Here is a 72,089-nt window from a genome sequence, read left to right on the forward strand (position 1 = left end):
CTGCAATTCAGACAGCATTTTTGTCATATTACTACCATGATTCTGGTAACATTTAGCTAAATACTTATAACATCTCTGGGCCATCATTCAGCATCACCTTACACATTTTTCAGTCTTTATGGTCTCATTACAACAATTATTTATTCATTTATGGCTTTGAAAATAAATTCCGCTTCTCCACATTATAATGAATGGTGGCTAACTTGAAAATAGGCTGCTGTGACTAAATCATTGATAACTATGAAACTTTTTAAATAAGTCTCCTTGTTCTGTGGGACATTTGGTGTATTTATCATCCAGGGTACCATGAGATAATGAAGCATATTTAAATACTGCCCATCCTGTCTCAGTATACCACAAAATGCATAGCGGTATGACCAGATGGTGAAGCGTGACTCATCACTCCAGAGAACGCGTTTCCACTGCTCCAGAGTCGTCTGTCAGACTGCCAGATGGTGAAGCGTGACTCATCACTCCAGAGAACGCATTTCCACTGCTCCAGAGTCCAATGGGGATGAGTTTCACACCACTCCAGCCAGCGCTTGGCATTGCGCATGGAGATCTTAGGCTTGTGTGTGGCTGCTCGGCCATACAAACCCATTTACAAGCAAAAACTAAAGCAGGAAGCAGCAGTGACTCGCTAAATACAAAAGTGGTCAGAAGACACAGACGCTAAGCAACAGCACTTTTGCTAGCACAGACTGGAATATGTTTTGCGGTTCTTCCGATGGCATTGAGGAGTACACCACATCAGTCACTGGCTTCATCAATAAGTGCATCGATGACGTCGTCCCCACAGTGACTGTACGTACATACCCCAACCAGAAGCCATGGATTACAGGCAGCATCTGCACTGAGCTAAATGGTAGAGCTGCCAATTTTAAGGAGCGGAAGCTTATAAAAAATACCAATATGCCCGCTGACAAACCATCAAACAGGCAAAGCGTCAAAACAGGACGAAGATTGAATCGTACTACATCGGCTCCACTCGTCGAATGTGGCAGGGCATCAAAACTATTACAGACTACAAAGGGAAGCACAGCCACGAGCTTCCCAGTGACACGAGCCTACCAGACGAGCTAAATCACTTCTATGCTCGCTTCGAGGCAAGCAACACTGAAGCATGCATGAGAGCATCAGCTGTTCCAGATGACTGTGTGATCACGCTCTCTGTAGCTGATGTGAGTAAGACCTTTAAAACCTCTTAGAGATCGGGCTACTTTTTTCAACATTCTGTTAAAAATCGCGCAACATTTCAACGTCCTGCTACTCATGCCAGGAATATAGTATATGCATATGATTAGTATGTGTGCATAGAAAACACTCTGATGTTTCTAGAACTGGTTCAATGGTGTCTGTGACTATAACAGAACGAATTCTGTGGTCAAAATCGCCAGAAAACCTGGTCACTAAATCGACTGAGAAAAAATCAATCCGCCAGTCCATGTCTATTGGAAGGAAAAATACTTAAGGCTGAGAATACAGTTCCTATAGCTTCCACACGATGTCGCCAGTGTTGTGATTTCGATTCAACTAAATCGTTGGTCATCTGAGTAATAGCCACATCCGGTTGTCAAGTCCACAGCTGTAAACAATGGAACCGGAGAAGTTGACTACGTTTCCCAAACTTGTGCCTATTGAATACAGATCGCTCCGTGATCAATTTGATCATTTATTAACGTTTAGTAATACCTAAAGTTGGATTACAGAAGTAGTTTGAAGTGTTTTGTCAAAGTTTATAGGCAACTTTTTTAATTTAAAAAAATAACGTTGCGTTTAAAAAATGTGTTTTTACTGGATCTGACGGTCTTCATAAATTGACATTTTGGGTACACAAGGACCGATTTAATCGAAAAAAAGACCCAATTGTGATGTTTTTGGGACATATAGGAGTGCCAACAAAGAATCTTGTCAAAGGTAATGAACGTTTCATATTTTATTTATGCGTTTTGTGTAGTGCCGGCTACGCTAATTCCTTTGTTTACGTCCCCTTCTGGTATTTCGGCGTGTTGCCTGCTATCAGATAATAGCTACTCATGCTTTCGCCGAAAAGCATTTTACAAATCTGACTCGTTGGCTAGATTCACAACGAGTGTACCTTGAATTGACTACCCTGCATGTGAATTTTAATGAACGTTTGAGTTTTAACGAGTGCTATTAGCATTTGGCGTAGCGCATTTGCATTTATTGTTGGCAGGGGGTGCGGTTGCGTCCCTGGTGGGCCAGACAGGTTAAACAGGTCAATATTCACAAGGTCACAGGGCCAGACAGATTACCAGGACGTGTACTCCGAGCATGTGCTGACCAACTGGCAAGTGTCTTCACTGACATTTTCAACCTGTCCCTGACTGAATATAATACCAACAATAATACCAACATGTTTCAAGCAGACCCCCATAGTGCCTGTGTCCAAGAACACTAAGGGTGCCTGCCTAAATGACTACCGACCCGTAGCACTCACGTCTGTAGCCATGAAGTGCTTTGAAAGGCTGATCAGGCTCACATCAAAACCATTATCCCAGAAACCCTAGACCCACTCCAATTTGCATACCTCCCCAGCAGATTATGAAATCTCTATTGCACTCCAGCACTTCCCCTTCCCACTTGGACAAAAGGAACACATATGTGAGAATTCCATTCATTGACTACAGCTCAGCGTTTGACACATCGTGACCACAAAGCTCATCACTAAGCTAAGGGCGCTGGGACTAAACACCTCCCTCTGCAACTAGATCCTGGACTTCCCGACGGGCCGCCCCCAGGTGGTAAGGGTAGGTAACAACACATCTGCCACACTGATGCTACACCTACTGGAGAGCTCTTTGTCTAGACACATTCAGCATCGTTCCTCAAACCTTAGCCCCACCCATCTCTTTAATTATTCACGTGAGGCCATGTGGTAAACACACGCTATATCAAATCAAATCCAGGTTTATTTGTCACATGATAGAGAAGGTGTAAATAGCACAGTGAAGTGGTTACTTGCATAGTATCAAAAACAGAATGTGTCCAGAAAATAGTTTAGCAATATTAGATGACACTTACCTGACACACTTGTCTAAATTGATGGGTCATGTGAAGGAAACGCAATAACCACCCCCAGCCACATCTAGCTAAGTGGAAGGGTCACTATTGTCTAGACAAAAACACGTGTTCATGAAATACAATAGATGGCTGTAATCCCCCCAAGACACACCTGGCTAATTTGATGGGTCATGTTGTAATTCGGCCGAAGTGGAGTCTTTTGTTTAGACATGTAGCTAGCTAGCTGAACAATGAACCAAAATCCCAACTCATACTACTACCACCAATACAAACATTTCCATATCTGTAGTGTGAATCTGCAGGTAGCTGAAGCTAACAAACTAGGTTCAATGTTAGCTAGCTAAGGTTAGGCTATAACTAGCAATGCAAATGGACTTCTCATTCGAGTAATATTAATACACATAGCATATATGTAATGTTGGCTTCCTAGCTAATATTTGCTAGCTAGCTAACAGTACACTTTAACTTGAAATAAAATTTACTTTCTGACAAAATTAAAAACTTATATCTGAAAATGTAGCTAGACTCTTACTCGTTCATATACATGGATGAGCGCGTCACACAGACTGGAACCATCTAACTCTGTTCTGTTTGTAGCTACATCTTGTTTGGCCAGCGTTGTCAAGTCACTCCGGTTCACACTGACCATGGCATGTGCAGAAAGTAGCCCATCACTTTCTCCAACTGCTCTGCCGCCTGCTACATTCAGGGCATCAATGTTGATGAGAAAAGTAGCAAAACTTTTGCAGTTCTCGATGACTAACATATCTTTAAAAACGGCGCGGTAGAAAGGACTGTCAACATTTAGTAAACAGCTCACGTTATATACACAGAAGCATGCTTACATAGCAGACCTATCAAAACTCATCTCCCGGCATGTCCGGCCCACCCATTATCTCAGCCAATCATGGATAGCGGGAAGGTTCCTGACTTTTTCCATGGCTAAACCAACTAGGCTCGTAATTTAACAATTTAATTTGTATTTATGGATTGAATACATGTTTGTTATTAAGGCACATGAACGTTCACATGTTCCAGAAGGCCTTTCTGCCAAAAAACTGGTTTAGATATTTTTATTTTTTATGTTTACATTCAAATGCCTTTTCTTCAAATGCAGTCGCAAAAACCATCAAGCGCTATGATGTAACTTGGCTCTCATGAGGACCGCCACAGGAAAGGAAGACCTGTGGTAAAAAATAAAGACAAACCCTTGAATGAGTAGGTGTGTACAAACTTGACTGGTACTGTATGTCTCCAACTCTAAATGACTCTAGTGACTCAAAGATAAAACCATGAGCTGAACACTGATGTTTTCTACTGTTGTTGGACTGTAAAAGTCAACTCAACAAAGCAAGCATCAACTGACCCAGAAAAAGGCCAGCTAGGGTGAATGGGTACAAATCTGATGGGGTCAAAAAGTTTGGTAGAGGTTGAACACTAAAGAAAAATAACAATGTCCTTAAAATGGAAATAGATGTACAAATGTACAAAACCTCTACAGGATTGGTGGGTCCCCCTCAGGACAGTTGAGCTAACATATGCTAATGCAATTAGCATGAGCTTGTAAGTAACAAGGACATTCCCAGGATATAGACATATCTGATATTGGCAGAAAGCTTAAATTCTTGTTAATCTAACTGCACTGTCCAATTTACAGTAGCTATTACAGTGAAATAATACCATGCTATTGTTTGTGGAGAGTGCACAATTATGAACTTGAAAAGTTATTAAAAAAACAATTAGGCACATTCGGGCTGTCTTGATACAAATTTTAACAGAAATGTAATGGTTCATTGGATTAGTCTAAAACTTTGCACATACACTGATGCCTTCTAGTGCCCAAAATCTAAATTGCAGCTGGGCTGGAATAATACATTATGGCCTTTCTCTTGCATTTTAAAGATGGTACAAAAAAATACATGGTTTCTTCTTTGTATTATCTTTTACCAGATCTAATGTGTTATATTCTCCCACATTCCTTTTATATTTCCACAAACTTCAAAGTGTTTCCTTTCAAATGGTATCAAGAGTACGCATATCCTTGCTTCAGGTCCTGAGCTACAGGCAGTTAGATTTGGGTATGTCATTTTAGGAAATCTGATGGGGTCAAAAAGTTTGGTAAAGGTTGAACACTAACGATTAATAACAATGTCCTTAAAATGTCGAATAGATGTATAAAATTAAAAAAAGTCAAGGATTTAAGAAATAAAATGTTTCTTTTTATTTTGAAGGGACAAACTGTAAAAAAGGACTTTTCAGTTAAAGAGTGACAATGAGAAAACAAAGCCGCTTGTGTGTCCTGTTGGTGGCAATATAAAACCCCATCAGGTGTCTGTCCTGTTGGTGGCAATATAAAACCCCATCAGGTGTCCTGTTGGTGGCAAAATAAAACCCCATCAGGTGTCCTGTTGGTGGCAAAATAAAACCCCATCAGGTGTCCTGTTGGTGGCAATATAAAACCCCATCAGGTGTCCAGTTGGTGGCAATATAAAACCCCATCAGGTGTCCTGTTGGTGGCAATATAAAACCCCATCAGGTGTCCTGTTGGTGGCAATATAAAACCCATAAAAGTCAGCAAATTAAGTCAGATAACAGAAGAATACATGTTCACTGTTCAACGTATAGAACAATCAGACAACATATAGACAGTATGAATGGGAGCATCATATGCATAACTCCTACACCCATCAAACTCAACTCAGGACCTCCAAGCCAGATCCACTGCCTTTTTTCATTGTTCCCCTCTAAATCAGGGACTGATTTAGACCTGGGTTACGAGGTGTGTGCAATTATCCTGTAGAACAGTAAACCAGCAGGCTCTGGAACTGGTAGGGTAAGAGTTGAATACCCCTGTCCTATAGGAGGCTCACTATAGGCTGGCTGTAGAACTGGTAGGGCGAGAGTCCTATAGGCTGTAGAACTGGTAGGGCGAGAGTCCTATAGGCTGTAGAACTGGTAGGGCGAGAGTCCTATAGGCTGTAGAACTGGTAGGGCGAGAGTCCTATAGGCTGTAGAACTGGTAGGGCGAGAGTCCTATAGGCTGTAGAACTGGTAGGGTTTACATTCAAATGAGCAGTCCTATAGGCTGTAGAACTGGTAGGGCGAGAGTCCTATAGGCTGTAGAACTGGTAGGGCGAGAGTCCTATAGGCTGTAGAACTGGTAGGGCAAGAGTCCTATAGGCTGTAGAACTGGTAGGGCAAGAGTCCTATAGGCTGTAGAACTGGTAGGGCAAGAGTCCTATAGGCTGTAGAACTGGCAGGGCAAGAGTCCTATAGGCTGTAGAACTGGCAGGGCAAGAGTCCTATAGGCTGTAGAACTGGCAGGGTAAGAGTCCTATAGGCTGTAGAACTGGTAGGGTAAGAGTCCTATAGGCTGTAGAACTGGTAGGGTAAGAGTCCTATAGGCTGTAGAACTGGTAGGGTAAGAGTCCTATAGGCTGTAGATCTGGTAGGGTAAGAGTCCTATAGGCTGTAGAACTGGTAGGGTAAGAGTCCTATAGGCTGTAGAACAGGTAGGGTAAGAGTCCTATAGGCTGTAGAACAGGTAGGGTAAGAGTCCTATAGGCTGTAGAACAGGTAGGGTAAGAGTCCCATAGGCTGTAGAACTGGTAGGGTAAGAGTCCTATAGGCTGTAGAACTGGTAGGGTAAGAGTCCTATAGGCTGTAGAACTGGTAGGGTAAGAGTCCTATAGGCTGTAGAACTGGTAGGGTAAGAGTCCTATAGGCTGTAGAACAGGTAGGGTAAGAGTCCTATAGGCTGTAGAACTGGTAGGGTAAGAGTCCTATAGGCTGTAGAACAGGTAGGGTAAGAGTCCTATCAGGTGTAGAACTGGTAGGGTAAGAGTCCTATAGGCTGTAGAACAGGTAGGGTAAGAGTCCTATAGGCTGTAGAACTGGTAGGGTAAGAGTCCTATAGGCTGTAGAACAGGTAGGGTAAGAGTCCTATAGGCTGTAGAACAGGTAGGGTAAGAGTCCTATAGGCTGTAGAACAGGTAGGGTAAGAGTCCTATAGGCTGTAGAACAGGTAGGGTAAGAGTCCTATAGGCTGTAGAACTGGTAGGGTAAGAGTCCTATAGGCTGTAGAACTGGTAGGGTAAGAGTCCTATAGGCTGTAGAACTGGTAGGGTAAGAGTCCTATAGGCTGTAGAACAGGTAGGGTAAGAGTCCTATAGGCTGTAGAACTGGTAGGGTAAGAGTCCTATAGGCTGTAGAACAGCGTAGGATGGGATATGTACCTCAGGCTTGTTGCATAATATCGCATTTTGTTTTTCTCCACAAAACCTTGATATTTGATCATTTCATTTACAATAGAATGTGATCTCGGTCACATCCAGACTATTTAGAGTACAATCATATGGATATTTTCTAATTAATTTTAGTTTAAGCGTCATTTTATAGTCCAAAACAATCTAACTGGTGAAAAATACTATACAGCAATAGCATTCATAATCGGCATCTCTATAAGTCATATATTAAAGATTTCAATATTTCTAAAAAAAATTATGCAATTTGTATTTTCTTAATAAAATAATTAATTTGTCAGTGATACAGATGATATACTTTTTCTTTCAATCTACATCAATTAGTTAGAAAATATTAGTGTGATTCTCTATGGTAACATTATAGGCAGAAATATCTATAGACCCATAGTACAAACAGCTCAAATGGAAGCACTGTGCTCAGGGATGGAAGTTAAATTACATATTCAGACTGGGCTAGTAGAAAATGTGCCAAAAACACAGGTACTGAGTAACAACAACATCCCTCGTTCTCTTATAGCCCAATGTCATAAATTAGATAACATCTGAAATAATTACAAAAAATGTAACCAAAATGTAATATGTAAACATATTAAAATGATACAAGCCCAGTCGAAAACATTTCCTGTTTTATCTATATTTCCACACTAGGAGGTTGGAATAACACTGTGGAATGATGATAGTGCCCTTTAAGTGTAAGAACGGTTTGAAAAGACCGGCTGAAATGTAAGCCTCTTTTGTTGAGATTGACTTTTGTCCTTCCATGGTCACCATGCAGTAAATGAGTTAATAGACCAATAAGAAAGAGTTCCAAACCTCTCTGCCAATAACAGCTAATGTTCTGTTTTCCCCTCCCCACTCAGACCACTCCCAGACAGCCAGAGCTACAATCTTGCCCTTTGCTAAGAATGCATTTTGTCCTTCTCTGTGACCATTTTAATTGACAACAATCCCAGTAAGGTACTTAATTATTGCCCAGAAATTATTTGATATTGAGATAAAAACAGCTGCATTGGACCGTTAAATCATTTTGCAATGGATTTAGCTTTTAAATAATCCCATTTTCCCCAAATCCCAACAATGTCTCTGAGCAGAGCAGGGATATTACGGATAAGGGAATGTACCTCAAGTGGCCCTCTATGTCCTAATAGTGCCCCCCGGGCTCCCATCAATGTTTTATTACCTTTAATTTAACCAGGCAAGTCAGTTAAGAACAAATTCTGATTTTCAATGACGACCTAGGAACAGTGGGTTAACTGCCTGTTCAGGGGCAGAATGACAGATTTGTACCTTGTCAGATCGGGGATTTGAACTTGCAACTGTCTGGTTACTAGTCCAACGCTCTAACCACTAGGCTACCCTGCCACCCCAATAGGGTGCCATAGGGCTCTGGTCTGAAATAGTGCACTATATATAGGGAATAGGGTGCCAAAGGGCTCTGGTCTAAAGTAGTGCACTATATAGGGAATAGGGTTCTTTAGGGCTCTGGTCTAAAGTAGTGCACTATATAGGGAAAAGGGAGCCATTTGGGACAAAGTCACTGATACCTAAAGTAAGATTGCATTTCCAGGTTATAAAAATCAAACTGCTGCTTGAACCTACGTTTAGCAGGCTTTTTTATCTGAAAATAAATTGAAAATCATAAAATAAAAAAACAAATTACAAGTAGAAGTCAATCATAGATGGAGAACCAGGAAGTCATGGTTCATCAATCATCAGTTTCACAGATAAAGTGCTGACCAAGGGGCTTACGGAGGGACTGCTGTACCATACCAGAGCCTTGGGCACCATTATGGGGGCCTCTAGCTTTCGGATGAAACACAGGGGTTGACCCCCCCCCCTAACTGGGTCAACTGGGACAGAGCACAGAGACGTAATGGGAAACGGGGTTATGAGGACATTGTGATTCTAGTGGGGGTTTGTCTGTGTGTCTGTGTGTGTGTAAACGTAACACAGTGTTTCAATGGCCACAACGGTCTGCTTCCTAAAGCTAGAAAAAGTCCCTGAGGTTGACATTCAGCAACGTTTAAAGATTCCCTACTGACCATGTCCCCAAACAGAACAGCAACTAGCACCAGTTACCCTCTGTGTTTCTGTGTTGTGTTAGTGTGGAGGGGCAGGCTTGGCTCCAGCACACGGCATCAGCGTATGGTCACAGATACATGACTCAGATTACACAATCGAGCGTTCACGTTTATGTTAGTCTCACATTCTTTTTTCCAAATTAAATGTTCACTGCCATTTCATACAGCAATAATTACCAACTGCTTTTGCTAAGATTTGGAAGGCAAGAACAGAATATCATTAACAATAGATAGGGGAGCGAGAAATCACAGCTTCTTCCAACAGCAGTGTACCTACCGTCCCCCCTAATTCACTACATAGCCCAGAACACAGTTGGCAGTTCAGGTCCGGTTGATTGTCTGAACGTTGCAGGGGGTTCTGGGACAGATTCTGACAGACCAATCAGAGACTCCAGGAGACAGGCCCCAGGGTCACTGGTCTGTGATTGGCTGCTGGGGTAACTCGGCAACTGGAAGTGAAAGAAGCTGTCCATGTGTTGGTATTCCTTCAGGGAGTTGTAGAGGGAGGAAGGACCCAGACAGAAACCATCAAAGAACTCCAGGTCAGACTCTGAGGACAGGCTGGCAGCGGTGCCATCTACTGAGGAAGAGGGGGTGTTGGGGCAGTCTACTGAGGAAGAGGGGGTGTTGGGGCAGTCTACTGAGGAAGAGGGGGTGTTGGGGCAGTCTACTGAGGAAGAGGGGGTGTTGGGGCAGTCTACTGAGGAAGAGGGGGTGTTGGGGCAGTCTACTGAGGAAGAGGGGGTGTTGGGGCAGTCTACTGAGGAAGAGTGGGTGTTGGGGACACTGCAGCCGCTGTGGTGGAACAGAGCGTTGCCTTGGTTAGCGTTATCATCTAACAGTTGTGTTATGGCCATGGCCCGGTTGTCTCTGTGAACCTCTAGATTGTTATTATCCTCTTGGAAGTCTGCCGTAATAAACCCTGTCAACATCCACGGCTGTTGCTGTAGACGTTGCTCGGGGCAGCAGCGGTTGTCATTGACAATGCGGTTGTTTACATTGTAGTCGTCGATGTCACTGAAGCTGAGGATGCGGCTCAGTCCATTCTCATCCACATCATCCAGCAGAGGGCCATCCTCCCGGGAGCGCCGCCCTAGCCCCACCACTGAGTATTCACTCCCCCCAGAGGAGGCAGAGGAGTCGGTCATGTCGCTACTACAGCTGTTCTCCCTGACCGCCGCCAGCTTTGAGATGAAGTGGAAGGAGGAGCGATTGGACAAGGGGTTGTAGTAGTGACATGGGGCGGTCTCTTCCAGGTCCTCTTCCTCTGGTCCAGACGTCTCCTCCAGTCTCTTCTCCAGCTCTAGCTTCATGATGGTGTGGATGTAGTGGGTCTGAACCCGGCTGGAGTTGAACTCTTTACGACCTTCCAGGTTACCGCAGCCATCCTTAGTGCAGCCGCAGGGAAATGACGAGTGGTCCATCTGGGGAGAGAAGAGGACGTAAAAAAAAATATATCAGGTTCTGCTTTGTCCCTGAGGGTTCAGAATATTATATTACAGTGGACAAATAACCAACTCATATTGTTATGAATATAAAGTATTTAAAACATGAGGTCAGTTTACTATTAACATTGAAGTTGAATAAATGTTCATATGTGAGTTTTCATTAGTAAAGTGTCTTACCTGACACTTGATTCCTGCCACGCTGCAGGCGCAGGTCTCTGGCTCACAGAACCCCTGGCAGTCACACCCACAATCCTCCCTGGACACTCTGAGCTGCTGCAGCTGTCTCTTCTCCTCCTTCTCCACCTTCACCCCCGCAGCCTTTAGCAGGGCATGTCTCCTCTTGGAGGGGTAGGGGTGGAGGAAGGAGCCGTCGTCTAGGTTACAGCTGCTAATGTCCATCGCGTCCTCTGGGATGTCGTCGACGGTGAGGCGGTCAGCCTCCTCTGACTCCACCGTGCCTCCCTGAGTCAGCTGGGAGAGACGGGGGATCATTGTGATACACGTATACATGTTCTCAGGAAGTTAGAATCAACTCCCAACTAGACATCACTACATTAGCTAACCCAGACATGGGGAACTTTGTGTCTCGTCTCCCTGTACTCAGTCAAGGCCTCAATACATACATCTCCCAGGTCTGACCTTCTGTTTGAGAGCATCCAGTTTCTCCTCTCGGAGGCGGTCGAGGAGTTTCTCCCGACGGAGGGTGTGTTGCTCCACAGCGTATTCATCCAGGGTGTACCTGCGGAGGGCGCTGTGGCTCTGCATCATGCCCAGGGAACAGCCCCCCCTACTGGGCACGCTGCTGAAGCCCTGGCACCGCGGGAACAGGAACACTGTCAGCATGTCAAAGGTCACGTTGCCCCGCCCGCCCTGCTCACACTTAGCCTTCTTCAGGATGGACTTAGCTGGAGAGACAGGAAGAGAAAGAGAAGAAAAGAGAGAGTGGGAGAGAGGGGGAGAGACTGGTGTTATCACACTGGTCAATCCTCAAGAGATTTGAAGAACAAGAGACATTCACAGTGTTAACTCACCTCCTGACAAGCTTTAATGCCATACAACTCTCATTCTGGGACCTCCAACTGCTCTTAAATGCTAGTAAAACTAAATGCATGCTCTTCAACCGATTGCTGTCCGTACCCACCCACCCGACCAGCATCACTACTCTGGACGGTTCTGACTTAGAATATGTGGACAACTATAAATACCTGGGTGTCTGGTTAGACTGTAAACTCTCCTTCCAGACTCACATTAAACATCTCCAATCCAAAAATAAATCTAGAATTGGCTTCCTATTTTGCAACAAAGCATCCTTCACTCATGCTGCCAAACATACCATCCTACCGATCCTTGACTTCGGCGATGTCATTTACAAAATAGCCTCCAACACTCTACTCAACAAATTGAATGCAGTCTATCACAGTGCCATCCGTTTTGTCACCAAAGCCCCATATACCACCCACCACTGTGACCTGTACGCTCTCGTTGGCTGGCCCTCGTTTCATATCCGTCGCCAGACCCACTGGCTCCAGGTTCTATAAGTCTCTGCTAGGTAAAGCCCCGCCTTATCTCAGCTCACTGGTCACCATAACAACACCCACCAGTAGCATGCGCTCCAGCAGGTATATCTCACTGGTCATCCCCAAAGCCAAGACCTCCTTTGGCCGCCTTTCCTTCCAGTTCTCTGCTGCCAATGACTGGAACGAATTGCAAAAATCACTGAAGCTGGAGACTCATATCTCCATCATTAGCTGTCAGAGCAGCTCACATATCACTGCACCTGTACATAGCCCATCTGTAAATAGCCCACCCACCCAATCTACCTACCTCATCCCCAATACTGTATTTTTTTTTTTTGCTCCTTTGCACCTCAGCATCTCTACTTGCACATTCATCTTCTGCACATCTATCACTCCAGTGTTTAATTGCTAAATTGTAATTATTCTGCCACTACGGCCTATTTATTGCCTTACCTCCTTAATCTTACATCATTTGCACACAATGTATATATATTTTTCTATTGTGTTATTGACTGTATGTTTGTTTATTCCATGTGTAACTCTGTGTTGTTGTTTTTTGCTCACTGCTTTGCTTCATCTTGGCCAGGGCGCAGTTAAATAAAGGTGAAAAAAACTAACAGGAACTGCAGTTCAAGTCACAAAGCAACTGCACTCCCCTCTATTGCCACTAGATGGAACCATGCATCAGATAACATGGAGGAGAGGCTGGTGAAACATCAGGACTGTTGAACAGAGTGACACCACAGAAGAAATGTTTTGAAAAGGAAACAGGTTGGTATTAGGAGGAGAGAGTGAGGGAGGGAGTGGAGGAAGGGAGACAGGGTTAGTAGACGGTCCAGCCATATGTTTCTATACAGACAGACAGTAGACAGTCCAACCATATGTTTCTATACAGACAGACAGTAGACAGTCCAACCATGTGTTTCTATACAGACAGTAGACAGTCCAACCATATGTTTCTATACAGACAGACAGTAGACAGTCCAACCATATGTTTCTATACAGACAGACAGAAGACAGTCCAACCATATGTTTCTATACAGACAGACAGAAGACAGTCCAACCATATGTTTCTATACAGACAGACATTAGACAGTCCAACCATATGTTTCTATACAGACAGTAGACAGTCCAATCATATGTTTCTATACAGACAGACAGTAGACAGTCCAATCATATGTTTCTATACAGACAGACAGTAGACAGTCCAATCGATGTTTCCTACAGGGATGTTTTTTTTCTATATTTAAGACATAAGTTCCTAACACCACCGAACATAAGTTCTTGGGGTGGCAGGTAGCCTAATGGTTAGAGCATTGGACTGGTAACCGAAAGGTTTCAAGATCAGATCCCTGAGCTGACAAGGTAAAAATCTGTCGTTCTGCCCATTAACAAGGGCGTCATTGAAAATAAGAATTTGAACTTAACGGAGTTGCCTAGTAAAATAAATAAAATTAAGTGAACATATTTTAAACACATTGTAATATATCTATTATATCTTTATTTGTGACAAATTTTACTTCACTACATTCATAAAGAAAATAATGTACTTTTTACTCCATACATTTTCCCTGACACCCAAAAGTACTTGTAAAATGGTCCAATTCACACACTTAACAGAGAACATCCCTCGTCATCCCTACTGCCTCTGATCTGGAGGACTCACTTAACAGAGAACATCCCTGGTCATCCCTACTGCCTCTGATCTGGAGGACTCACTAAACAGAGAACATCCCTCGTCATCCCTACTGCCTCTGATCTGGAGGACTCACTTAACAGAGAACATCCCTGGTCATCCCTACTGCCTCTGATCTGGTGGACTCACTAAACAGAGAACAGCAGAATCCCATAATCTATTCTCTAACCACTGGGCTTACATGGTAGGTGCTAACCTGCAATCTAACCACTGGATTTACATGGTAGGTGCTAACCTGCAATCTAACCACTGGGTTTACATGGTAGGTGGTAACCTGCAATCTAACCACTGGATTTACATGGTAGGTGGTAACCTGCAATCTAACCACTGGATTTACATGGTAGGTGGTAACCTGCAATCTAACCACTGGGGTTACATGGTAGGTGGTAACCTGCCATCTAACCACTGGGTTTACATGGTAGGTGCTAACCTGCCACCTAACCACTGGGTTTACATGGTAGGTGCTAACCTGCCATCTAACCACTGGGTTTTCATGGTAGGTTCTAACCTGCCATCTAACCACTGGGTTTACATGGTAGGTGCTAACCTCCCATCTAACCACTGGGTTTACATGGTAGGTGGTAACCTGCCATCTCACCACTGGGTTTACATGGTAGGTGCTAACCTGCCATCTAACCACTGGGCTTACATGGTAGGAGCTAACCTAATATAATATATGCTATTTAGCAGACGTTTCTGTCCAAAGCAACTTCCAGTCATACGTGCACACACCTGGTGTCCTGCTAGATTCTGGCCAGCCACAACATCACACACCTGCCTGGTGTCCTGCTAGATTCTGGCCAGCCACAACATCATAGATCACACACCTGCTGTCCTGCTAGATTCAGGCAGTGGGTTACGGTGACCTGTGACAGTGGGTGATGGTGCTGGTAGGTCAAAGTTTAATACATGGAATGGGGGGTGGTATATTGTATATCTTAAATGTATGCCTACATTCTGATTAGATCTGTTCAATATCACTTAACCTTCCATTTCTTAAACAGTTGTCTGGGACAGTGAGCTAGCAGCAGCTACTCTTCCTGGGGTTTATTATCAATCAACATTAGTTCCTGCCAAGGCAGCAGCTTCTCTTCCAGGGGTTTATTATCAATCCCTATTAGTTCTTGCCAAGTCAGCAGCTACTCTTCCTGGGGTTTATTATGGATCCTCATTAGTTCCTGCCAAGGCAGCAGCTACTCTTCCTGGGGTTTATTGTGGATCCCCATTAGTTCTTGCCAAGTCAGCAGCTACTCTTCCTGGGGTTTATTATGGATCCTCATTAGTTCCTGCCAAGGCAGCAGCTACTCTTCCTGGGGTTTATTATGGATCCTCATTAGTTCCTGCCATGGCAACAGCTACTCTTCCTGGGTTTTATTATCAATCCCTATTAGTTCTTGCCAAGGCAGCAGCTACTCTTCCTGGGGTTTATTGTGGATCCCCATTAGTTCTTGCCAAGTCAGCAGCTACTCTTCCTGGGGTTTATTATGGATCCTCATTAGTTCCTGCCAAGGCAGCAGCTACTCTTCCTGGGGTTTATTATGGATCCCATTAGTTCCTGTCAAGGCAGCAGCTACTCTTCCTGGGGTTTATTATGGATCCTCATTAGTTCTTGCCAAGTCAGCAGCTACTCTTCCTGGGGTTTATTATGGATCCCATTAGTTCCTGTCAAGGCAGCAGCTACTCTTCCTGGGGTTTATTATGGATCCTCATTAGTTCCTGCCAAGTCAGCAGCTACTCTTCCTGGGGTTTATTATGGATCCTCATTAGTTCTTGCCAAGTCAGCAGCTACTCTTCCTGGGGTTTATTATGGATCCCATTAGTTCCTGTCAAGGCAGCAGCTACTCTTCCTGGGGTTTATTATGGATCCTCATTAGTTCCTGCCAAGGCAGCAGCTACTCTTCCTGGGGTCCAGCAATACATTCACAGATCGTGTGCCCTCAAGCCCCTACTCCACATATATACAGTACACAACCCATGTGTACATGTGTGTATAGCGGGTATGCTATCGTGTGTGTGTGTGTGTGTCTCTCTCTCTCTCTGCGGATATTTTTGTGCTGCTTCACAGTCCCCGCCGTTCCATAAGGCCTTTTTTTATCTGTTTTTTTTATTTTATTTTACTGCTTGAGTCAGTTACTTGATGTGGAATAGAGTTCCATGTATTCATGGCTCTATGTAGTACTGTGGAATAAAGTTCCATGTAGTCATGTCTCTATGTAGTACTGTGTGCCTCATAGTATGTTCTGGACTTGGGGACTGTGAAGAGACCTCTGGTGGCATGTCTTGTGGGGTATGCATGAGTGTCTGAGCTGTGGTGCCAGTAGTTCAAACAGACAGCTCGGTGCATTCAACAAGTCAATACCTCTCACAAATGCAAGTAGTGATGAAGTCAATCTCTCCTCCACTGTGAGCCAGGAGAGATTGACATGCATATTATTAATATTAGCTCTCTGTGTGCATCCAAGGGCCAGCCGTGCTGCCCTGTTCTGAACAAATTACAATTTTCCTAAATCCTTTCTTTTGGCACCTGACCACACGACTGAACAGTAGTCCAGGTGCAACAAATCTAGGGCCTGTAGGACCTGCCTTGTTAAGAAGGTAGAAACTAGGACCTGTAGGACCCGCCTTGTTGATAGTGCTGTTAAGAAGGTAGAGCAGCGCTTTATTACAGAGACTTCTCGCCATCTTAGCTACTACTGCATCAATATGTTTTGACCATGACAGTTTACAATCCAGGGTTACTTCAAGCAGTTTAGTCACCTCAACTTGCTTAATTTCCACATGATTTATTACAAGATTTAGTGAATGATGTCCCAAATCAATGGTTTAAGTTGTTGAAATATTTAGGACTAACTTATTCCTCGCCACCCACTCTCAAACTAACTGCAGCTCTTTGTTAAGTGTTGCAGTCATTTCAGTCGCTGTAGTAGATGACATGTATAGTGTTGAGTCATCCACATACATAGACACTCTGGCTTTCCTCAAAGCCAGTGGGAATTCATTACTTTAAAAAAAGTAAAAGGGCCTAGAAAGCTGCCTTGGGGAATTCCTGATTCTACCAGGGTTATGTTGGTGAGGCTTCCATTAAAGAACCCTCTGTGTTCTGTTAGACAGGTAACACATTATCCACAATATAGCAGGGGGCTAGTAAAGCCATAACACAAGTTTTTCCAGCAGTAGACTATGATCGATAATGTCAAAAGCGGCAATGAAGTCTAACAAAACTGTCCCTACAATCTTTTCATCATCAATTTCTCTCAGCCAATCATGAGTCATTTGTGTAAGTGCTATGATTGTTGAATGTCCTTTCCTATAAGCGTGCTAAAGGTTTGTCAATTTGTTTACTGTAAAATAGCATTGTACCTGGTCAAACAATTTTTCCATAAGTTTACTACGGTTTGGTAACCGGCTGATTGGTCAGTTATTTGAGCCAGTAAAGGGGGCTTACTATTCTTGGGTAGCGGAATGACTAGCTTCCCTCCAGGCCTGAGGGCACACGCTCCATAGTCGGCTTAAATTGAAGATGTGGCAATATCGTCCTCTATTATCCTCAGTAATTCTCCATCCAGGTTGTCAGACCCTGGTGGCTTGTCATTGTTGATAGACAATATTTTCACCTCTTCCACACGTACTTTAGATAATTTGAAATTACAATGTTTCATAATTTCGTCAGTTATATCTGGATGTGTAGTGTCAGCATTTGCATGTTATGCCTACATTTGCTAATCTTTCCAATGGGAAAAAAAGTAATTAAAGTAGTTGGCAATATCATTTGGTTTTGTGATGAATGAGCCATCTGATTCAATGAATGATGGAGCCGAGTTTGCCTTTTTCCCCAGAATTTAACTTAAGGTGCTCCAAAGCTTTTTACTATCATTCATCATTCAATTCATAGTGTAGTTTATTTTTTTGTTGATTGTCTTGCTCCTCTTGCTGTGCTCCTTCGACTCTGCTGTCAGGTGGGGGAGCTCCGGGCAACACCGGCCAGTCGGGTAATAAGGTGGAGTTGCATCCAACAAGTGCAAATGCCATCAAGCCACCGGCGTAGAAAATGTAAACATTCCACTCTGCGTTTTCCTCAGTCTCTTACATAGACAGGCGACCTGCGTGATCAGTGAAGGCACCTCAACCTCAAGCCTATAATTCTCGGCAAGCAAACAATTACAGCATTGGAACTGAGGGACCTGGTTTGTCCTGAAACAAAACGTAGCAGCTCTGGAAACATTCATTTATTCATTCTTCAGTCAAAGAGGAGAAAACTCATCGGGGACTAACGAGCTTAATGGCTAACAGCTTAACATCTCTGTCAAGTCGACTTCAACATATCTGATAAGTGGGATTCTGGGACAACAAATAGCGGTCATTGCTGTTAAAAGCCGCGTCACGGAATCCATGCAAAAATAAGTTCTGTATTCATATTTAATGAATAGTGGTTTGTTTCAATCAAAAATAAGAAACCGAGTGTTTTCCAGCTGCGCACTCTGATGACGTGTTTTTTTCCTTCAGACTCCATGAAATGACTACCTCTTCCTAAATATTTGGTATTCACTGTAGGCCTTTATGGTCTCAAACTGGTCTTGAATGTACAAATAAATTAATTCATGACCTTTACCAGAGCTAGAACTCTGCCAGAGACTGTTAGCAGTAGCAACTGTTGTTTTCTCTGTAATTGATTATGGTGACTTGTTGTATATGCATGCAGCCTCCTCTGTCTTACAGAGACTGGACTCTGTTTATCATGCAGCCTTGTGCTTTATTACAAATGCCAAGTCACTTACCCACCATTGCACCTTGTACCAAATGGAAGGTTGGACCTCTATATGCACAGAAAGATACATTTGTACAGTGCCTTGCGAAAGTATTCGGCCCCCTTGAACTTTGCGACCTTTTGCCACATTTCAGGCTTCAAACATAAAAATATAAAACTGCATTTTTTTGTGAAGAATCAACAACAAGTGGGACACAATCATGAAGCGGAACGACATTTATTGGATATTTCAAACTTTTTTAACAAATCAAAAACTGAAAAATTGGGCGTGCAAAATTATTCAGCCCCCTTAAGTTAATACTTTGTAGCGCCACCTTTTGCTGCGATTACAGTTGTAAGTCACTTGGGGTGTGTCTCTATCAGTTTTGCACATCGAGAGACAGAAATTTTTTCCCATTCCGCTTTGCAAAACAGCTCGAGCTCAGTGAGGTTGGATGGAGAGCATTTGTGAACAGCAGTTTTCAGTTCTTTCCACAGATTCTCGATTGGATTCAGGTCTGGACTTTGACTTGGCCATTCTAACACCTGGATATGTTTATTTTTGAACCAGTCCATTGTAGATTTTGCTTTATGTTTTGGATCTACTGAGGAATCTGCCCTACCACTGAGGAAGTACAGTTCCCGCTCAGCCCAGTCAAAACTGTTCGCTGCTCTGGCCCCCCAATGGTGGAACAAACTCCCTCACGACGCCAGGACAGCGGAGTCAATCACCACCTTCCGGAGACACCTGAAACCCCACCTCTTTAAGGAATACCTAGGATAGGATAAAGTAATCCTTCTCACCCCCCCCCCTTAAATGATTTAGATGCACTATTGTAAAGTGGCTGTTCCACTGGATGTCATAAGGTGAATTCACCAATTTGTAAGTCGCTCTGGATAAGAGCGTCTGCCAAATGACTTAAATGTAATGTAAATGTAAATCACAGTGCAGATGCATTTATACGGAGACTTGATTACACACAGGTGGATTGTATTTATCATCATTAGTCATTTAGGTCAACATTGGATCATTCAGAGATCCTCACTGAACTTCTGGAGAGAGTTTGCTGCACTGAAAGTAAAGGGGCTGAATAATTTTGCACGCCCAATTTTTCAGTTTTTGATTTGTTAAAAAAGTTTGAAATATCCAATAAATGTCGTTCCACTTCATGATTGTGTCCCACTTGTTGTTGATTCTTCACAAAAAAATACAGTTTTATATCTTTATGCTTGAAGCCTGAAATGTGGCAAAAGGTCGCAAAGTTCAAGGGGGCCGAATACTTTCGCAAGGCACTGTATATATATATAAAAAAAGGCACGTCGGCGCCCAAAAATACAGAATTCCGATTGTTATGAAAACTTGAAATCGGCCATTCCGATTAATCGATCGACCTCTCGTCCAAACACACCAAGACAGTCGTGAAGATGAAGAGGGCACGACAACGCCTATTCCCCCTCAGGAAACTAAAAAGATTTGGCATGGGTCCTGAGATCCTCAAAAGGTTCCACAGCTGCAACATCGAGGGCATCACTGCCTGCTCGGCCTCTGACCGCAAGGCACTAGAGGGTAGTGCGTACGGCCCAGTACATCAGTGGGGCTAAGCTGCCTGCCATTCAGGACCTCTACACCAGGCGGTGTCAGAGGAAGGCCCTAAAAATTGTCAAAGGCCCCAGCCACCCCAGTCAGACTGTTCTCTCTACTACCGCATGGCAAGCGGTACCGGAGTGCCAAGTCAAGGACAAAAAAAGCTTCTCAACAGTTTTTACAGGCAAGCCATAAGACTCCTGAACAGGTAATCAAATGGCTACCCGGAATATTTGCATTGTGTGTCTCCCCCCCCCACAAACACTGCTGCTACTCTCTGTTTATCATATATGCATAGTCACTTTAACTATACATTCATGTACATACTAACTCAAGACACCTGAAACCCCACCTCTTCAAGGAATACCTAGGATAGGATAAAGTAATCCTTCTCACCCCCCCCCCCTTAAATGATTTAGATGCACTATTGTAAAGTGGCTGTTCCACTGGATGTCAGAAGGTGAATTCACCAATTTGTAAGTCGCTCTGGATAAGAGCGTCTGCTAAATGACTTAAATGTAAATGTAAATTGGGTCGACCAACCAGTGCTCCCGCACATTGGCTAACCGGGCTATCTGCATTGTGTCCCACCACCCGCCAACCCCTCTCTTATGCTACTGCTACTCTCTGTTCATCGTATATGCATAGTCACTTCAACCATATCTACATGTACATACTACCTCAATCAGCCTGACTAACCGGTGTCTGTATGTGGCCTCGCTACTTTTAAAGCCGCGCTACTTTTCATAGTCTGGCTTTTTACTGTTGTTTTATTTCTTTACTTACCTATTGTTCACCTTATACTTTTTTTGCACTATTGGTTAGAGCCTGTAAGGTCCTGTATTCACTGCACGTGACAAATAACATTTGATATGATGTACAAATTACCTAGAGTAACCTGTACCCCCGCATATAGACTTGGTATCGGTACCCCCTGTATATAGCCTCCACATTGACTCTGTACCGGTACCCCCTGTATATAGCCTCCACATTGACTCTGTACCGGTACCCCCTGTATATAGCCTCCATACTGACTCAGTACCGGTACCCCCTGTATAGCCTCCACATTGTACCGGTACCCCCTGTATATAGCCTCCACATTGACTCTGTACCGGTGCCCCCTGTATATAGTCTCCACATTGGCTCGGTACCGGTACCCCCTGTATATAGCCTCCACATTGGCTCGGTACCGGTACCCCCTGTATATAGCCTCCACATTGGCTCTGTACCGGTACCCCCTGTATATAGCCTCCACATTGGCTCTGTACCGGTACCCCCTGTATATATCCTCCACATTGGCTCTGTACCGGTACCCCCTGTATATAGTCTCCACATTGGCTCGGTACCGGTACCCCCTGCATATAGCCTCCACATTGGCTCGATACCGGTACCCCCTGCATATAGCCTCCACATTGGCTCTGTACTGGTACCCCCTGTATATATATGGAGTCCTGTGTGGCTCAGTCGGTAGAGCATGGCGCTTGCAACGCCAAGCGTCGTGGGTTCGGGGCCACCCATATGTAAAAGTAGTGGCCCCAGCTGACTTGTAAGTCGCTTTGGACAAAAGCGTCTGCTAAATGGGATATATTATTATTATTATATAGCCTCCACATTGGCTCTGTACCGGTACCCCCTGTTTATAGCCTCCACATTGGCTCTGTACCGGTACCCCCTGTATATAGCCTCCACATTGGCTCTGTACCGGTACCCCCTGTATATAGCCTCCACATTGACTCTGTACCAGTACCCCCTGTATATAGCCTCCACATTGACTCTGTACCGGTACCCCCTGTATATAGCCTCCACATTGACTCTGTACCGGTACCCCTGTATATTGCCTCCACATTGACTCTGTACCGGTACCCCCTGTATATAGCCTCCACATTGACTCTGTACCGGTACCCCCTGTATATAGCCTCCACATTGACTCTGTACCAGTACCCCCTGTATTTTGCCTCGTTATTGTTATTCTTATTGTGCTACTTTTTATTATAGTCTACTCGGTAAAGATTTTCTTAACCAACAGTGCAGTTCAAGAAGAGTTAAGGGCTTGTAAGTAAGCATCACTTGTTGCATTTGGCACATGTGACAAATAAAGTTAGCTTTGATTTGAGATGGAGTGGGGGGCCGTGCAGGTAACCATTTAATGAACTATTTAGCACTCTTATGGGAGAAGCTGTTTAGGCGCCTGTCGGTCGAGAACCGACGCTTTGGTACCATTTGGCGGACAATAGCACAATCTATGGATTGGGTGGCTGGAGCCTATTGTTCAGCCTTTCCCGACACCGCCTGGTACAGAGGTCCTGGATGGCAGGGAGATCGGCCTCAGTGATGCACTGGGCCGTCCGCACCACCATCTGCAGTGCTTTGGGGTCAAGGTGGTGCGTTTGACATACCAAGCAGTGATGCACTGGGCCGTCCGCACCACCATCTGCAGTGCTTTGGGGTCAAGTTGGTGCATTTGGCAGTGATGCTGCCAGTTAAGACGTTCTCCATGTTACAGCTGTAGAACATTTTGTGGATATGAGGGCCCATGCCAAATCTTCTCAGTCTCCTGAGGTTAGTGGAGATTAGTGAAGGCATAGTGAAGGCATAGTGAAGCCGGAGGAAGTAGATTAGATACTCACTGTTGTAGTGTGTGTCTGGAGAGCCAGGGTTGCTGGATGTTGAGTCAAGGGTGTCTGAGTAGCAGCTCTCGCCCTCCGAGTCCCACCCGGAGTAGGCTGTGGACGACAGGGAGGAGGACGAGGAGTAGCACTGGTCCTCATCACAGACCTCCTCAAACTTCCTCTTCAGTAAACCGCTCATGGCTCTAGCTAGCATGGGCCTGATCTGAGAAACACAGGGAGAGGAGACAGGGTTATTAGCATGGGGCTAGCTAGCATGGGCCTGATCTGAGAAACACAGGGAGAGGAGACAGGGTTATTAGCATGGGGCTAGCTAGCATGGGCCTGATCTGAGAAACACAGGGAGAGGACAGGGTTATTAGCATGGGGCTAGCTAGCATGGGCCTGATCTGAGAAACACAGGGAGAGGAGACAGGGTTATTAGCATGGGGCTAGCTAGCATGGGCCTGATCTGAGAAACACAGGGAGAGGAGACAGGGTTATTAGCATGGGGCTAGCTAGCATAGACCTGATCTGAGAAACACAGGGAGAGGACAGGGTTATTAGCATGGGGCTAGCTAGCATGGGCCTGATCTGAGAAACACAGGGAGAGGAGACAGGGTTATTAGCATGGGGCTAGCTAGCATGGGCCTGATCTGAGAAACACAGGGAGAGGAGACAGGGTTATTAGCATGGGGCTAGCTAGCATAGACCTGATCTGAGAAACACAGGGAGAGGACAGGGTTATTAGCATGGTGCTAGCTAGCATGGGCCTGATCTGAGAAACACAGGGAGAGGAGACAGGGTTATTAGCATGGTGCTAGCTAGCATAGACCTGATCTGAGGAACACAGGGAGAGGAGACAGGGTTATTAGCATGGGGCTAGCTAGCATGGGCCTGATCTGAGGAACAAAGGGAGAGGAGACAGGGTTATTAGCATGGGGCTAGCTAGCATGGGCCTGATCTGAGAAACACAGGGAGAGGAGAGAGGGGTTATTAGCATGTTTACAATTAGCATAATCAGCATGTCATAACTGCAGTGGGTTGTGATTATGGTAATGATAATAGGCGTCCTACACAAAAAGGCCTCTGGGTTAATATAAGTCGCATTAAACTAACTTAACACATCATCTGATTATCTTAATATAAATAATATCCATAGCCTACAATAATAAAGCCTGAAACCCCCTGGTGGTACTCATGGGCATATGTTCTCTAATCAGAGCATAGGCCTAATAGGCTGGATTTGCTACGACCATAAACAGATGAGTGAAATGTACGATGGAAATTGCTGAGTGCAAGCTAGTTCTGTGCTGCCATGTGAGGCCCTGCAGAACACACCTCAGACACAGAGAGAGCGAGACGGGAGGTGAGAGCGAGAGAGCGAGACGGGAGGTGAGAGCGAGAGAGCGAGACGGGAGGTGAGAGCAAGAGAGCGAGAGAGCGAGACGGGAGGTGAGAGAGAGAGAGCGAGATGGGAGGTGAGAGCGAGAGCGAGATGGGAGGTGAGAGCAAGAGAGCGAGAGAGCGAGACGAGAGCGAGAGAGCGAGACGGGAGGTGAGAGCAAGACAGCGAGAGAGCGAGACGAGAGCGTGAGAGCGAGACAAGAGCGTGAGAGCGAGACAAGAGCGTGAGAGCGAGACAAGAGCGTGAGAGCGAGACGGGAGGTGAGAGCGAGGGGAGGTGAGAGCGAGAGAGCGAGACGAGAGCGAGAGAGCGAGACGGGAGGTGAGAGCGAGAGAGCGAGACGAGAGCGAGAGAGCGAGACGGGAGGTGAGAGCGAGAGAGCGAGACGGGAGGTGAGAGCGAGAGAGCGAGACGGGAGGTGAGAGCGAGAGAGCGAGACGGGAGGTGAGAGCGAGAGAGCGAGACGGGAGGTGAGAGCGAGAGTGCGAGACGGGAGGTGAGAGCGAGAGAACGAGACGGGAGGTGAGAGCGAGAGAGCGAGACGGGAGGTGAGCGAGCTAGCAGACGGAGGTGAGAGCGAGAGAACGAAACGGAGGTGAGAGCGAGACGAGAGCGATGAGCGAGACGAGAGCGAGAGAGCGAGACGAGAGCGAGAGAGCGAGACGGGAGGTGAGAGCGAGAGAGCGAGACGGGAGGTGAGGGCGAGAGAGCGAGACGGAGGTGAGAGCGAAGAGCGAGGGACGGGAGGTGAGAGCGAGAGAGCGAGACGGGAGGTGAGAGCGAGAGAGCGAGACGGGAGGTGAGAGCGAGAGAGCGAGACGGGAGGTGAGAGCGATGGCGAGACGGGAGGTGAGAGCGAAGAGAGCGAGACGGGAGGTGAGAGCGAGAGAGCGAGACGGGAGGTGAGAGCGAGAGAGCGAGACGGGAGGTGAGAGCGAGAGAGCGAGGCGGGAGGTGAGAGCGAGAGAGCGAGACGGGAGGTGAGAGCGAGAGAGCGAGACGGAGGTGAGCGAGAGAGCGAGACGGGAGGTGAGAGCGAGAAGCGAAACGGAGGTGAAGCGAGACGAGAGCGAGAGAGCGAGACGAGAGCGAGCGAGCGAGACGAGAGCGAGAGAGCGAGAACAGAGCGAGAGAGCGAGACGGGAGGTGAGAGCGAGAGAGCGAGACGGGAGGTGAGAGCGAGAGAGCGAGACGGGAGGTGAGAGCGAGAGAGCGAGACGGGAGGTGAGAGCGAGAGAGCGAGACGGGAGGTGAGAGCGAGAGAGCGAGACGAGAGCGAGACGAGAGCGAGAGAGCGAGACGAGAGCGAGACGAGAGCGAGAGCGCGAGAGAGCGAGACGAGAGCGAGAGAGCGAGACGAGAGCGAGAGAGCGAGACGAGAGCAAGACGAGAGCGAGAGAGCGAGACGGGAGGTGAGAGCGAGACGGGAGGTGAGAGCGAGACGGGAGGCGAGAGCGAGAGAGCGAGATGGGAGGTGAGAGCGAGAGAGCGAGACGAGAGCGAGAGAGCGAGAGAGCGAGACAAGAGCTAGACGAGAGCGAGAGAGCGAGACGAGAGTGAGAGAGCGAGACGGGAGGTGAGAGTGAGAGCGAGACGGGAGGTGAGAGCGAGAGCGAGACGGGAGGTGAGAGCGAGAGCGAGATGGGAGGTGAGAGCGAGAGCGAGACGGGAGGTGAGAGCGAGAGAGCGAGGGGAGGTGAGAGCGAGAGAGCGAGGGGGGATGAGAGCGAGAGAGCGAGGGGGTGAGAGTGAGAGCGCGAAAGTGAGAGAGCGAAGGGGTGAGAGCGAGAGAGCGAGAGGGGGTGAGAGCGAGAGAGCGAGAGGGGGGTGAGAGCGAGAGAGCGAGTGGGGGGTGAGAGCGAGAGGGGGTGAGAGCGAGACAGCGAGAGGGGGGTGAGAGCGAAGAGCGAGAGAGCGAGGGGGGATGAGAGCGAGAGAGCGAGAGGGGGTGAGAGCGAGAGAGCGAGAGAGCGAGAGGGGGTGAGAGCGAGAGAGCGAGGGGGGATGAGAGCGAGGGGGTGAGAGCGAGGGGAGCGAGAGAGCGAGGGGGTGAGAGCGAGAGAGCGAGGGGGTGAGAGCGAGAGAGCGAGGGGGAGAGCGAGAGAGCGAGGGACGGTGAGAGCGAGAGAGCGAGGGGGGTTGAGAGCGAGAGAGCGAGGGGGTTGAGAGCGAGAGAGCGAGGGGGGAGAGAGCGAGAAATCGAGGGGGGGTGAGAGCGAGAGATCGAGGGGGTGAGAGCGAGAGAGCCAGGGGGTGAGAGAGCGAGAGAGCCAGGGGGTGAGAGAGTGAGGGGGGGGTGAGAGAGCGAGGGGGGGTGAGAGAGCGAGAGAGCGAGGGGGGGTGAGAGAGCGAGAGAGCGAGGGGGGTGAGAGATAGAAATGCATTGCTTGACCTAATTATGACAAATGTTAAGAAAATGTTGAACAATGAAATAAAGTCATGACTTTTCAAATAGTTACCTTACACATTATATTGGCCGATATTTTGTTAGCTACGCTGTCCTTACGAGCCACATAGCATATCATTATAGCAGTAGCAGTATGTTAGCTAGCTACCTAACGTTAGTTGGCTACTAAATACATTGATCTTGTCAGTAGATTAACTATATGCTATCTAACTCCTCAATGTTTATGGACTTGATTATTCCCATCATTCTTAGTTTAGCTAAGTAGTACAGTCGTCTCAATCGACATTCACACTGGCCATCTACTCAGATTTCAGAACACTCTCGTCTGAGTGTACCAGAGAATAACTGATGAATTTACAAACACAACACCAGTTGAATATGGTGTCAGTAAACGTTGGCAAAAAAGCGTAATTAAAGTGTTGCCAGCTGCACAGTCGTCAGACTCCAATCACAAGTTATAGACTGTTCTCTCTGCTACCGCACGGCAAGCGGTACGGGAGCGCCAAGTCTAGGTCAAAAAGGCTCCTCAACATCTTCTACCCCCAAACCATAAAAGTGCTGAACAATTAATCAGATGGCCACTGGACAATTTACATTGACCCCTCCCTGTACACTGCTGCTACTCATAGTTTATAATCTATGCAAAGGCACTTCACCCCCACCTACATGTACAGATTACCTCAACTAGCCTGTACCCCTGTACCGGTACCCCCTGTATATAGCCTCCACACTGACTCTGTACCGGTACCCCCTGTATATAGCCTCCACATTGACCCTGTACCGGTACCCCCTGTATATAGCCTCCACATTGACCCTGTACCGGTACCCCCTGTATATAGCCTCCACATTGACCCTGTACCGGTACTTCTACCCTACTCTTCTACCCTACTCTTCTACCCTACCCCACCCCACCCCTCTACCACACTGACAGTGTCTGGCAGTGTGCGCTCTGACCGCTCAGAGAGCAAAATGCTCTGAATTTACAATAAAATCTGACAACGCTCTGACTTTACAAACGCCCAGGGCGTACTCTGGCACTCCAGATTGATTTCAATAACACACCCCAGATTAAATATAATAAACACACCTGAAGATGTAAAATGTCAAGCTAGCAATTTGTTATGCTAACAAGAGGTTGAATCGCAACAGCATCAACTTCCAGTAGACAGTTCAAAGAGCTAGTACGCTTAACTGAAAGGAAACTGTTCGTTTACAGTATACTAAAATGAACTAATAGTATATACACACTCATTAAGTATGTAGTATACAGTATGGGTATTGGAACAACAAGCCTCATCACTCACATCCAATTAGCTGAGACCAGGATGGAGAGGCCAGCACAGAGAGAGGCCAGCACACTCGCTCTCCCCCTTCCTTAGGAACACTGAGTCTCCTGAACGAGGGAACACTCGCTCTCCCCCTTCCTTAGGAACACTGAGTCTCCTGAACGAGGGAACACTCGCTCTCCCCCTTCCTTAGGAACACTGAGTCTCCTGAACGTGGGAACACTCGCTCTCCCCCTTCCTTAGGAACACTGAGTCTCCTGAACGAGGGAACACTCGCTCTCCCCTTCCTTAGGAACACTGAGTCTCCTGAACGAGGGAACACTCGCTCTCCCCCTTCCTTAGGAACACTGAGTCTCCTGAACGAGGGAACACTCGCTCTCCCCCTTCCTTAGGAACACTGAGTCTCCTGAACGAGGGAACACTCGCTCTCCCCTTCCTTAGGAACACTGAGTCTCCTGAACGAGGGAACACTCGCTCTCCCTTCCTTAGGAACACTGAGTCTCCTGAACGAGGGAACACTCGCTCTCCCCCTTCCTTAGGAACACTGAGTCTCCTGAACGAGGGAACACTCGCTCTCCCCTTCCTTAGGAACACTGAGTCTCCTGAACGAGGGAACACTCGCTCTCCCCTTCCTTAGGAACACTGAGTCTCCTGAACGAGGAACACTCGCTCTCCCCTTCCTTAGGAACACTGAGTCTCCTGAACGAGGGAACACTCGCTCTCCCCCTTCCTTAGGAACACTGAGTCTCCTGAACGGGGAACACTCGCTCTCCCCTTCCTTAGGAACACTGAGTCTCCTGAACGAGGGAACACTCGCTCTCCCCTTCCTTAGGAACACTGAGTCTCCTGAACGAGGGAACACTCGCTCTCCCCCTTCCTTAGGAACACTGAGTCTACTGAACGAGGGAACACTCGCTCTCCCCCTTCCTTAGGAACACTGAGTCTCCTGAACGAGGGAACACTCGCTCTCCCCTTCCTTAGGAACACTGAGTCTCCTGAACGAGGGAACACTCGCTCTCCCCCTTCCTTAGGAACACTGAGTCTCCTGAACGAGGGAACACTCGCTCTCCCCCTTCCTTAGGAACACTGAGTCTCCTGAACGAGGGAACACTCGCTCTCCCCTTCCTTAGGAACACTGAGTCTCCTGAACGAGGGAACACTCGCTCTCCCCCTTCCTTAGGAACACTGAGTCTCCTGAACGAGGGAACACTCGCTCTCCCCCTTCCTTAGGAACACTGAGTCTCCTGAACGAGGGAACACTCGCTCTCCCCCTTCCTTAGGAACACTGAGTCTCCTGAACGAGGGAACACTCGCTCTCCCCTTCCTTAGGAACACTGAGTCTCCTGAACGAGGGAACACTCGCTCTCCCCTTCCTTAGGAACACTGAGTCTCCTGAACGAGGGAACACTCGCTCTCCCCCTTCCTTAGGAACACTGAGTCTCCTGAACGAGGGAACACTCGCTCTCTCCCCTTCCTTAGGAACACTGAGTCTCCTGAACGAGGGAACACTCGCTCTCCCCTTCCTTAGGAACACTGAGTCTCCTGAACGAGGGAACACTCGCTCTCCCCCTTCCTTAGGAACACTGAGTCTCCTGAACGAGGGAACACTCGCTCTCCCCTTCCTTAGGAACACTGAGTCTCCTGAACGAGGGAACACTCGCTCTCCCCTTCCTTAGGAACACTGAGTCTCCTGAACGAGGGAACACTCGCTCTCCCCCTTCCTTAGGAACACTGAGTCTCCTGAACGAGGGAACACTCGCTCTCCCCTTCCTTAGGAACACTGAGTCTCCTGAACGAGGGAACACTCGCTCTCCCCCTTCCTTAGGAACACTGAGTCTCCTGAACGAGGGAACACTCGCTCTCCCCTTCCTTAGGAACACTGAGTCTCCTGAACGAGGGAACACTCGCTCTCCCCTTCCTTAGGAACACTGAGTCTCCTGAACGAGGGAACACTCGCTCTCCCCCTTCCTTAGGAACACTGAGTCTCCTGAACGAGGGAACACTCGCTCTCCCCTTCCTTAGGAACACTGAGTCTCCTGAACGAGGGAACACTCGCTCTCCCCCTTCCTTAGGAACACTGAGTCTCCTGAACGAGGGAACACTCGCTCTCCCCTTCCTTAGGAACACTGAGTCTCCTGAACGAGGGAACACTCGCTCTCCCCCTTCCTTAGGAACACTGAGTCTCCTGAACGAGGGAACACTCGCTCTCCCCTTCCTTAGGAACACTGAGTCTCCTGAACGAGGGAACACTCGCTCTCCCCTTCCTTAGGAACACTGAGTCTCCTGAACGAGGGAACACTCGCTCTCCCCCTTCCTTAGGAACACTGAGTCTCCTGAACGAGGGAACACTCGCTCTCCCCCTTCCTTAGGAACACTGAGTCTCCTGAACGAGGGAACACTCGCTCTCCCCTTCCTTAGGAACACTGAGTCTCCTGAACGAGGGAACACTCGCTCTCCCCTTCCTTAGGAACACTGAGTCTCCTGAACGAGGGAACACTCGCTCTCCCCTTCCTTAGGAACACTGAGTCTCCTGACGAGGGAACACTCGCTCTCCCCCTTCCTTAGGAACACTGAGTCTCCTGAACGAGGGAACACTCGCTCTCCCCTTCCTTAGGAACACTGAGTCTCCTGAACGTGTGCGGGAACACTGAGTCTCCTGAGCAAACATCTCCCCCTTCCTTAGGAACACTGAGTCTCCTGAACGAGGGAACACTCGCTCTCCCCCTTCCTTAGGAACACTGAGTCTCCTGAACGAGGGAACACTCGCTCTCCCCCTTCCTTAGGAACACTGAGTCTCCTGAACGAGGGAACACTCGCTCTCCCCTTCCTTAGGAACACTGAGTCTCCTGAACGAGGGAACACTCGCTCTCCCCTTCCTTAGGAACACTGAGTCTCCTGAACGAGGGAACACTCGCTCTCCCCCTTCCTTAGGAACACTGAGTCTCCTGAATCGAGGGAACACTCGCTCTCCCCCTTCCTTAGGAACACTGAGTCTCCTGAACGAGGGAACACTCGCTCTCCCCCTTCCTTAGGAACACTGAGTCTCCTGAACGAGGGAACACTCGCTCTCCCCCTTCCTTAGGAACACTGAGTCTCCTGAACGAGGGAACACTCGCTCTCCCCTTCCTTAGGAACACTGAGTCTCCTGAACGAGGGAACACTCGCTCTCCCCCTTCCTTAGGAACACTGAGTCTCCTGAACGAGGGAACACTCGCTCTCCCCTTCCTTAGGAACACTGAGTCTCCTGAACGAGGGAACACTCGCTCTCCCCTTCCTTAGGAACACTGAGTCTCCTGAACGAGGGAACACTCGCTCTCCCCCTTCCTTAGGAACACTGAGTCTCCTGAACGAGGGAACACTCGCTCTCCCCTTCCTTAGGAACACTGAGTCTCCTGAACGAGGGAACACTCGCTCTCCCCTTCCTTAGGAACACTGAGTCTCCTGAACGAGGGAACACTCGCTCTCCCCCTTCCTTAGGAACACTGAGTCTCCTGAACGAGGGAACACTCGCTCTCCCCCTTCCTTAGGAACACTGAGTCTCCTGAACGAGGGAACACTCGCTCTCCCCCTTCCTTAGGAACACCTGGGGGTGTTCTTAATGTTTTGTACACTCAGTTTATTTTCCATATTCTTCGCTTGACAAGCATTTCTGTTATTCCAACACTTGGCTCCCTGGTACACAGAAAATACCCGAGCTCTGAAGCAATCTTCCAGAAAATTGGAACGGAAATGGCGCCACACCAAATTTGAAGTCTTCCGACTAGCTTGGAAAGACAGTACCGTGCAGTACCGAAGAGCCCTTCCTGCTGCTCGATCATCTTATTTTTCTAACTTAATTGAGGAATATAAGAACAATCCGAAATTCCTTTTTGATACTGTCGCAGAGGATGGCTTTCACTTCAGCAATGATAAATTAATTAACTTCTTTGAGGAAAAGATCATGATTATTAGAAAGCAAATTACGGACTCCTCTTTAAATCTGTGTATTCCTTCAAAACTCAGTTGTCCTGAGTCTGCACAACTCTGCCAGGACCTAGAATCAAGAGAGACACTCAAGTGTTTTAGTACTATATCTCTTGACACAATGATGAAAGTAATAATGGCCTCTATACCTTCAAGCTGCATACTGGACCCTATTCCAACTAAACTACTGAAAGAGCTGCTTCCTGTGCTTTGCCCTCCTATGTTGAACAAAATAAACGGCTCTATCCACCGGATGTGTACCAAACTCACTAAAAGTGGCAGTAATAAAGCCTCTCTTGAAAAAGCCAAACCTTGACCCAGAAAATATAAAAAACTATCGGCCTATATCAAATCTTCCAATCCTCTCAAAAAATTTTTAAAAGGCTGTTGCGCAGCAATTCACTGCCTTCCTGAAGACAAACAATGTATACGAAATGCTTCAGTCTGGTTTTAGGCCCCATCATAGCACTGAGACTGCACTTGTGAAGGTGGTAAATGACCTTTTAATGGCATCAGACCGAGGCTCTGCATCTGTCCTCGTGCTCCTAGACCTTAGTGCTGCTTTTGATACCATCGATCACCACATTCTTTTGGAGAGATTGGAAACCCAAATTGGTCTACACGGACAAGTTCTGGCCTGGTTTAGATCTTATCTGTCGGAAAGATATCAGTTTGTCTCTGTGAATGGCTTGTCCTCTGACAAATCAACTGTAAATTTCAGTGTTCCTCAAGGTTCCGTTTTAGGACCACTATTGTTTTCACTATATATTTTACCTCTTGGGGATGTCATTCGAAAACATAATGTTAACCTCTTACACTTATGGTGGCGCTATTTCATTTTTGGAAGAAAAACGTTCCCGTTTTAAACAAGATATTTTGTCACAAAAAGATGCTCGACTATGCATATAATTGCTACTGTTCGAAAGAAAACACTCTGACGTGTCCAGAAATACAAATATCTTCTCTGTGCGTGCCCTTTAACGTGAGCTTCAGGCAAAACCAAGATGACTTGGCATCCAGGAAATGACAAGGATTTTTGAGGCTCTGTCTTTCATGATCTCCTTATATGGCTGTGAACGCAAGAGGAATGAGTCTGCCCTTTCTGTCGTTTCCCCAAGGTGTCTGCAGCATTGTGACGTATTTGTAGGCAGATCGTTGGAAGATTGACCATAAGAGACCACATTTACCACGTGTCCGCCCGGTGTCCTGCGCCGAAATTGGTGCGCAAAAGTCACCTGCCAGTATTTTTCCATGGGGCACAGAGAGAGAAGCAAGCTTCCATGAACTGCATGTCAATGAAGAGATATGTGAAAAAAAACCTTGAGGATTGATTCCAAACAATGTTTGCCATGTTTCGGTCGATATTATGTAGTTAATCCGGAAAAAGTTTCACGTTGTAGGTGACTGCATTTTCGGTTCGTTTCGGTAGCCAGGCGCAATGTAGAAAACGGAACGATTTCTCCTACACACAGACGCTTTCAGGAAACACTGCGCATTTGGTATGTGGCTGGGAGTCTCCTCATTGAAAACATCAGAAGCTCTTCAAAGGTAAATGATTTTATTTATTTGGTTATCTGGCTTTTGTGAAAATGTTGCGTGCTACATGCTACACAAAATGCTATGCTAGCTTTGCATACTCTTACACAAATTAGTCAATTTCTATGGTTCAAAAGCATATTTTGAAAATCTGAGATGACAGTGTTGTTAAGAAAAGGCTAAGCTTGAGAGCAAACGCATTATTTTAATTTTATTTGCGATTTTCAGAAATCGTTAACGTTGCGTTATGCTAATGAGCCTGAGGCTTAGTCACAATCCCGGATCCGGGATGGGGAGTTTCAAGAGGTTAACTTTCACTGCTATGCGGATGACACACAGCTGTACATTTCAATGAAACATGGTGAAGCCCCAAAATTGCCCTTGCTAGAAGCATGTGTTTCCGACATAAGGAAGTGGATGGCTGCAAACTTTCTACTTTTAAACTCGGACAAAACAGAGATTCTTGTTCTAGGTCCCAAGAAACAAAGAGATCTCCTGTTGAATCTGACAATTAATCTTAATGGTTGTACAGTCGTCTCAAATAAAACTGTGAAGGACCTCGGCGTTACTCTGGACCCTGATCTCTCTTTTGAAGAACATATCAAGACCATTTCAAGGACAGCTTTTTTCCATCTACGTAACATTGCAAAAATCAGAAACTTTCTGTCCAAAAATGATGCAGAAAAATTAATCCATGCTTTTGTCACTTCTAGGTTAGAATACTGCAATGCTCTACTTTCCGGCTACCCGGATAAAGCACTAAATAAACTTCAGTTAGTGCTAAATACAGCTACTAGAATCCTGACCAGAACCAAAAAATGTGATAATATTACTCCAGTGCAAGTCTCCCTACACTGGCTTCCTGTCAAGGCAAGGGCTGATTTCAAGGTTTTACTGCTAACCTACAAAGCATTACATGGGCTTGCTCCTACCTATCTCTCTGATTTGGTCCTGCCGTACATACCTACATGTACGCTACGGTCACAAAACGCAGGCCTCCTAATTGTCCCTAGAATTTCTAAGCAAACAGCTGGAGGCAGGGCTTTCTCCTACAGAGCTCAATTTTAATGGAATGGTCATATGGAGTGGGTCATATGATTGAGTGTAGTCTGGCCCAGGAGTGTGAAGGTGAACGGAAAGGCACTGGAGCAACGAACTGCCCTTGCTGTCTCTGCCTGGTCGGTTCCCCTCTTTCCACTGGGATTCTCTGCTTCTAACCCTATTACAGTGGCTGAGTCACTGGCTTACTAGGGCTCTTTCATACCGTCCCTAGGAGGGGTGCGTCACTTGAGTGGGTTGAGTCACTGATGTGATCTTCCTGTCTGAGTTGGCGCCCCCCTCCCTTGGGTTGTGCCGTGGCGGATATCTTTGTGGGCTATACTCGGCCTTGTCTCAGGATGGTAAGTTGGTGGTTGAAGATATCCCTCTAGTGGTGTGGGGGCTGTGCTTTGGCAAAGTGGGTGGGGTTATATCCTTCCTGTTTGGCCCTGTCTGGGTGTGTCCTTGGATGGGGCCACAGTGTCTCCTGACCCCTCCCGTCTCAGCCTCCAGTATTTATGCTGCAGTAGTTTATGTGTCGGGGGGGCTAGGGTCAGTTTGTTATATCTGGAGTACTTCTCCTGTCCTATCCGGTGTCCTGTGTGAATTTAGGGAAGCTCTCTAATTCTCTTTCTCTTTCTTTCTTTCTCTCTCTCGGGGGACCTGAGCCCTAGGACCATGCCCCAGGACTACCTGACATGACTCCTTGCTGTCCCCAGTCCACCTGGCCGTGCTGCTGCTCCAGTTTCAACTGTTCTACCTTATTATTATTCGACCATGCTGGTCATTTATGAACATTTGAACATCTTGGCCATGTTCTGTTTTAATCTCCACCCGGCACAGCCAGAAGAGGACTGGCCACCCCACATAGCCTGGTTCCTCTCTAGGTTTCTTCCTAGGTTTTGGCCTTTCTTGGGAGTTTTTCCTAGCCATCATGCTTCTACACCTGCATTGCCTGCTGTTTGGGGTTTTAGGCTGGGTTTCTGTACAGCACTGAGAGATCAGCTGATGTACGAAGGGCTATATAAATAAATTTGATTTGAGCCAACATTTTTTTTTTTTACGTTTATTTAAATAGGCAAGTCGGTTCAGAACAAATTCTTATTTTCAATGATGGTCCAGGAACAGTCGGTTAACTGCCTTGTTCAGGGGCAGAATGACAGATATTTTATTTTTACCTTGTCAGCTCGGGGATTCAACCTTGTGTAGCCGATGTGAAATGGCTAGCTAGTTAGCGGTGGTGCGCGCTAGTGGCGTTTCAATTGGTGATGTCACTTGCTCTGAGTACTTGAACTCGTGGTTCCCCTTGCTCTGCAAGACCCGCGGCTTTTGTGGAGCGATGGGTAACGATGCGTCGAGGGTGACTGTTGACGTGTGCAGAGTGTCCCTGGTTCGCACCCAGGTCGGGGCAAGGGGACGGGCGTAAAGTCTATATTGTTACACTTGCAACCTTTCGGTTACTTGTCCAACGCTCTAACCACTAGGCTACCTGCCGCGTATTTATGATTGATAAATAAGGACCCAGGCATCTTCAAATCACAGGCAGGGGACAGGGCTAGGAGGCAGGGGACAGGGCTAGGAGGCAGGGGACAGGGCTAGGAGGCAGGGGACAGGGCTAGGAGGCAGGGGACAGGGCTAGGAGGCAGGGGACAGGGCCAGCCAGGACACATGGTCTCACTTTACATTCTCCCATCCCCTTCCTCCACACTTCCTAAAAATGTAAACATAGCTGTGAGCGTTCCCTGGGGAGGGAGGAGGGAGGGGGGCAGAGCCAGCTAAGTCTATTTAACTTAAGATTGCAGTGAGGGACAGAAGGAGGGAGGGAGGAGGGAGGGGGCAGAGCCAGCTAAGTCTATTTAACTAAAGGTTGCAGTGAGGGACAGAAGGAGGGAGGAGGGAGGGAGGGAGGAGGGGGACAGAAGGAGGGAGGGAGGAGGGAGGGGGGCAGAGCCAGCTAAGTCTATTTAACTAAAGGTTGCAGTGAGGGACAGAAGGAGGGAGGAGGGAGGGGGGCAGAGCCAGCTAAGTCTATTTAACTAAAGGTTACAGTGAGGGACAGAAGGAGGGAAGGAGGAGGGAGGGGGGCAGAAGGAGGGAGGGAGGGAGGGAGGGGGCAGAGCCAGCTCAGTCTATTTAACTAAAGGTTACAGTGAGGGACAGAAGGAGGGAGGGAGGAGGAGGAGGGAGGGGGGCAGAGCCAGCTCAGTCTATTTAACTAAAGGTTACAGTGAGGGACAGAAGGAGGGAGGGAGGGGGAGGGAGGGAGGAGGGAGGGGGCAGAGCCAGCTAAGTCTATTTAACTAAATGTTACAGTGAGGGACAGAAGGAGGGGGAGGGAGGGGGGAGGGAGGGAGGAGGGAAGGGGGCAGATCCAGCTAAGTCTATTTAACTAAAGGTTGCAGTGAGGGACGGAGGGAGGAGGGAAGGGGGCAGAGCCAGCTCAGTCTATTTAACTAAAGGTTGCAGTGAGGGACAGAAGGAGGGAGGGAGGGAGGAGGGAGGGGAGCAGAGCCAGCTCAGTCTATTTAACTAAAGGTTGCAGTGAGGGACAGAAGGAGGGAGGGGGCAGAGCCAGCTCAGTCTATTTAACTAAAGGTTGCAGTGAGGGACGGAGGGAGGAGGGAAGGGGGCAGAGCCAGCTCAGTCTATTTAACTAAAGGTTGCAGTGAGGGACAGAAGGAGGGAGGGAGGAGGGAGGGGAGCAGAGCCAGCTCAGTCTATTTAACTAAAGGTTGCAGTGAGGGACAGAAGGAGGGAGGGAGGAGGGAGGGGAGCAGAGCCAGCTAAGTCTATTTAACTAAAGCTTGCAGTGAGGGACAGAAGGAGGGAGGGAGGAGGGAGGGGGAGGGACAGAGCCAGCTCAGTCTATTTAACTAAAGGTTGCAGTGAGGGACGGAGGGAGGAGGGAAGGGGGCAGAGCCAGCTCAGTCTATTTAACTAAAGGTTGCAGTGAGGGACAGAAGGAGGGAGGGAGGAGGGAGGGAGGGGGTCAGAAGGAGGGAGGAGGAGGGAGGGGGGGGGGGCAGAAGGAGGGAAGGAGGAGGGAGGGGGGCCATGGTGTCAGAAGGAGGGAGGGAGGAGGGAGGGGGGGGTCATGGTGTCAGAAGGAGGGAGGGAGGAGGGGAGGGGGGGGCCATGGTGTCAGAAGGAGGGAGGGAGGAGGGGGGGGGGCATGGTGTCAGAAGGAGGGAGGGGGAGGGGGGCATGGTGTCAGAAGGAGGGAGGGACGAGGGAGGGGGGCCATGGTGTCAGAAGGAGGGAGGGACGAGGGAGGGGGGCCATGGTGTCAGAAGGAGGGAGGGACGAGGGAGGGGGGCCATGGTGTCAGAAGTGGGTCATATTCTCCAGACTGACTGTCTACAGTAAATCTACCTAACAAACTGATTATAGGCAGAAACAATGGCTGAGGTTAATCCCTGCTTCCTAGTCAATCTTTATCAGTCTGCTAAACTGTCTGAGCGGCACTGGTCACACAGACAGAACGTGATGGTAGTACGAGCCCAGTCAGACAGACACACAGAACGGTAGTAGGAGCCCAGTCAGACAGACACACAGAACGGTAGTACGAGCCCAGTCAGACAGACACACAGAACGGTAGTACGAGCCCAGTCAAAGTGCACTTTGCCCCTCCACTCTCCTGTCTGCTGGTCTGTCCAGCATGTCCTCGGCAACTGATAACCCAGGGCTGTGTGGGAGTGTGTCTATACAGACTAACACGCTCCATCCAGCTGATATCTTGGAGCTGTGCCACGCTGCTGGCAGTGTCTCTGTCACAACTACACTCAAATGGATAAGGGCTGAGAGTCATAAACTGACAGGCCGGCACACACAGTGAGTGACGGGTTAAAAAACACAGTAATGGTGAGTGTGTGTTATCCTACTCAAGGTACACACACACACACCCACACACACACCTCACTCAAGGCTCTATCAAGTAGCAGAGAGAGGGAACATGTACCATTATTTTACCAGGTAAATTGACTAAGAACACATTTTCATTTACAGCAACGAACTGGGAAATAGTTACAGGGGAGAGGAATGAGTCAACTGGATGCTGGTGATGATTAGGTGACAGTGATGGTATGACGGCCAGATTGGGAATTTAGGCAGGACACCAGGGTTAAACACCCCTACTGTTACAATGAGTGGCATGGGATTTTTAATACTCCAAAAGACAGCACGTTTCTAATTTTGTCAAAGGTGATTGAATTTAAAGTTAAAGTGTACTGTTAGCTAGCTAACGTTAGCTGGCTGGTGTAAGAATAATGAAAATACACAATGCAGAGGACTAAACGTCAAGAGGGAATTAATGATCAATGGAAATAGTTGTCTTCTGTAATAGGGAATGAATGGGTCTGAGACACAGGAGGCATGTCAGTCCGGGACTCACAGCTACATGTGGGAAGTTCTCACTGATCCGAATGGTCTATACATTGGGCCTGAAACAGGATACTTGGCCATTGGCCCAGTTTACTGCAAGGAATTCTAATTGGTCAACCACAGGCTAGGGTTGGGTTATAAATGACATCCTGTTACTTTGTTCTGTGGAGAAGACATTGAGAACAGGGAAAACAGCCTTCCAGACAACAGGAAAACGCATGTTTTTTGTCCTCTAAACATTACATGTGTAGTCCAATGCAGAATAACCAATCCTTTAGATATTAACTAACAAGCAGTAATTGATTCAGCTTGACAGACAAATATTTAACAATAAAAAGGATTCCTTTGCACCAAGTGTCATTTGAATGTCCCCCGATTCCCATATAATCCAATGATGAATCAATGACAAGGCGAGAAACACACACGGGCCATTTCATTTGAATAGCGCAGCCTAATTGCTGATATCTGTCAATCATTATATCACGTCAGATTATCTGTGCCCAGCCTCCCCACATTGACCTGATCAATCCTCCTGATGAATGATAATTGCTATGACAACACATCAGCTGTGAGAGCTCGAGCTGTAGTAGCCAGGAGGCGAACTCGGGAATCATTTTAGCCTACTGAATACACTGTAGACAACACACCATATTACAAATACCCATTACAACCACAAAATCAACTAGGCTACAAAAACCCAGGCTGTATCACATCTGGCTGTGATTGGGAGTCCCATAGGGCGGCACACAATTGGCCCAGCGAGGGGGAGGGAGGGAGGAGCGAGGGGGAGGGAGGAGGAGGGGGAGGGAGGAGGAGGAGGAGGAGGAGGGGAGGGGGGGAGGAGGAGGGGGGAGGAGGGAGGGGGGAGGAGGGGGAGGGAGGGGGGGGGGGAGGAGGGAGGGAGGGGGAGGGGGGGGGAGGAGGAGGAGGAGGGAGGAGGAGGGAGGAGGAGGAGGAGGAGGGCGGGGGCGTCATTGATAAGAATTTGTTCTTAACGGACTTGCCCAGTTTAATAAAACATGTTATTTTATGTCCTCACCTGTCCTGCACTCAACCTGCTCCAATCACATGGTCTATTAACAGTGGCGTGCTCTGTCCTCACCTGTCCTGCACTCAACTCCAATCACATGGTTTATTAAAGGCCAAACACCAAACTTTTTATAAGTAGTCAATTAGTTTATCAACAGCTGCGATAAAACGTCAGATGTATAAAAATGTGAGTATCAACTAAATGAACCACTTCATTATCTACCCGATTATCATCATATTTAAATACCACAGCTTTGTCTGTCTACCTTCCCTTCTGCAACATTGTAACCAAACGAACATAACCAAATGATTAGCGCCAGTGCTGTTTCTGCTATGGTGAAAGAGAACATCCTAACTATTTGTCTCCACCCCCGAAGCTTTTACACATCAATTACACAGAACAGTGTTCAATTACCAACAGCGCCGCTACTCACCAATACTTCAGATATCAGATCATCATTAGTGAAAATATAGTCACAATCCTAGCGACACAAGTGCACTTTATCCTCGAACAGACCTCTCGCTTTTGTCTCGACTGTAGCAGAGCTCAGTGGCAGCCTTCCCCTTGTCTGAAACAGACCGCTCCGCAGCGCAGCCTCCTCGTCACTGGAAAAACCATGACGCAGCGGTGCCACAGGGAGGCTGGCTGCCCACGCTGCTTCCTGCCTGAGAGACAGACAGAGAAAGCTGCCTGGCAGAGAGACAGACAGAGAAAGCTGCCTGGCTCAACTGGACTATTTACATGCACTGTCTATTCTTCCAGTAGAAAACAAACAAATAGTTGAAGAACAATATTTAAAGTACATATTGGAAATGTGTTGAGGATAAAAATGTTTATGCGTACAATGGAAACTGTAGGCTACCCACAGTGTACAATGGAAATAGTATCAAATCCATTTTTATTGATGCATATCAATGTTTAGCTGATGTTATTGTGGGTGTAGCTTGTGTTTCTAGCTCCAACAGTGCAGTAATATCTAACAATACACATATCTAAAAGTTTTAAATGAATTTAGACGAGCAATGTCGGACTATGTATATATTTTAGTTCCAGTCAAAAGTTTGGACACACCTACACATTCCAGGGTCATTTTGTACTATTTTCTACATTGTAAAATAATAGTGAAGACATCAAAGCTATGAAATAACACATGTAACCAAAAAATGTGTCCAAAATATATTTTAGATTTGGGATGATTCAAAGTAGGGTTAGCTTGGCAGCAACGTCAACAAGAGTCATTTATTTTCACTCTTGACTGCTTTCACCCTGGCATTCAGTTCTTCAGTTTTGGCAAACCTCAGCCACCTGCTTCCACATTCTGCCACATTAGATCAAGAGGGTTTACTGAACACACAGCTGGTTAGCTGGGAGGCTGGACGTCTCCCTTGGCTGCTCGTGGGAGGCTGGACGTCTCCCTTGGCTGCTCGTGGGAGGCTGGACGTCTCCCTTGGCTGCTCGTGGGAGGCTGGACGTCTCCCTTTGCTGCTAGTGTGAGGCTGGACATCTCCCTTGGCTGCTAGAGGGAGGCTGGACCGTCTCCCTTGGCTGCTAGTGGGAGGATGGACCGTCTCTCTTGGCTGCTAGTGGGAAGCTGGACCGTCTCCCTTGGCTGCTAGTGGGAGGCTGGACCGTCTCCCTTGGCTGCTAGTGGGAGGCTGGACCGTCTCCCTTGGCTGCTAGTGGGAGGCTGGACCGTCTCCCTTGGCTGCTAGTGGGAGGCTGGACCGTCTCCCTTGGCTGCTAGAGGGAGGCTGGACCGTCTCCCTTGGCTGCTAGTGGGAGGCTGGACCGTCTCCCTTGGCTGCTAGTGGGAGGCTGGACCGTCTCCCTTGGCTGCTAGTGGGAGGCTGGACCGTCTCCCTTGTATGTCTCCATCGACATACTGCATCTTTCTCTACAACCTCACAGCTGGCCTCAAGACCTAAATCAATAACTATATCTCATCAGTTCATTGTACGATGCTAGATATTAATAGCTGTGTAACAGACTAATCACTTGATTATGTAGCAATTTCTTAAACTGACCAAGAATGTGAACTCTTTCTTCAAAGAAGTAGCTGGTGGGTACAGGGGCGTCTTGAGGGGTTCGTTTTGTTTCTGATAAATAAACAAATTGATGTTCTTGTCTGCATACATTGAAACCCAAGCTCAGGGTCATGAGATTTGACAATGTTAGGTATTAGCTATCTTCAACAGCATCTGCTCTTGCTAGCTAGCATTAGCTCATGCTTTCTACTCTAGTGCCAGAGTAGCTAGCAAAACTATTTTGATCTCAGTCATAGGTGAAGTTGTGAAATATAACAGCTAACAATAATCACTCCAAAACAATATAAATGCATGTCGCGCAGGAAAAACACCCAATATAATGTGATAAAGTTTAAAATAAACTGTTATAATAATACCACAATGGAAAAAGTCTGCCATATTTTCTGTTGATGTGACATCACTGATCTTCAGGTTGGAGAAGTTGGAGCTCTAGAAAAAGAGGCCCGAGTTCCTGAGTTGGATGACTGTTGAAATACATTTTTCCCAGTCGGAACTCGTTTTTTTTTCCAACATCCCAGTTGTCTTGAACGCACCATGATGTAGTAGTTGGAGAATGGAGGGGCCAATCATAAACCCCTGCTTCACCTCCTTGGCCAGGAGGGAAAAGACGACACATGGCTCATCAAGTGCAGATCAGAGGCCGCAGAAGTAGAGATGAAACCTGGAGAAAAACAAAATTTAGGCAGTCAAGCAAATATCCGACAAAGTAGTGGTCAGTGTTAAGGTCCAAGTCCACAGCCCTGGAGGTGGCGAGGTTGGCCAGCAGAAGGAGTGGGTTTCTGAGGGCAGAAGGTGGGGGCATGGGCACAACTACAAAATGCGCAGGAGCTTGCACCTCCGTTTAGAGGCGGTGAAGAAAGAAATGTTGTCTAGAAGAAGGAAGAGGATAGGGCAGAACAGCGAGAGGCAGGGCAGTCAGGCTGCAGGTGGTGGTTAACCAGATCCATGATGGTAGTCGTCCAACTCCTGGCAGTGAGAAGGATGCAGATGACCTCTCTGTAGTGGGAGAAAGCCATGCATAATTATGGTACAGTGAGAACCCTGGAGTGGTGAGGGTTAGTGGAGTGCAGGGGAACCTGGTTGAGGCCACAGTTGATGATGAGGGTTAAGGCCTGGGTGGGAGAAGGAGTGAGGAGAGCGGTAGGATTAACATCTGCACCTTGTATGATCTGCTGGCAGAAGAGACTGGAGGATTGAAGATCGGGGCGTTGGGTGGAGGATGAGCTGGGTTGGCCGTAGAGAGGGGGTGGTGGGCCCGGATGGCGGGGCTGGGCTGCGGCCAGCAGTGAAGACTGGAACCGAGAAGCAGTCGGGACAGGGTCGCAGCTTGGAGGGCGGCAGGCCCGTAACTGGCTGAGTAGGTGGAGATGTGTGAGGTTGTTGCTGGCAGAGAGAGAAGATGAGAAGCTGCGGTGGTGGTGGCGGGACCTGAGAGAAAGCGAAAGGTTGACACTGGCAGATAGAGAGGTTAAGCTGGAGAAGTAGTCACGGGGCTAGCGAGACCTGGGGGGAGGCTGTGAAGATTATACAGGACACCAGAGCAGGCTCCGGTGGAGATGAGATGAGATGAGCACATGAGAGGTGGGAGACAAGGGCAAGGAGGAAGGGAAGAAGAGTGGGAAAAGCTGACGATAAGGCAGGTAAGGGGTTGAGGGGGGTGTGAGGACAGAGACATGGAAGGCCCTTGGTAGCGGTTGGAACCATGGCATCCAGGATGTTTACGGGCTATGTCTGGGCAGAAGCCGTGTGTGGAACAGCTCTGCCTTGTTATTAAGATGGAAGCGGGAGCAGAGGGGAAAGGTTCTGTAGGTTGACGGGAGCACGAGCCGTCCCCACATGCGGAGAGGGGAGGCTGGTGAGCTCGGGTGGGCAGGGAGGTAAGAAATCGGCCTGGCCACGGCATTCTGGTTCTTTGTGAGGCCTGCAACGGTGGCGGGGCACCGAGACAACAGACCTCAGCCATCTGGTTAGAGGTGACGTGTCCCTGACAATGGAGAAGGGAGAGTCTAGAACTTGGTCTGAAAACATTTTGGAATTCGAGGCAGCGAGATCAATCTCAATTGTAAACAAAGTGAGTAAGCTAACTTAAGTAACTAGGTAAACTTTGAGTAGACCCTTCGATATATTGAGGCGTGTGACTCTGTCTTGCATGCGAGGCTAAACAGAGAGGCTCAATGACTTTTGTCAGGTTTAAGCAGGGTGGTAGTGGTGATTTGTATCAAATGATTTTTATATATTTTTTGGGGATACCTTAAGGGGTCTTAAACTTCAGAATCAAATAGCTAAATAATACATGGTATGACCTTCTTAAAACAATTCCATATGTTCGCTTAGTAGAAGCCAGGCAGGCAAATACTCCATCCCACCAAAACAGGCTAAAATGTTGAAACAGCTCTTACTCTAAAGGGGCGTAATAATACTGTTCACAATTCCACAGTATTAATCCAACCTCCAAGTGTAGACGACAACGACAGCCTAGTGGTCAGAGCGTTGGACTAGTCACAGAAACGTTGTTCGATTGAATCCCCGAGCTGACATGGTAAAGATCTGTCGTTCTGCCCCTGAACAAGGCACTGTTCCTAGGCCATCATTGAAAATAAGAATTTGTTCTTAACTGACTTGCCTAGTTAAATAAATACACTGCTCAAAAAAACAAAGGGAACACTAAAATAACATCCTAGATCTGAATGAATGAAATATTCTTATTAAATACTTTTTTCTTTACATAGTTGAATGTGCTGACAACAAAATCACACAAGAATTATCAATAGAAATCAAATTTATCATGGAGGTCTGGATTTGGAGTCACACTCAAAATTAAAGTGGAAAACCACACTACAGGCTGATCCAACTTCGATGTAATGTCCTTAAAACAAGTCAAAATGAGTCTCAGTAGTGTGTGTGGCCTCCACGTGCCTGTATGACCTCCCTACAACGCCTGGGCATGCTCCTGTAGAGGTGGCGGATGGTCTCCTGAGAGATCTCCTCCCAGACCTGGACTAAAGCATCCACCAACTCCTGGACAGTCTGTGGTGCGGGACATGATGTCCCAGATGTGCTCAATTGGATTCAGGTCTGGGGAACGGGCGGGCCAGTCCATAGCATCAATGCCTTCCTCTTGCAGGAATTGCTGACACACTCCAACCACATGAGGTCTAGCATTATCTTGCATTAGGAGGAACCCAGGGCCAACCGCACCAGCATATGGTCTCACAAGGGGTCTGAGGATCTCATCTCGGTACCTAATGGCAGTCAGGCTACCTCTGGCAAGCACATGGAGGGCTGTGTGGGCCCCCAAAGAAATGCCCCCACACACCATGACTGACCCACCGCCAAATCGGTCATGCTGGAGGATGTTGCAGGCAGCAGAACGTTCTCCACGGCATCTCCAGACTGTCACATGTGCTCAGTGTGAACCTGCTTTCATCTGTGAAGAGCACAGGGCGCCAGTGGCGAATTTGCCAATCTTGGTGTTCTCTGGCAAATGCCAAACGTCCTGCACGGTGTTGGGCTATAAGCACAACCCCCACCTGTGGACGTCGGGCCCTCATACCACCCTCATGGAGTCTGTTTCTGACCATTTGAGCAGACACATGCACATTTGTGGCCTGCTGGGGGTCATTTTGCAGGGCTCTGGCAGTGCTCCTCCTGCTCCTCCTTGCACAAAGGCGGAGGTAGCGGTCATGCTGCTGGGTTGTTGCCCTCTTACGGCCTCCCCCACGTCTCCTGATGTACTGGCCTGTCTCCTGGTAGCGCCTCCATGCTCTGGACACTACGCTGACAGACACAGCAAACCTTCTTGCCACAGCTCGCATTGATGTGCCATCCTGGAATAGGATGCACTACCTGAGCCACTTGCGTGGGTTGTAGACTCCGTCTCATGCTAACACTAGAGTGAAAGCACCGCCAGCATTCAAAAGTGACCAAAACATCAGCCAGGAAGCATAGGAAATGATAAGTGGTCTGTGGTCACCACCTGCAGAACCACTCCTTTATTGGGGGTGTCTTGCTAATTGCCTATAATTTCCACCTGTTGTCTATTCCATTTGCACAACAGCATGTGAAATTTATTGTCAATCAGTGTTGCTTCCTAAGTGGACAGTTTGATTTCACAGAAGTGTGATTGACTTGGAGTACATTGTGTTGTTTAAGTGTTCCCTTTATTTTTTGGAGCAGTGTAGTATTATATGCAGTATAATATACTGCATTATATATAACATGATATACAGCATTATATACAGCATTATATATATTATAATATACAGTATATACAGAATTATATATAACATTATATATATTATAATATACAGTATTATATACAGCATATACAGTATTATATACAGTATCATACACAGTATTATATACAGAATTATATACATATTATAGTATTATGTATAGTATTATATACAGTATTATATATAACATTATATATATATTAGAATATACATTATTAAATATAACATATATATATATATATATATTCAATTCAATTCAAGGGGCTTTATTGGCATGGGAAACATGTGTTAACATTGCCAAAGCAAGTAAGGTAGATATATATATATATATATATATAACATTATATATAGTATATACATAATTATATATATCATTATATACAGCATTATATATAACTTTTTATATAACATTTTTTATATTTTAATATACAGAATTATATATAACATTATCTATAATATTATAATATACAGTATTGTATATAACAGATCTATTATAATATACAGCTGAGGGCTGAGGTTCTGACTGGTTGTTCTAATAATGAGTACACAGGCTGGGCAGAGAGCTGAGAGCGGAGGTTCTGACTGGTTGTTCTAATAATGAGTACACAGGCTGGGCAGAGAGCTGAGAGAGGAGGCTCTGACTGGTTGTTCTAATAATGAGTCCACAGGCTGGGCAGAGAGCTGAGAGCGGAGGTTCTGACTGGTTGTTCTAATAATGAGTACACAGGCTGGGCAGAGAGCTGAGAGCGGAGGCTCTGACTGGTAGTTCTAATAATGAGTCCACAGGCTGGGCAGAGAGCTGAGAGCGGAGGCTCTGAGAGCGGAGGCTCTGACTGGTTGTTCTAATAATGAGTACACAGGCTGGGCAGAGAGCTGAGAGAGGAGGCTCTGGGAGCGGAGGCTCTGACTGGTTGTTCTAATAATGAGTACACAGGCTGGGCAGAGAGCTGAGAGAGGAGGCTCTGACTGGAAAAAAAGATCCAGGGAACAGCGGTGCACACAAATGTTTTCTTTCGCCTTCCAAGAAAGGGAGCTGTGTTGGAGAGGGGAGGAGGGGTGAGGAGGGGTGGGAGGAGGAGGAGGAGGGGTGAGGAGGGGTGGGAGGAGGAGGAGGGGTGGGAGGAGGAGGAGGAGGGGGGAGGAGGGGTGGGAGGAGGGGTGGGAGGAGGAGGAGGAGCAGGGGGAAGGGGGGTGAGGAGGAGGAGCAGGAGGAGGGGGGGAGGAGGGGTGGGAGGAGGAGGAGGAGGAGGAGGAGCAGGAGGAGGGGGAGGGGGGGGAGGAGGAGGAGGAGGAAGAGCAGGGGGGGGGTGAGGAGGGGTGGGAGGAGGAGGAAGTACAGGGGGAGGGGGGGGAGGAGGAGGAGGAGGAGCAGGGGGAGGGGTGGGAGGAGGAGCAGGGGGAGGTGGGGTGAGGAGAGGTGGGAGGAGGAGGAGGAGGAGCAGGGGGAGGGGGTGGGAGGAGGGAGGAGGAGGAGCAGGGGGAAGGGGGGGGAGTGGGAGGAGGAGGAGCAGGGGGGGGAGGGGGGGAGGGAGGAGGAGCAGGGGGAGGTGGGGTGGGAGGAGGAGCAGGGGGAGGTGGGGTGAGGAGAGGTGGGAGGAGGAGGAGGAGGAGCAGGGGGAGGGGGAGGGAGGATGAGGAGGAGCAGGGGAAGGGGGAGGGGTGGGAGGGGAGGAGCAGGGTGAGGGGGGGAGGAGGAGGAGGAGCAAGGGGAGGGGAGGGGAGGGGGGGGAGGGGAGGAGCAGGAGGAGGGGGTGGGAGGAGGAGGAGGAGCAGGGGGAGGGTTGAGGAGGGGGAGGAGGAGGATGAGGAGCAGGGGGAGGGGTGAGGAGGGGTGGGAGGAGAAGGAGGAGCAGGGGGAGGGGAGGAGGGATGAGGAGGGGTGGGAGGAGGAGGAGCAGGGGTAGGGGGGAGAAGGGGTGAGGAGGGGGAGGGGAGGAGGGGGAGGGGAGGAGGGGTGAGGAACAGTGGGAGGAGGAGGAGGAGGAGCAGGGGGAGGGGAGCCTCTGGTGCCTCGGCCACTGAATCAGGCCTGAATTCATTAGAGACATTCTCTTTAAAAGTGTGCCAAACCGTTGGCCAAGAGCACAATCATGTCCCTCAATGCTTTCCATCTGTGCAGCAAGAAAGGGCAGTGGCCACGGCCCCATATAAATGTAGGGTCATCATAAAACGTCTCCTACCGAAAATGACAGGGCTTATTGACTAGTATCAATTGCCCCAACATCAGCAAAAAGACCTGGAGGAAACATGTCATCAATGGCCCCAACATCAAATTAAATCAAAATCAAATTTATTTTATATAGCCCTTCGTACATCAGCTGATATCTCAAAGTGCTGTACAGAAACTCAGAAACTCAAACAGCAAGCAATGCAGGTGTAGAAGCACGGTGGTTAGGAAAAACTCTCTAGAAAGGCCAAAACCTAGGAAGAAACCTAGAGAGGAACCAGGCTATGTGGGGTGGCCAGTCCTCTTCTGGCTGTGCCGGGTGGAGATTTTAACAGAACATGGCCAAGATGTTCAAATGTTCATAAATGACCAGCATGGTCCAATAATAATAAGGCAGAACAGTTGAAACTGGAGCAGCAGCACGGCCAGGTGGACTGGGGACAGCAAGGAGTCATCATGTCAGGTCGTCCTGGGGCATGGTCCTAGGGCTCAGGTCCTCCGAGAGAAAGAAAGAAAGAGAGAAGGAGAGAATTAGAGAACGTACACTAAGATTCTAGCCAGATATCAATTACTCTAGCAAGCTATCAATTAGTCTAGCCAGCTATCAATTAGTCAAGCCAACTATCAATGAGTCTATGCGCCAGTTATCAATTAGTCCATGCGCCAGCTATCAATTAGTCCATGCGCCAGCTATCAATTAGTCTAGCCAGCTATCAATTAGTCTAGCCAGCTATCAATTAGTCCATGCCAGCTATCAATTAGTCCATACCAGCTATCAATTAGTCCATACCAGCTATCAATTAGTCCATATCAGCTATCAATTAGTCCATATCAGCTATCAATTAGTCTAGCCAGCTATCAATTAGTCTAGCCAGCTATCAATTTGTCTAGCCAGCTGTCAATTAGTCTAGCCAGCTATCAATTAGTCTAACCAGCTATCAATTAGTCCATACCAGCTATCAATTAGTCTAGCCAGCTATCAATTAGTCTAGCCAGCTATCAATTAGTCTAGCCAGCTATCAATTAGTCCATGCCAGCTATCAATTAGTCCATGCCAGCTATCAATTACTCCATACCAGCTATCAATTAGTCTAGCCAGCTATCAATTTGTCTAGCCAGCTATCAATTTGTCTAGCCAGCTATCAATTTGTCTAGCCAGCTATCAATTAGTCCATGCCAGCTATCAATTTGTCTAGCCAGCTATCAATTAGTCCATACCAGCTATCAATTAGTCCATACCAGCTTTCAATTAGTCAAACCAGCTATCAATTTGTCTAACCAGCCATCAATTAGACTAGCCAGCTATCAATTAGTCCGTACCAGCTATCAATTTGTCTAGCCAGCTATCAATTTGTCTAGCCAGCTATCAATTTGTCTAGCCAGCTATCAATTAGTCCATACCAGCTATCAATTTGTCTAGCCAGCTATCAATTTGTCTCGCCAGCTATCAATTAGTCCAATTAGTCCATACCAGCTATCAATTTGTCTAGCCAGCTATCAATTTGTCTCGCCAGCTATCAATTAGTCTAGCCAGCTATCAATTAGTCTAGCCAGCTATCAATTAGTCTAGCCAGCTATCAATTAGTCTAGTCAGCTATCAATTTGTCTAGCCAGCTATCAATTAGTCTAGCCAGCTATCAATTAGTCCAGCCAGCTATCAATTAGTCCATACCGGCTATCAATTACAATAGCCAGCTATCAATTACTCTAGCCAGCTATCAATTAGTCCATGCCAGCTATCAATTAGTCCATGCCAGCTATCAATTTGTCTAGCCAGCTATCATTTTGTCTAGCCAGCTATCAATTAGTCGAGCCAGCTATCAATTAGTCTAGCCAGCTATCAATTAGTCTAGCCAGCTATCAATTTGTCTAGCCAGATATCAATTCGTCTTGCCAGCTATCAATTTGTCTAGCCAGCTATCAATTAGTGTAAACCCTGTAGTAATCACGGACGACTTACTATCTGGGTCCAGGGGACCCGACCTCCAGAGGCCGCCATGGATTTTGTTAGATAATCTCACTCTGATATCATAGGAATATGGCATCCTGGCAAAATGGTAAGAACTACAGGGGATTAACTTTAAAGCTGCACATTTGTCTCTCTGCCATCTAGAAGGATCCACTGAAATGTTTTGGTAGGGACACAGACACACACACACACACAGACACACACACACAGACACACACAGACACAGACACACACACACAGAGAGTATGTTAGAGGAAACCCCCAGACATAGAGCGGCAGCCCGTACATTACGACCAAGTTAGGATGTGAAAAGAACCATTGGAAACAGCCAGTATCTGCTTTCACAGAAAACAGCACCATGACAACACTTGTCTAAAACATCTTTAATGAATGATTCCCCTTGCAGTACAACCATAAACCCTTTATAATCATATCAACACAGCAATAAGAGATATTAAACACTTCCACCAGAAATACTCTGAGGGGGGATAAAAACAGATGTTTACAACGGGTTTTAATGTCACCTGCATAAGTACAGTGAAATGCCTTCCTTGAAGAACAAAACTCAACAATGCAGTAATCAATATCAATGGATAACAAGGTAGAACAAACACACAAGATATAAGAAGAAGAACACGAGAAAGGAAGAAGCTACTGTACAGTTTATACAGGGTCAGTACCATATTAACAATGTACAGGGATACTGGAGTGATGGAGGTAGATATGTATAGGGGGAAGGAGACAGGGATACTGGAGTGATGGAGGTAGATATGTATAGGGGTAAGGGGACAGGGATACCGGAGTGATGGAGGTAGATATGTATAGGGGGGAGGTGACTATATACAGGGTCAGTACCATATTAACAATGTACAGGGATACTGGAGTGATGGAGGTAGATATGTATAGGGGTAAGGGGACAGGGATACCGGAGTGATGGAGGTAGATATGTATAGGGGTAAGGTGACTATATACAGGGTCAGTACCATATTAACAATGTACAGGGATACTGGAGTGATGGAGGTAGATATGTATAGGGGGAAGGTGACTATATACAGGGTCAGTACCATATTAACAATGTACAGGGGTACTGGAGTGATGGAGGTAGATATGTATAGGGGGAAGGAGACAGGGATACTGGAGTGATGGAGGTAGATATGTATAGGGGGAAGGAGACAGGGATACTGGAGTGATGGAGGTAGATATGTATAGGGGTAAGGTGACAGGGATACTGGAGTGATGGAGGTAGATATGTATAGGGGTAAGGGGACAGGGATACTGGAGTGATGGAGGTAGATATGTATAGGGGGAAGGAGACAGGGATACTGGAGTGATGGAGGTAGATATGTACAGGGGGAAGGTGACTATATACAGGATCAGTACCATATTAACAATGTACAGGGATACTGGAGTGATGGAGGTAGATATGTATAGGGGGAAGGAGACAGGGATACTGGAGTGATGGAGGTAGATATGTATAGGGGTAAGGGGACAGGGATACTGGAGTGATGGAGGTAGATATGTATAGGGGGAAGGAGACAGGGATACTGGAGTGATGGAGGTAGATATGTATAGGGGGAAGGAGACTATATACAGGGTCAGTACCATGTTAACAATGTACAGGGATACTGGAGTGATGGAGGTAGATATGTATAGGGGTAAGGGGACAGGGATACCGGAGTGATGGAGGTAGATATGTATAGGGGTAAGGTGACTATATACAGGGTCAGTACCATATTAACAATGTACAGGGGTACTGGAGTGATGGAGGTAGATATGTATAGGGGTAAGGTGACTATATACAGGGTCAGTACCATATTAACAATGTACAGGGATACTGGAGTGATGGAGGTAGATATGTATAGGGGGAAGGTGACTATATACAGGGTCAGTACCATATTAACAATGTACAGGGGCACTGGAGTGATGGAGGTAGATATGTATAGGGGGAAGGAGACAGGGATACTGGAGTGATGGAGGTAGATATGTATAGGGGGAAGGAGACAGGGATACTGGAGTGATGGAGGTAGATATGTAGAGGGGGAAGGGGACAGGGATACTGGAGTGATTGAGTTAGATATGTATAGGGGGAAGGAGACAGGGATACTGGAGTGATGGAGGTAGATATGTATAGGGGGAAGGAGACAGGGATACTGGAGTGATGGAGGTAGATAGGTATAGGGGGAAGGAGACAGGGATACTGGAGTGATGGAGGTAGATATGTATAGGGGTAAGGTGACTATATACAGGGTCAGTACCATATTAACAATGTACAGGGATACTGGAGTGATGGAGGTAGATATGTATAGGGGTAAGGGGACAGGGATACTGGAGTGATGGAGGTAGATATGTACAGGGGGAAGGTGACTATATACAGGGTCAGTACCATGTTAACAATGTACAGGGATACTGGAGTGATGGAGGTAGATATGTAGAGGGGGAAGGGGACAGGGATACTGGAGTGATGGAGGTAGATATGTATAGGGGGAAGGAGACAGGGATACTGGAGTGATGGAGGTAGATATGTACAGGGGGAAGGAGACAGGGATACTGGAGTGATGGAGGTAGATATGTATAGGGGGAAGGAGACAGGGATACTGGAGTGATGGAGGTAGATATGTATAGGGGGAAGGTGACTATATACAGGGTCAGTACCATATTAACAATGTACAGGGATACTGGAGTGATGGAGGTAGATATGTATAGGGGTAAGGGGACAGGGATACTGGAGTGATGGAGGTAGATATGTATAGGGGGAAGGAGACAGGGATACTGGAGTGATGGAGGTAGATATGTATAGGGGGAAGGTGACTATATACATGGTCAGTACCATATTAACAATGTACAGTGATACTGGAGTGATGGAGGTAGATATGTATAGGGGGAAGGAGACAGGGATACTGGAGTGATGGAGGTAGATATGTGTAGGGGTAAGGTGACTATATACAGGTTCAGTACCATATTAACAATGTACAGGGATACTGGAGTGATGGAGGTAGATATGTATAGGAGTAAGGGGACAGGGACACTGGAGTGATGGAGTTAGATATGTATAGGGGTAAGGGGACAGGGATACTGGAGTGATGGTGGTAGATATGTATAGGGGTAAGGGGACAGGGATACTGGAGTGATGGAGGTAGATATGTACAGGGGGAAGGTGACTATATACAGGGTCAGTACCATATTAACAATGTACAGGGGTACTGGAGTGATGGAGGTAGATATGTATAGGGGGAAGGAGGCAGGGATACTGGAGTGATGGAGGTAGATATGTATAGGGGGAAGGAGACAGGGATACTGGAGTGATGGAGGTAGATATGTATAGGGGGAAGGTGACTATATACAGGGTCAGTACCATATTAACAATGTACAGGTATACTGGAGTGATGGAGGTAGATATGTATAGGGGGAAGGAGACAGGGATACTGGAGTGATGGAGGTAGATATGTATAGGGGGAAGGAGACAGGGATACTGGAGTGATGGAGGTAGATATGTATAGGGGTAAGGTGACTATATACAGGGTCAGTACCATATTAACAATGTACAGGTATACTGGAGTGATGGAGGTAGATATGTATAGGGGGAAGGAGACAGGGATACTGGAGTGATGGAGGTAGATATGTATAGGGGGAAGGAGACAGGGATACTGGAGTGATGGAGGTAGATATGTACAGGGGGAAGGTGACTATATACAGGGTCAGTACCATATTAACAATGTACAGGGATCCTGGAGTGATGGAGGTAGATATGTAGAGGGGGAAGGTGACTTCATAAATTAACACTGTAAAGAAACAGGGTTCAGAACCCATTTTGAGTTAACACTGACACTGTGTGTTCTGTTCTGTGTATTTTGTTCCTGTGTGTTCTGTGTGTTCTGTTCCTGTGTATTCTGTTCCTGTGTGTTCCTGTGTATTCTGTTCCTTTGTGTTCTGTTCCTGTGTGTTCTGTGTGTTCTGTTCCTGTGTGTTCTGTTCCTGTGTGTTCTGTCTGTTCTGTTCCTGTGTGTTCTGTTCCTGTGTGTTCTGTCTGTTCTGTTCCTGTGTGTTCTGTTCCTGTGTGTTCTGTTCCTGTGTGTTCTGTTCCTGTGTATTTTGTTCCTGTGTGTTCTGTGTGTTCTGTTCCTGTGTATTCTGTTCCTGTGTGTTCTGTTCCTGTGTATTCTGTTCCTTTGTGTTCTGTTCCTGTGTGTTCTGTTCCTGTGTATTTTGTTCCTGTGTGTTCTGTGTGTTCTGTTCCTGTGTATTCTGTTCCTGTGTGTTCTGTTCCTGTGTATTCTGTTCCTTTGTGTTCTGTGTAATCTGTTCCTGTGTATTCTGTTCCTGTGTGTTCTGTTCCTGTGTGTTCTGTTCCTGTGTGTTCTGTTCCTGTGTGTTCTGTTCCTGTGTGTTCTGTTCCTGTGTGTTCTGTTCCTGTGTGTTCTGTTCCTGTGTAATCTGTTCCTGCGTGTTCTGTTCTGTGTATTCTGTTCCTGTGGGTTCTGTTTCTCTCACACATGAGTCATCATTTCTCCTTCATGATCCTCATCTCTTCTCCAGCCACGTGATGTCACAGCTAGGCAACACAGGAACTGGAACACCTCCAATGTTCATTCTCCTGTCTCCGTCTTACACACGCACACAAAAGAGAACTGTTGTCTCCAGTTGAATGGTTGTGTCCTGTCCCTCCCGTCTCCGTCTCTAATCCCACAGAGATAACCTCAGGGACAGGAAACAGCCACCCAGTTTTCCATTGTAGAGAAATGACAGCCGGACGTTGATGTTGTATATGTAGGCAGTATAAAAGGACTGTGGAGATCTCTATTTCTCTCATTCTTTCCAGCAGCTCCTCTTCAGTTTGTGTTCCCTGAAACCAGTGTCAGCAGCAGATGTCTGTTCTAACCAAACTGCTGCTACAAGGGCTGCCACTCCTATATCCCCGTGTATTACTGGAGCCTCTGCAGAAACAGTGCACTGTAGATAGATTGACTTTAGCCTCAGAGGGAGAAGGGGCAACTTAAAACTGAGATATAACTCCACTTCAGTGGTGTGATGTGGGAGTAATAAACGTGGTCATTTAATGATGCGTGGTTGAATGACGATCCCTGCAGTAGGACGGGGACACCAAGCGTAGGTTGTCCATAATATCCAGTCTCTAACAGACACATAGGATTTGTTAGGAATATGATAACACACAGCTAAGGCTGTGCACCAGAGCTCCAGTGCTCCCCCACAGCCCGGTCCTTCAGGTGCCTCCTCCTAACACCAAGCCTCCTGAAGGTCTCCCCAGCCTGGTGTGTCCTGTGGCAGCCCCACGCACCAGGATGTCTCTCTGTCTCCTCCCTACAGGAGCTCCCGCCTGTCCGGCGCTACCGGAGTCTCCCGCCTGTCCGGCGCGGCCGGAGTCTCCCGCCTGTCCGGCGCGGCCGGAGTCATCCTTCACCCCGGCGCTACCGGAATCTCCCGTCCGTCCGGCGCTGCCGGGATCTCCCGTCCGTTCGGCGCTGCCGGGATCTCCCGTCCGTTTGGAACCCATTTCTAGGGTCCCAGTCCGAGGTCGGAGGCGAGGGTCGCCGTGTTTAGGAGGCCACGGAGGCGGACAATGAGGCGGAGAAAGACTGTACTTTTTAATTACTGTTTATATATATACCCCCCCCCCCCACAACTTTTTCACTCCGGACGCTTTATCTGGACACGATTCGTCAGGACCTCCAACAGCCGAAGCTAACTAGTAACATCAACATGATGCCTTCTAATTGCAGTCGCTGTACTCGCCTTATGGCGACGATAGCTGTGCTACAAGCCCGGCTTCAGACACAATCGCTAGGCAAGGGTGATTTCAGTGTAGGAAAGGATGAAACAGCGTCTGTGCCACCAGTAAGTACAGATAGTAGTATAAATCCCCTGGCACAGTCCCCGCAGCCGGACAACTTTCTCACGGTTTCTGGAAGGAAATGCTGTAGGAACGCTCAACCGGTGTCGCTCATTCAGGTGACAGAAACTTTCAACCGGTTTTCCCCATTAAGCAGCGAGTCGGAGTCAGAGGCCGAGTCTTCTCTGGTCTTTACTCCTCCCGTTACGGGGTCTGAGACGCCGAAGCTTCCCACCATTAGCTCTGACTAATTGAAAACTCTAGTCATTGGCGACTCCATTACCCGCAGTATTAGACTTAAAACGAATTATCCAGCGATCATACACTGTTTACCGGGGGGCAGGGCTACCGACGTTAAGGCTAATCTGAAGATGGTGCTGGCTAAAGCTAAAACTGGTGAGTGTAGAGAGTATAGAGATATTGTTATCCACGTCGGCACCAACGATGTTAGGATGAAACAGTCAGAGATCACCAAGCGCAACATAGCTTCTGCGTGTAAATCAGCTAGAAAGATGTGTCGGCATCGAATAATTGTCTCTGGCCCCCTCCCAGTTAGGGGGAGTGATGAGCTCGACAGCAGAGTCTCACAACTCAATCGCTGGTTGAAAACTGTTTTCTGCCCCTCTCAAAAGTTAGAATTTGTAGATAATTGGCCCTCTTTCTGGGACTCACGCACAAACAGGACCAAGCCTGACCTGCTGAGGAGTGACGGACTCCATCCAAGCTGGAGGGGTGCTCTCATCTTATCTACCAACATAGACAGGGCTCTAACTCCTCTAGCTCCACAATGAAATAGGGTGCAGGCCAGGCAGCAGGCTGTTAGCCAGCCTGCCAGCATAGTGGAGTCTGCCACTAGCACAGTCAGTGTAGTCAGCTCAGCTATCACCATTGAGACCGTGTCTGTGCCTCGACCTAGGTTGGGCAAAACTAAACACGGCGGTGTTCGCCTTAGCAATCTCACTAGGATAAAGACCACCTCCATTCCTGTCATTATTGAAAGAGATCATGATACCTCACATCTCAAAATAGGGCTACTTAATGTTAGATCCCTTACTTCAAAGGCAATTATAGTCAATGAACTAATCACTGATCATAATCTTGATGTGATTGGCCTGACTGAAACATGGCTTAAGCCTGATGAATTTACTGTGTTAAATGAGGCCTCACCTCCTGGCTACACGAGTGACCATATCCCCCGTGCATCCCGCAAAGGTGGAGGTGTTGCTAACATTTACGATAGAAAATTTCAATTTACAAAAAAAAAAAATGACGTTTTCGTCTTTTGAGCTTCTAGTCATGAAATGTATGCAGCCTACTCAATCACTTTTTATAGCTACTGTTTACAGGCCTCCTGGGCCATATACCTCATTCCTCACTGAGTTCCCTGAATTCCTATCGGACCTTGCAGTCATAGCAGATAATATTCTAATCTTTGGTGACTTTAATATTCACATGGAAAAGTCCACAGACCCACTCCAAAGGGCTTTCGGAGCCATCATCGACTCAGTGGGTTTTGTCCAACATGTCTCTGGACCCACTCACTGTCACAGTCATACGCTGGACCTAGTTTTGTCCCATGGAATAAATGTTGTGGATCTTAACGTTTTTCCTCATAAACCTGGACTATCGGACCACCATTTTATTACGTTTGCAATTGCAACAAATAATCTGCTCAGACCCCAACCAAGGAACATCAAAAGTTGTGCTAAAAATTCACAGACAACACAAAGATTCCTTGATGTCCTTCCAGATTCCCTCTGTCTACCCAATGACACCAGAGGACAAAAATCAGTTAACCACCTAACTGAGGAACTCAATTTAACCTTGCGCAATACCCTAGATGCAGTTGCACCCCTAAAAACTAAAAACATTTCTCATAAGAAACTAGCTCCCTGGTACACAGAAAATACCCGAGCTCTGAAGCAAGCTTCCAGAAAATTGGAACGGAAATGGCGCCACATCAAACTGGAAGTCTTCCGACTAGCTTGGAAAGACAGTACCGTGCAGTACCGAAGAGCCTTTACTGCTGCTCGATCATCCTATTTTTCTAACTTAATTGAGGAAAATAAGAACAATCCGAAATTCCTTTTTGATACTGTCGCAAAACTAACTAAAAAGCAGCATTCCCCAAGAGAGGATGACTTTCACTTTAGCAGTGATAAATTCATGAACTTCTTTGAGGAAAAAAATTATGATTATTAGAAAGCAAATTACAGACTCCTCTTTAAATCTGCGTATTCCTTCAAAGCTCAGTTGTCCTGAGTCTGCACAACTCTGCCAGGACCTAGGATCAAGAGAGACGCTCAAGTGTTTTAGTACTATATCTCTTGACACAATGGTGAAAATAATCATGGCCTCTAAACCTTCAAGCTGCATACTGGACCCTATTCCAACTAAACTACTGAAAGAGCTGCTTCCTGTGCTTGGCCCTCCTATGTTGAACAGAATAAACGGCTCTCTATCCACCGGATGTGTACCAAACTCACTAAAAGTGGCAGTAATAAAGCCTCTCTTGAAAACCTTGACCCAGAAAATATAAAAAACTATCGGCCTGTATCGAATCTTCCATTCCTCTCAAAAATTTTAGAAAAGGCTGTTGCGCAGCAACTCACTGCCTTCCTGAAGACAAACAATCTATACGAAATGCTTCAGTCTGGTTTTAGAACCCATCATAGCACTGAGACGGCACTTGTGAAGGTGGTAAATTACATTTTAATGGCATCAGACCGAGGCTCTGCATCTGTCCTCGTGCTCCTAGACCTTAGTGTTGCTTTTGATACCATCGATCACCACATTCTTTTGGAGAGATTGGAAACCCAAATTGGTCTACACGGACAAGTTCTGGCCTGGTTTAGATCTTATCTGTCGGAAAGATATCAGTTTGTCTCTGTGAATGGTTTGTCCTCTGACAAATCAACTGTAAATTTCGGTGTTCCTCAAGGTTCCGTTTTAGGACCACTATTGTTTTCACTATATATTTTACCTCTTGGGGATGTCATTCGAAAACATAACTTTCACTGCTATGCGGATGACACACAGCTGTACATTTCAATGAAACATGGTGAAGCCCCAAAATTGCCCTCGCTAGAAGCATGTGTTTCAGACATAAGGAAGTGGATGGCTGCAAACTTTCTACTTTTAAACTCGGACAAAACAGAGATGCTTGTTCTAGGTCCCAAGAAACAAAGAGATCTTCTGTTGAATCTGACAATTAATCTTAATGGTTGTACAGTCGTCTCAAATAAAACTGTGAAGGACCTCGGCGTTACCCTGGACCCTGATCTCTCTTTTGAAGAACATATCAAGACCATTTCAAGGACAGCTTTTTTCCATCTACGTAACATTGCAAAAATCAGAAACTTTCTGTCCAAAAATGATGCAGAAAAATTAATCCATGCTTTTGTCACTTCTAGGTTAGACTACTGCAATGCTCTACTTTCCGGCTACCCGGATAAAGCACTAAATAAACTTCAGTTAGTGCTAAATACGGCTGCTAGAATCCTGACTAGAACCAAAAATTTGATCATATTACTCCAGTGCTAGCCTCCCTACACTGGCTTCCTGTCAAAGCAAGGGCTGATTTCAAGGTTTTACTGCTAACCTACAAAGCATTACATGGGCTTGCTCCTACCTATCTCTCTGATTTGGTCCTGCCGTACATACCTACACGTACGCTACGGTCACAAGACGCAGGCCTCCTAATTGTCCCTAGAATTTCTAAGCAAACAGCTGGAGGCAGGGCTTTCTCCTATAGAGCTCCATTTTTATGGAACAGTCTGCCTACCCATGTCAGAGACGCAAACTCGGTCTCAACCTTTAAGTCTTTACTGAAGACTCATCTCTTCAGTGGGTCATATGATTGAGTGTAGTCTGGCCCAGGAGTGGGAAGGTGAACGGAAAGGCTCTGGAGCAACGAACAGCCCTTGCTGTCTCTGCCTAGCCGGTTCCCCTCTTTCCACTGGGATTCTCTGCCTCTAACCCTATTACAGGGGCTGAGTCACTGGCTTACTGGGGCTCTCTCATGCCGTCCCTGGAAAGGGTGCGTCACCTGAGTGGGTTGATTCACTGATGTGGTCATCCTGTCTGGGTTGGCGCCCCCCCTTGGGTTGTGCCATGGCGGAAATCTTTGTGGGCTATACTCATCTTTGTCTCAGGATGGTAAGTTGGTGGTTGAAGTTATCCCTCTAGTGGTGTGGGGGCTGTGCTTTGGCAAATTGGGTGGGGTTATATCCTTCCTGTTTGGCCCTGCCCGGGGGTGTCCTCGGATGGGGCCACAGTGTCTCCTGACCCCTCCAGTCTCAGCCTCCAGTATTTATGCTGCAGTAGTTTATGTGTCAGGGGGCTGGGGTCAGTTTGTTATATCTGGAGTACTTCTCCTGTCCAATTCGGTGTCCTGTGTGAATCTAAGTGTGCGTTCTCTAATTCCCTCCTCTCTTTCTTTCTCTCTCTCGGAGGACCTGAGCCCTAGGACCATGCCCCAGGACTACCTGACATGATGACGCCTTGCTGTCCCCAGTCCACCTGGCCGTGCTGCTGCTCCAGTTTCAACTGTTCTGCCTTATCATTATTCGACCATGCTGGTCATTTATGAACATTTGAACATCTTGGCCATGTTCTGTTATAATCTCTACCCGGCACAGCCAGAAGAGGACTGGCCACACCACATAGCCTGGTTCCTCTCTAGGTTTCTTCCTAGGTTTTGGCCTTTCTAGGGAGTTTTTCCTAACCACCGTGCTTCTACACCTGCATTGCTTGCTGTTTGGGGTTTTAGGCTGGGTTTCTGTACAGCACTTTGAGATATCAGCTGATGTACGAAGGGCTATATAAATAAATTTGATTTGATTTTGATTTGATTTGAGGATACAGTAGACATGAGACAGTAGGCAGGATACAGTAGGCAGGAGACAGGAGACAGGAGTCAGCAGACAGGAGTCAGCAGACAGGAGTCAGCAGACAGGAGTCAGCAGACAGGAGTCAGCAGACAGGAGTCAGTAGACAGGAGGCAGGAGACAGACAGGAGTCAGCAGACATGAGTCAGTAGACAGGAGACAGGAGACAGTAGACATGAGTCAGTAGACAGGAGTCAGCAGACAGGAGTCAGCAAACAGGAGTCAGTAGACTTTAGACAGTAGACAGTAGACAGGAGTCAGGAGACAGGAGACAGTAGACATGAGTCAGGAGACAGGAGACAGTAGACATGAGTCAGCAGACAGGAGTCAGCAGACAGGAGTCAGCAGACAGGAGTCAGCAAACAGGAGTCAGTCGACAGGAGTCAGTAGACTTCAGACAGTAGTCAAGGGACAGGAGTCAGTAGACAGGAGACATGAGTCAGTAGACTTCAGACAGTAGTCAAGGGACAGGAGTCAGTAGACAGGAGTCAGGAGTCAGGAGTCAGTAGACTTCAGACAGTAGTCAAGGGACAGGAGTCAGTAGACAGGAGTCAGGAGTCAGTAGACTTCAGACAGTAGTCAAGGGACAGGAGTCAGGAGTCAGGAGTCAGGAGTCAGGAGTCAGTAGACTTTAGACAGGAGTCAGTAGTCAGTAGACTTTAGACAGGAGTCAGTAGTCAGGAGACAGGAGTCAGGAGTCAGTAGACAGGAGACAGGAGTCAGGAGTCAGTAGACAGGAGACAGGAGTCAGGAGTCAGGAGACAGGAGACAGGAGTCAGTAGACAGGAGACAGGAGTCAGTAGACAGGAGACAGGAGTCAGGAGTCAGGAGTCAGGAGTCAGCAGACAGGAGACAGGAGTCAGCAGACAGGAGACAGGAGACAGGAGGTAGTAGACAGGAGACAGGAGTCAGTAGACAGGAGTCAGGAGACAGGAGTCAGGAGACAGGAGTCAGTAGACTTTAGACAGGAGTCAGTAGACAGGAGTCAGGAGACAGGAGTCAGGAGACAGGAGTCAGTAGACAGGAGTCAGTAGTCAGTAGACAGGAGACAGGAGTCAGCAGACAGGAGACAGGAGTCAGCAGACAGGAGACAGGAGACAGGAGGTAGTAGACAGGAGACAGGAGTCAGTAGACAGGAGTCAGGAGACAGGAGTCAGGAGACAGGAGTCAGTAGACAGGAGGCAGTAGACAGGAGTCAGTAGACAGGAGTCAGTAGACAGGAGTCAGTAGACTTTAGACAGGAGTCAGTAGTCAGGAGACAGGAGTCAGTAGACAGGAGTCAGTAGACAGGAGTCAGTAGACTTTAGACAGGAGTCAGTAGTCAGGAGACAGGAGTCAGGAGACAGGAGTCAGTAGACAGGAGTCAGTAGACAGGAGTCAGCAGACAGGAGTCAGTAGACAGGAGTCAGTAGACAGGAGTCAGTAGACTTTAGACAGGAGTCAGTAGTCAGGAGACAGGAGTCAGTAGACAGGAGTCAGTAGACAGGAGTCAGTAGACTTTAGACAGGAGTCAGTAGTCAGTAGTCAGGAGACAGGAGTCAGGAGACAGGAGTCAGTAGACAGGAGTCAGTAGACAGGAGTCAGTAGACAGGAGTCAGCAGACAGGAGTCAGTAGACAGGAGTCAGTAGACAGGAGTCAGTAGACTTTAGACAGGAGTCAGTAGTCAGGAGACAGGAGTCAGTAGACAGGAGTCAGTAGACTTTAGACAGGAGTCAGTAGTCAGGAGACAGGAGTCAGGAGTCAGGAGTCAGTAGACAGGAGTCAGGAGTCAGGAGTCAGTAGAGAGGAGGCAGTAGACATGAGTCAGTAGACAGGAGTCAGTAGACAGGAGTCAGTAGACTTTAGACAGGAGTCAGTAGACAGGACTCAGTGGACTTTAGACAGGAGTCAGTAGACAGCTCTATAGGAGAAAACCCTGCCTCCAGCTGTTTGCTTAGAAATTCAGGGACAATTATTTTTTATTTTTTTATTTCACCTTTATTTCACCTTTATTTAACCAGGTAGGTTAGTTGAGAACAAGTTATAATTTGCAACTGCGACCTGGCCAAGATAAAGCATAGCAGTGTGAACAGACAACACAGAGTTACACATGGAGTAAACAATTAACAAGTCAATAACACAGTAGAAAGAAAAGGGTCTATATACATTGTGTGCAAAAGGCATGAGGAGGTAGGCGAATAATTTGAATTTTGCAGATTAACACTGGAGTGATAAATGATCAGATGGTCATGTACAGGTAGAGATATTGGTGTGCAAAAGAGCAGAAAAGTAAATAAATATAAACAGTATGGGGATGAGGTAGGTAAAATTGGGTGGGCTATTTACCGATAGACTATTTACAGCTGCAGCAATCGGTTAGCTGACGTTTGAAGTTGGTGAGGGAGATAAAAGTCTCCAACTTCAGCGATTTTTGCAATTCGTTCCAGTCACAGGCATCAGAGAACTGGAATGAAAGGCGGCCAAATGAGGTGTTGGCTTTAGGGATGATCAGTGAGATACACCTGCTGGAGCGCGTGCTACGGGTGGGTGTTGCCATAGTGACCAGTGAGCTGAGATAAGGCGGAGCTTTACCTAGCACGCATCCTGAGTGCATCCTGAGGCTGCAGTCATTGTAGCTGTGGATTTTAACAAGGCTCATTTGAAAACAAGACTCCCTAAATTGTATCAGCATATCGATTGCGCAACCAGGGCTGTCAAAACCTTGGATCATTGTTATTCTAACTTCCGCGACGCATATAAGGCCCTGCCCCGCCCTCCTTTCGGAAAAGCTGACCACGACTCCATTTTGTTGATCCCTGCCTACAGACAGAAACTAAAACAAGAAGCTCCCACGCTGAGGTCTGTCCAACGCTGGTCTGACCAATCTGATTCCACACTTCAAGACTGCTTCCATCACGTGGACTGGGATATGTTTCGTATTGCGTCAGACAACAACATTGACGAATACACTGATTCGGTGTGCGAGTTCATTAGAACGTGCGTTGAAGATGTCGTTCCCATAGCAACGATTAAAACATTCCCAAACCAGAAACCGTGGATTGATGGCAGCATTCGCGTGAAACTGAAAGCGCGAACCACTGCTTTTAATCAGAGCAAGGTGACTGGTAACATGACCGAATACAAACAGTGCAGCTCTTCCCTCCGCAATGCAATCAAACAAGCTAAGCGTCAGTATAGAGACAAAGTAGAGTCTCAATTCAACGGCTCAGACACAAGAGGTATGTGGCAGGGTCTACAGTCAATCACGGATTACAAAAAGAAAACCAGCCCAGTCACGGACCAGGATGTCTTGCTCCCAGGCAGACTAAATCACTTTTTTGCCCGCTTTGAGGACAATACAGTGCCACTGACACGGCCTGCAACGAAAACATGCGGACTCTCCTTCACTGCAGCCGAGGTGAGTAAAACATTTAAATGTGTTAACCCTCGCAAGGCTGCAGGCCCAGACGGCAACCCCAGCCGCGCTCTCAGAGCATGCGCAGACCAGCTGGCTGGTGTGTTTACGGACATATTCAATCAATCCTTATCTCAGTCTGCTGTTCCCACATGCTTCAAGAGGGCCACCATTGTTCCTGTTCCCAAGAAAGCTAAGGTAACTGACCTAAACGACTACCGCCCCGTAGCACTCACTTCCGTCATCATGAAGTGCTTTGAGAGACTAGTCAAGGACCATATCACCTCCACCCTACCTGACACCATAGACCCACTCCAATTTGCTTACCGCCCAAATAGGTCCACAGACGATGCAATCTCAACCACACTGCACACTGCCCTAACCCATCTGGACAAGAGGAATACCTATGTGAGAATGCTGTTCATCGACTACAGCTCGGCATTTAACACTATAGTACCCTCCAAGCTCGTCATCAAGCTCGAGACCCTGGGTCTCGACCCCGCCCTGTGCAACTGGGTAGTGGACTTCCTGACGGGCCGCCCCCAGGTGGTGAGGGTAGGCAACAACATCTCCACCCCGCTGATCCTCAACACTGGGGCCCCACAAGGGTGCGTTCTGAGCCCTCTCCTGTACTCCCTGTTCACCCACGACTGCGTGGCCACGCACGCCTCCAACTCAATCATCAAGTTTGCGGACGACGCAACAGTGGTAGGCTTGATTACCAACAACGACGAGACGGCCTACAGGGAGGAAGTGGGGGCCTCGGAGTGTGGTGTCAGGAAAATAACCTCACACTCAACGTCAACAAAACTAAGGAGATGATTGTGGACTTCAGGAAACAGCAGAGGGAACACCCCCCTATCTACATCGATGGAACAGTAGTGGAGATGTTAGTAAGTTTTAAGTTCCTCGGCATACACATCACAGACAAACTGAATTGGTCCACCCACACAGACAGCATCATGAAGAAGGCGCAGCAGTGCCTCTTCAACATCAGGAGGCTGAAGAAATTTGGCTTGTCACCAAAAACACTCACAAACTTCTACAGATGCACAATCGAGAGAATCCTGGCGGGCTGTATCACCGCCTGGTACGGCAACTGCTCCGCCCACAACCGTAATGCTCTCCAGAGGGTAGTGAGGTCTGCACAACGCATCACCGGGGGCAAACTACCTGCCCTCCAGGACACCTACACCACCCAATGTTACAGGAAGGCCATAAAGATCATCAAGGACAACAACCACCCGATCCACTGGCTGTTCACCCCGCTACCATCCAGAGGGCGAGGTCAGTACAGGTGCATCAAAGCTGGGACCGAGAGACTGAAAAACAGCTTCTATCTCAAGGCCATCAGACTGTTAAACAGCAACCACTAACATTGAGTGGCTGCTGCCAACACACTGACTCAACTCCAGCCACTTTAATAATGGGAATTGATGGGAAATTATGTAAAATATATCACTAGCCACTTTAAACAATGCTACTTAATATAATGTTTACATACCCTACATTATTCATCTCATATGTATACGTATATACTATACTCTATATCACCTACTGCATCTTTATGTAATACATGTATCACTAGCCACTTTAACTATGCCACTTTGTTTACATACTCATCTCATATGTATATACTGTACTCGATACCATCTACTGTATCTTGCCTATGCTGCTCTGTACCATCACTCATTCATATATCTTTATGTACACATTCTTTATCCCCTTACACTTGAGTGTATAAGACAGTAGTTTTGGAATTGTTAGTTAGATTACTTGTTGGTTATTACTGCATTGTCGGAGCTAGAAGCACAAGCATTTCGCTACACTCGCATTAACATCTGCTAACCATGTGTATGTGACAAATAAAATTTGATTTGATTTGTAGATGACCTGGAGCCAGTGGGTCTGGCGACGAATATGTAGCGAGGGCCAGCCGACTAGAGCATACAAGTCGCAGTGGTGGGTGGTATAAGGTGCTTTAGTAACAAAGCGGATGGCACTGTGATGGCACTGCAAACTGCATCCAGTTTGCTGAGTAGAGTATTGGAAGCTATTTTGTAGATGACATCGCCGAAGTCGAGGATCGGTAGGATAGTCAGTTTTACTCGGGTAAGTTTGGCGGCGTGAGTGAAGGAGGCTTTGTTGCGGAATAGAAAGGCGATTCTAGATTTGATTTTAGATTGGAGATGTTTGATATGAGTCTGGAATGCGAGTTTACAGTCTAGCCAGACACCTAGGTACTTATAGATGTCCACATATTCTAGGTCGGAACCATCCAGGGTGATGATGCTAGTCGGGCGTGCGGGTGCAGGCAGCGAACGGGAGGCCTGCATCTTGTGACCGTAGCGTACGTGTAGGTATGTACGGCAGGACCAAATCAGAGAGATAGGTAGGAGCAAGCCCATGTAATGCTTTGTAGGTTAGCAGTAAAACCTTGAAATCAGCCCTTGCCTTGACAGGAAGCCAGTGTAGGGAGGCTAGCACTGGAGTAATATGATCAATATGTTTGGTTCTAGTCAGGATTCTAGCAGCCGTATTCAGCACTAACTGAAGTTTATTTCGTGCTTTATCCGGGTAGCCGGAAAGTAGAGCATTGCAGTAGTCTAACCTAGAAGTGACAAAAGCATGGATTAATTTTTCTGCATCATTTTTGGACAGAAAGTTTCTGATTTTTGCAATGTTACGTAGATGGAAAAAAGCTGTCCTTGAAATGGTCTTGATATGTTCTTCAAAAGAGAGATCAGGGTCCAGAGTAAAGCCGAGGTCCTTCACAGTTTTATTTGATACGACTGTACAACCATTAAGATTAATTGTCAGATTCAACAGAAGATCTCTTTCTTTCTTGGGACCTAGAACAAGCATCTCTGTTTTGTCCGAGTTTAAAAGTAGAACGTTTGCAGCCTTCCACTTCCTTATGTCTGAAACACATGCTTCTAGCGAGGGCAATTTTGGGGCTTCACCATGTTTCATTGAAATTTATTGCTGTGTGTCATCCGCATAGCAGTGAAAGTTATGTTTTCGAATGACATCCCCAAGAGGTGAAAACAATAGTGGTCCTAAAACAGAACCTTGAGGAACACCAACATTTACAGTTGATTTGTCAGAGGACAAACCATTCACAGAGACAAACTGATATCTTTCCGACAGATAAGATCTAAACCAGGCCAGAACTTGTCCGTGTAGACCAATTTGGGTTTCCAATCTCTCCAAAAGAATGTGGTGATCGATGGTATCAAAAGCAGCACTAAGGTCTAGGAGCACGAGGACAGATGCAGAGCCTCGGTCTGATGCCATTAAAAGGTCATTTATCACCTTCACAAGTGCAGTCTCTGTGCTATGATGGGGTCTAAAACCAGACTGAAGCATTTCGTATACATACTATACTATAGTAGTATATAGTAGTAGTAGTAGTAGTAGTTGTCGTAGTAATAATAGTAGTAATAGTAGTAGTAGTAATAATAGTACTAATAGTAGTAGTAGTAATAGTAGTAGTAGTAGTAGTAGTAGAAATAATAGTAGGATCAATAGTAGTAGTAGCAGTAGTAGTGATAGTAGTTGTAGTATGTAGTAGTAATAGTAGCAATAGTAGTTGGATTAGTAGTATGTAGTAGTAGTAATAATAGTAGTATTAGTAATAGTAGAAATAGTAGTTATTGTCACGACTTCCGCCGAAGTTGGCTCTCCTGCCCGTTCGGGCGGTGCTCGGTGGTCGTCGTCACCGTCCTATTAGCCACTACCGATCCCTTTTTCGTGTATCTGTTGGTTTTGTCTAATTGGTTTCACCTGTGTGTTGTTTAGTTAATTAATCCACCTCTGGCCTGCTCGCCTCCCTACCATTGAGGAAGTACAGTTCCCGCTCAGCCCAGTCAAAACTGTTCGCTGCTCTGGCCCCCCAATGGTGGAACAAACTCCCTCACGACGCCAGGACAGCGGAGTCAATCACCACCTTCCGGAGACACCTGAAACCCCACCTCTTCAAGGAATACCTAGGATAGGATAAGTAATCCTTCTCACCCCCCCCCTTAATGATTTAGATGCACTATTGTAAAGTGGCTGTTCCACTGGATGTCAGAAGGTGAATTCACCAATTTGTAAGTCGCTCTGGATAAGAGCGTCTGCTAAATGTAAATGTAAATGTATGTAGTATCTGTATTTAATGTAGGTTGTCCCGCCCTTGTTTTGTGCGGGATTGTTTATTTTGTCATTCATTTTGTCTGTCGGTGTTTTGGGTTTCTTATTCTCCGGTTAGTCTTTATCCTGTGTTGGATAATTTCACCCTGTGTGTATTTGGGTTGACCGTTGTTTATTTTGTTCACCGGAGAATAAAACTTTATATCGCTATCTGCTCTCTGCGCCTGATTCCACCCACCTTGATTAGACGTGACAGAATCCCGCACCACCCATGGAATCAGCAGGAGCAGCAGCGTCTCCTCTCCCATCGATGGAAGAGAGGGTCCTCCATCATACCAGTGTGCTTCACCGGATTGGTTCTGCTATGGACCAAATGATGGAGAGAATGGATCGATGGGAGAGGAGTGGCCTCCCCACCACATCTCTACCAACCCCTTCTCCAGCACCTCCTGTTTCTGCGACCACATCTGGCTCCGGGGCTCTTCGGCTGACACTCCCACGGGAGTTTGACGGATCGGCGGCTGGGTGCCAGGGTTTCCTTCTTCAGCTGGAACTATACCTGGCTACCGTGCGTCCTGCTCCCTCTGGAGAGGAGAGCATGTGCGCCCTCGTCTCCTGCTTGACTGGCCGAGCCCTCGAGTGGGCCAACTCAGTATGGAATGGTCCGGACTCGGCTAAGGATAATTACCCAGAGTTCACCCGCCGATTCCGAGCTGTTTTTGACCATCCACCCGAGGGTCGGGCGGCGGGTGAACGGCTGTTCCACCTGTGTCAGGAGACGAGGAGCGTACAGGATTTTGCCCTTGAGTTTAGGACTTTGGCTGCAGGAGCAGGATGGAACGACAGGGCCTTGATTGATCATTTTAGATGTAGTCTCAGGGAGGATGTCCGCAGGGAGCTGGCATGTCGGGACACCACATTCACACTGGATGGACTTATCGATCTGGCTATCCGTCTCGACAACCTGCTGGTTGCTCGCGGGCGTTTGGATCAGGTCCTGTCGTTTCCAATCCCCAGTCCCCCTGTTCCTATACCTATGGAATTAGGAGGTACGGCTTCGAGGGGGACCGGAGGAGGAGTGTCCTCCTGCACCAGTTGTGGTCGACGAGGGCACAAGTCCGACCGGTGCTGGAGGAACTCGTCTAGGAGTCGGGAGGACAGGCGGAACACTGCTCGATCACCCCAGGTGAGTAAGCACCAAACTCATTCAGAGCTTCCTGTCGGTCATGTGTTTGTATTGAATTCTTTCCCTGGTTTTTCCCCATCTCTACAGCATAAGGCGCTAGTCGATTCAGGCGCAGCTGGGAATTTTATGGATCGTGGGCTTGCGTTAAGGCTAGGGATTCCCCTGGTGTCGTTAGATCAACCTTTCCCGGTGCACTCCTTAGATAGCCGACCATTAGGGTCAGGAGTAATTAGGGAGGCTACGGTGCTGCTGGACATGGTAACGCAGCGTGATCATAAGGAGCAGATTAGCCTGTTCCTTATAGATTCACCTGCGTTTCCAGTGGTGTTGGGGGTTCCCTGGTTAGCTCAACACAACCTGGTGATTTTCTGGCGACAGGGGGCTCTTAAGGGGTGGTCAGAGGAGTGTTCAGGTAGGTGTATAGGAGTTGCCGTTGGTGCGACTACGGTGGAGAGTCCAGACCAAGTTTCCACCGTGCGCATTCCCTCTGAATATGCCGATTTGGCTATCGCCTTCAGTAAAGGGAAGGCGACCCAATTACTACCTCATCGTCGAGAGGACTGTGCGATAAACCTTCTGGAAAACGCTGCACTTCCTAGGAGTCACGTGTATCCATTGTCCCAGGAGGAGACAGTTGCGATGGAAACATATGTTTCCGAATCGCTGGGACAGGGGTACATTCAGCCCTCCATATCACCCGTCTCCTCAAGCTTCTTTTTTGTGAAGAAGAAGGATGGAGGTCTGCGTCCGTGTATTGATTATAGAGGTCTAAATTCCATCACAGTGGGTTTAGTTACCCACTACCTCTCATTGCTACGGCAATGGAATCATTTCACGGGGCGCGATTCTTCACAAAACTGGACCTGAGGAGCGTGTATAATCTGGTACGTATCCGGGGAGGAGATGAGTGGAAAACCGCATTTAGTACTACTTCTGGTCATTATGAGTACTGTCATACGGGTTGAAGAATGCTCCAGCCGTTTTTCAATCCTTCGTAGATGAGATTCTCCGAGACCTGCTCGGGCAGGGAGTGGTAGTGTACATTGATGACATCTTGATCTATTCTGCCACACGCGCGGAGCATGTGTCTCTGGTGCGTAAAGTACTTAGGCGACAACTGGAGCATGACCTGTATTGCAAGGCGGAGAAATGTGAGTTTTTCAAACAGTCCATTTCCTTCCTGGGGTATCGTATTTCCACCTCCGGGGTGGTGATGGAGGATGATCGTGTTACAGCCGTGCGTAATTGGCCGACTCCGACCACGGTGAAAGAAGTGCAGCGGTTTTTAGGGTTTGCCAATTACTACCGGAGGTTTATCCGGGGTTTTGGTCAGGTGGCTGCTCCCATCACCTCACTGCTGAAGGGAGGACCGGTGCGCTTGCGCTGGTCAGCAGAGGCGGGCAGAGCTTTCAGTCGTCTGAAGGAGCTGTTCACCAATGCGCCTGTGTTGGCGCATCCGGACCCCTCTTTAGCGTTCATAGTGGAGGTGGATGCGTCCGAGGCTGGGGTTGGAGCCGTGCTGTCCCAACACTCGGGCGTTCCATCCAAGCCCCGTCCGTGTGCTTTCTTTTCGAGCAAGCTCAGCCCAGCGGAGCGAAACTATGATGTGGGGGACCGGGAGTTGTTAGCTGTAGTCAAGGCTCTGAAGGTGTGGAGACATTGGCTTGAGGGGGCTAAATACCCTTTTCTCATCTGGACTGACCATCGTAATCTCGAGTACATCCGGTGTCGAAGTTGAACGTTGTTTATTTTGTTCACCGGAGAATAAAACTTTATGTCGCTATCTGCTCTCTGCGCCTGATTCCACCCACCTTGATTAGACGTGACAGTAATAGTAGTAGTATGTAGTAGTAGTATCAATAGTAGTAGTAGTAGTAGTAGTAGTAGTAGTAGTAGTAGTAGTAGTAGTAGTAGTAGTAGTAGTAATAATAATAGTAATAGTAGTAGTAGTAGTAGTAATAGTAGTAGTAGTAATAATAGTAGTAGTAATAATAGTAGTAGTAGTCGTCGTAATAGTAGTAGTAGTAAAAGTAGTAGTATCAATAGTGGTAGTAGTAGTAGTAATAGTAGGTGTAGTATGTAGTAGTTGTATTAGTAGTATGTAGTAGTAGTAATAATAGTAGTATTAGTAATGGTAGTAATAGTAGTAGTATGTAGTAGTAGTAGTAGTATATAGTAGTAGTAGTAGTAAT

The 72,089-nt window shown here is 47.2% G+C and overlaps 2 protein-coding genes across 2 annotated transcripts in view; both read right to left on the reverse strand.

The window, feature by feature from the left end:
* Positions 1 to 9,483: 9,483 nt before the first annotated feature.
* Positions 9,484 to 40,625, reverse strand: LOC135522970 (cysteine/serine-rich nuclear protein 2-like). Its single transcript, XM_064949698.1, has 5 exons — positions 40,466 to 40,625; positions 23,006 to 23,210; positions 11,476 to 11,741; positions 11,014 to 11,307; positions 9,484 to 10,812 (listed from the first exon to the last, which is right to left on the reverse strand). The coding sequence occupies exons 2-5, from the start codon at positions 23,199 to 23,201 to the stop codon at positions 9,682 to 9,684; spliced, it is 1,887 nt and encodes a 628-aa protein (XP_064805770.1). The 5' UTR covers positions 23,202 to 23,210; positions 40,466 to 40,625; the 3' UTR covers positions 9,484 to 9,681.
* Positions 40,626 to 71,365: 30,740 nt separating this feature from the next.
* LOC135521702 (elastin-like) overlaps positions 71,366 to 72,089 on the reverse strand; it is a 6,960-nt gene continuing 6,236 nt past the window's right edge. The window contains exon 5 of the mRNA XM_064947374.1: positions 71,366 to 71,496. Coding sequence (XP_064803446.1) covers positions 71,366 to 71,496 — 131 coding nt within the window. The remainder of the gene's footprint in view (positions 71,497 to 72,089) is intronic.

This window comes from Oncorhynchus masou, chromosome 30 (assembly GCF_036934945.1).
Source record: "Oncorhynchus masou masou isolate Uvic2021 chromosome 30, UVic_Omas_1.1, whole genome shotgun sequence".
NCBI classification, from domain to species: domain Eukaryota; kingdom Metazoa; phylum Chordata; class Actinopteri; order Salmoniformes; family Salmonidae; genus Oncorhynchus; species Oncorhynchus masou.

Bases quoted from the DNA above. Each gene is read 5' to 3' on its own strand.
- LOC135522970 (XM_064949698.1), bottom strand. From the start codon at position 23,201: ATGCTAGCTAGAGCCATGAGCGGTTTACTGAAGAGGAAGTTTGAGGAG. The intron at 11,308-11,475 runs GTCAGACCTGGG...CGTCTCTCCCAG, and splicing joins TGGATGCTCTCAAACAGAAG to CTGACTCAGGGAGGCACGGT. The intron at 10,813-11,013 runs GTAAGACACTTT...TTCTCTCCCCAG, and splicing joins TGGCAGGAATCAAGTGTCAG to ATGGACCACTCGTCATTTCC.